The sequence below is a fragment of the Dysidea avara genome, chromosome 2 (genome assembly GCF_963678975.1).
Source record: "Dysidea avara chromosome 2, odDysAvar1.4, whole genome shotgun sequence".
NCBI lineage: Eukaryota > Metazoa > Porifera > Demospongiae > Dictyoceratida > Dysideidae > Dysidea > Dysidea avara.
Window position 1 is genome coordinate 19,597,411 of NC_089273.1, and position 72,089 is coordinate 19,669,499.

General features: G+C 36.7%; 6 protein-coding genes and 1 long non-coding RNA gene across 10 annotated transcripts in view; 5 read left to right on the plus strand and 2 right to left on the minus strand.

Annotated features, from left to right (window-relative positions):
• The first annotated feature begins 5,599 nt into the window (after nucleotides 1-5,599).
• Nucleotides 5,600-6,625, plus strand: LOC136247905 (E3 SUMO-protein ligase ZBED1-like). The gene has a single exon (XM_066039725.1). It carries the CDS (start codon nucleotides 5,600-5,602, stop codon nucleotides 6,623-6,625), a length of 1,026 nt encoding a protein of 341 aa, XP_065895797.1.
• A 6-nt stretch (nucleotides 6,626-6,631) lies between these two features.
• On the plus strand, nucleotides 6,632-7,384 carry LOC136247906 (E3 SUMO-protein ligase ZBED1-like). Its single transcript, XM_066039726.1, has one exon. The coding sequence runs from the start codon at nucleotides 6,632-6,634 to the stop codon at nucleotides 7,382-7,384; it is 753 nt and encodes a 250-aa protein (XP_065895798.1).
• Nucleotides 7,385-14,649: 7,265 nt separating this feature from the next.
• On the plus strand, nucleotides 14,650-55,633 carry LOC136246777 (dual specificity protein kinase shkE-like). Of its 4 annotated transcripts, none has more exons than XM_066038337.1 (3): nucleotides 14,650-14,770; nucleotides 53,028-53,109; nucleotides 54,301-55,633. In XM_066038337.1, the coding sequence occupies exons 1-3, from the start codon at nucleotides 14,720-14,722 to the stop codon at nucleotides 55,392-55,394; spliced, it is 1,227 nt and encodes a 408-aa protein (XP_065894409.1). In that variant the 5' UTR covers nucleotides 14,650-14,719; the 3' UTR covers nucleotides 55,395-55,633. The 4 variants fall into 4 exon arrangements, with proteins under 4 accessions (XP_065894409.1, XP_065894410.1, XP_065894412.1 ...); XM_066038338.1 differs by lacking the exons at nucleotides 53,028-53,109; nucleotides 54,301-55,633 and adding exons at nucleotides 28,077-28,158; nucleotides 30,648-31,984 and having other exon boundaries at nucleotides 14,656-14,770; XM_066038340.1 differs by lacking the exon at nucleotides 14,650-14,770 and adding an exon at nucleotides 41,940-41,961.
• Nucleotides 34,496-46,602, minus strand: LOC136246779 (uncharacterized). Its single transcript, XR_010696832.1, has 4 exons — nucleotides 46,435-46,602; nucleotides 39,146-39,213; nucleotides 34,714-34,863; nucleotides 34,496-34,668 (listed from the first exon to the last, which is right to left on the minus strand). It is a non-coding gene; the product is annotated as an uncharacterized lncRNA (long non-coding RNA).
• Nucleotides 55,634-62,774: 7,141 nt separating the features above from the next.
• LOC136247907 (uncharacterized) lies at nucleotides 62,775-63,916 on the plus strand. Its single transcript, XM_066039727.1, has 2 exons — nucleotides 62,775-63,497; nucleotides 63,563-63,916. Exons 1-2 carry the CDS (start codon nucleotides 62,775-62,777, stop codon nucleotides 63,914-63,916), a joined length of 1,077 nt encoding a protein of 358 aa, XP_065895799.1.
• A 204-nt stretch (nucleotides 63,917-64,120) lies between these two features.
• Nucleotides 64,121-65,536, plus strand: LOC136247908 (uncharacterized). The gene has a single exon (XM_066039728.1). The coding sequence runs from the start codon at nucleotides 64,121-64,123 to the stop codon at nucleotides 65,534-65,536; it is 1,416 nt and encodes a 471-aa protein (XP_065895800.1).
• A 1,568-nt stretch (nucleotides 65,537-67,104) lies between these two features.
• LOC136247909 (sodium-dependent proline transporter-like) overlaps nucleotides 67,105-72,089 on the minus strand; it is a 10,237-nt gene continuing 5,252 nt past the window's right edge. The window contains exons 2-7 of the mRNA XM_066039729.1: nucleotides 70,042-70,105; nucleotides 69,169-69,371; nucleotides 67,956-68,010; nucleotides 67,686-67,770; nucleotides 67,460-67,604; nucleotides 67,105-67,366 (exon numbers count right to left, since the gene is read on the minus strand). Of these exons, the coding sequence (XP_065895801.1) occupies nucleotides 67,238-67,366; nucleotides 67,460-67,604; nucleotides 67,686-67,770; nucleotides 67,956-68,010; nucleotides 69,169-69,371; nucleotides 70,042-70,105 (681 nt within the window). The 3' untranslated portion in view covers nucleotides 67,105-67,237. The remainder of the gene's footprint in view (nucleotides 67,367-67,459; nucleotides 67,605-67,685; nucleotides 67,771-67,955; nucleotides 68,011-69,168; nucleotides 69,372-70,041; nucleotides 70,106-72,089) is intronic.

Consider the following 72,089-nt stretch of genomic DNA (forward strand, 5'->3'; position numbering starts at 1 on the left):
AGAAAGATCAGTTAGAAGAAGTTACCTTGTAGAGAGATCAGCTACAAAGAAACTGTTTTGTAAAGAGCTCAGCTGCAAACAAATCACCTGTACAGAATTCAGCTATGAACAAATCACCCTGTAGAGAGATCAGCTAGAAGAAGTTACCTTGTAGATAGTTCAGCTACAAACAAATCTCCCTGTAGAGAGATCAGCTAGAAGAAATTACCTTGTAGAGAGTTCAGCTACAAAGAAACCATCATTTAGAAAGTTCAGCTTCAAACAAATCATCCTGTAGAGAGATCAGCTAGAAGAAATTACCTTGTAGAGAGTTCAGCTACAAAGAAACCATCATTTAGAAAGTTCAGCTTCAAACAAATCACCTGTAGAGAGTTCAGCTACAAACAAATCTCCCTGTAGAGAGATCAGCTAGAAGAAGTTACCTTGTAGATAGTTTAGCTGCAAACAAATCTCCCTGTAGAGAGATCAGCTAGAAGAAATTACCTTGTAGAGAGTTCAGCTACAAAGAAACCATCATTTAGAAAGTTCAGCTTCAAACAAATCTCCCTGTAGAGAGATCAGCTAGAAGCAGTTACCTTGTAGAGAGTGAAGCTACAAACAAATCATCCTATTGAAAGATCAGCTAGAAGAAGTCACCTTGTAGAAATTTCAGTTACACAGAAATCACCATGTAGAGAGTTCAGCTACAAACTAGCCACCTTGTAGAGACATCAGCTAGAAAAGTTACCTTGTAGAGAGTTCAGCTACAAACAAATCTCCCTGTAGAGAGATCAGCTAGAAGAAATTACCTTGTACAGAATTCAGCTACAAACAAATCACCTGTAGAGAGTTCAGCTACAAACAAATCTCCCTGTAGAGAGATCAGCTAGAAGAAGTTATCTTGTAGAGAGTGAAGCTACAAACAAACCACCCTATTGAAAGATCAGCTAGAAGAAGTCACCTTGTAGAAAGTTCAGTTACAGAAAGAAACCACCATGTAGAGAGTTCAGCTACAAACTAGTCACCTTGTAGAGACATCAGCTAGAAAGGTTACCTTGTAGAGAGTTCAGCTACAAAGAAACCATTCTGTAAAGAGCTCAGCTGCAAACAAATCACCTGTACAGAATTCAGCTACAAACAAATCACCCTGTAGAGAGATCAGCTAGAAGAAATTACCTTGTAGATAGCTCAGCTACAAACAAATCACCCTGTAGAAAGATCAGTTAGAAGAAGTTACTTTGTATAGAGTTCAGCTACAAAGAAACCGTAAAGAGCTCAGCTGCAAACAAATCACCTGTACAGAATTCAGCTACAAACAAATCACCCTGTAGAGAGATCAGCTAGAAGAAGTTACCTTGTAGATAGTTCAACTATACAAACAAATCACCCTGTAGAGAGATCAGCTAGAAGAAATTACCTTGTAGAGAGTTCAGCTACAAAGAAACCATCATGTAGAGAATTCAGCTGCAAAGAAATCACCACTGCCCAAATTTCAAGGCAATAGCTCTTTCCAATCTGAAGTTATCAATTGTCAAAGTTGGCAAATTGGATGTGTGGAAGGCCCCTTTTCGCAAATCCGGTCATATATGTAGTATATGTGACCGGATTTACGAAAAAGGGTCTTCCACACACATCCAATTCTATGAACTTGAATGACCATACCTTTGTGCTCAAAGAAGATACTAACCTGAAATTTTGTTCATGCATTAACCTATGTTGTTACTCATCACTGTCCAAATTTCAAGGCAATGCTATTTTCCTATCTGACATTATGAACTGCCAAAGTTCGTAAATTGGATATGTGTGGAAGACCCCTTTTCGCAAATCCGGTCACATATATATAATTTGTACATTTACTGATAAAATATTTAAAGTGCATCTACTTCATCTTTTCTTCTTCCTGTAGTAAAGAAAAAACATAGGTTAAAAAATTCCCAAAGCTGGCCATAGGCCGGCTTTGGGGTATACAAATACAAAAAGAAATGAAATCTAATCCAAAACAGCCAAGCTGTAAAAAAAGTGTGCGGCCCTCAGAAAGGCTATGGTGAAAAAAGATGTGAAATCCAAGGTGGCGGCCAAGAAATGGCTGTGATGGTAGGTTAATGGTAAAAATTTTAATAACGACAATTCAGGTGAATTTTTGTGCCGCTTCACAAAATTTACCTGAATTGTCATTATTAAAATTTTTACCATTAACCTACCATCACAGCCATTTCTTGGCCGCCACCTTGGATTTCACATCTTTTTTCACCATAGCCTTTCTGAGGGCCGCACACTTTTTTTACAGCTTGGCTGTTTTGGATTAGATAATCATGAAGTGCACATAATTATGAAGTGCACATAGGAATTAGTATAGTTGGTATGTGTTCACCTGAGACCCTGCCAAATATAGTAGTATCAGAGAGGTGAATGTGTGTTCACTCCCAATGGTTTTGTACTGTAACAAGCATGTTTTTATGTTTTAAACGTGTTTGCGCACCTGAATTGTCCATACTAAATGTATGGGATACCGAGTAGCAGGTTTTTATCACAAGGACTTTAATCTCGCATTTTGTACACTTTGCAATATTAAAATTCGTGACGTATTTTATCATGTGGAGTTTTGTTTATCACAAGGTTTTTAGCACCTGTAAAATTGTCGTGTTGGAACGTTCAACAACAAACCAGATGCTGGTTTGTACATAACAGCTTGCTGATTGTTTTGTAATGGCTCGATCAGTTGCTTGTTCCCCTACACAACACATGTTTCTTCACCAAACATCACTGAACACGGCTGTCCTACCAAACATACCGTATGCAGCTGCCGTACACGAACACTTATTACAATGAGTAATAAATTTGCACGAGGAATTTAATGTCACGAATTTGTCACCTCGCGAGATTAAGTGTCACATGATTTTATTTCCGCAAGTAAATTTGTCTGCGATAAAAACCCGCTATACAGTATTTTTAAAGCCTTGCAACTCACTTGTTCTTGCCTATATCAAAGTGCTTTTTTCATTCCGCATTTAAAGGGTTTCACAGTGTTACTAAACGTTTGAGCAGCTGGCCCTTGTAACAAGAGTTATTAACAAGAAACAATAGTAGAGTGGCTAAGCAAAAAAATTGTTCACTTTTTAATAAAAGCAGCAAACTTGGTACAACATTTGCTTAATTCATACTATTTCATATTAGATATGGTGCCATTAAAATTACCAATCATATCATGCTCAAAGAATCTGAAAAGTGCACAGGAAAAGGCACAGTGAAATTATACATAAAAATTCTACAATAGGTTTTTTGCTCTGTAGATTAATTGCTGAATTGAACAGATTATGGCTGTATAATTCTGCTAGATTATTCCTGTTAGTATAGTTTGTTCAATTTGGCATTAATTTTACAGACGTATTGTAGAATTATGTGTATTATTCTACTATAACTCTACCTGTAGTAAAATCAACCAAAAATGTATTGGGGGAGTCATAAAAGTACTCTGAGCAGGCTCTATAGTAAATGTACTGAAACTTGGCATCTGAATAAACAAACTAGGGATGGTCATTTCTAAAAGCTGATCAAAGCAGGTGTCCATCCAGGTCATTAACTTGCCATGTTAAGAAGCATGGAGGATCGTGGTATATGAAGCCATAGATATGTAATATAATATTATTTCTATTGGATTGTGCCTGTACTTTAAACACTGAAATATAAGATCCATTAGAAGTATCTAAAAATAGATAACTTTACCACATTTTGAAAGATTTTCTGATTACACTTGTAAATTGACATACATTCATGCTATTTTAGCAAAATAAAGTTTTAATGCACTTGTATGGTTTCCTAACCACCTAGAAATGGGCTTATAACCTAGTTTACAAACATTCCCTAAGACAATGATTTTGATGTAGCACCATATCTAAAATGATTTAGTATATCATACTCAACTTCCACAGAAAAGTTGATGCTTTTATCACAAATTGAATGATTTCATCAAAATTCATTGCTTAGCCACTCTACTACAAGGGCATAAGTGAATGCAAACAGACTACTGTATAGTGGGAAATTTTTGAAAGATTAAATTTTTGAAAAATTCAAAAATAGCAATGTTTTTTCGAAAATATTTTTTTGAAAATAGCTAGCTAGGTAGCTAGTACATCCCAGCTTTGAAGTGACAATCAAAGAAAGTATAGCTAGGTATATATAAATAATTTTTGCGAGTGCACGCATGCACAGTTTCTACTAATATCAGTTAGCTATAGGCCTAATGAATTTAGCTAGACACTGGGCCACACACAAGTAGCTAGCCATATAGCTATAGCTACCACGTACACATATATGAGCGAGCACGAATGACATCACATGTCTTGAAGCCTATAAGAGCTCGACTAGGGCTGGGCGGTTTCTCAGTATTATAGTAATACCGCGGTATTGCAATGAAACGATATCTGTATCGCGTAGTTTCCGGTGAAACGATAATATCACGATATCGATATTATTACGATTTTTAGTGTTTGTGACAGCTTATTAAGCCCTTATGGTTGTTATAATGCACCTCAAATAATCACGTGATACTACTGCAAACAAGGACCTAGTACTAGCTAGTCAATTTTTTTACAAAGATCGAGATACTCTAATAGAACAGTCAGCTAGGTTCGAGATACCCTAATAAAGCAGTCAGATACTCTAATATAGCAGTCATCTTTAATAACCGCGATAAATAGTAATATCGTGATATATTTCTGCACGATATATCGTGAAGCGAAACTACAATACCGCCCAGCCCTAAGCTCGACAGACCAGAAATTACTAGGAAAGTCTGATCATCAGCAAACATCTATATGGGCTGAAAAACCCCATGTACTTAGCTATGGCTCAATCCGATGCTTGATCCACAGGCCACTGAGGCTAAGTCCGCCAAACAACATGGTTCAACCTACGAAGGAAGACCCTAGGGTAGCTAGACGAGATTCTATCAAAGCCAGATTGGGTGTTTATCTAGCTATTATTATACTGAACAATCAAAGCAGCAAATGTAGCTATGTATGTATGTGATCAACGCAACCACTGTTAGCTTCCTCCGTGAATTAATTATCTACAATGCAGTGCAATAGAGACATTGTTTCAAAAATATTTTTTTCAAATTTCCAAATTTAACCTTTCGAAAATTTCTTGCTATATGGTATAGTAGATATGTTAATTAAAACCATCTCACCGCCAAATTTGTAGAGCCTCCAATCTACTGCTTCTAAACTGCTATAATTTGTAGACCTTACAATATGTTATACGTAGCTAAAGCACCGTCACTCATATGTATGGAAAATACAGTGTGAGGGTGTGTGTCAAGATGCTAATATAGTACAAGGCAAAGCCAAGTGCTGTATTTGTCTTGAGATACCCCGAGTGCTGTATTTTTCATATACATAAGCATAGGTACTGTTTTAAGTAATTTATTGTACTTCCTGGCTGCATTTGGTGTATAAGACTAAAAATTTTTAAGGGTGATGACACTAAGCCTGGGCGGTATACCGGTATCTAGTTGTATTATGGTATTAATAAAATAGTTGTGATAATAAATCAATTTACCGGAATGCGGTATTTTAGAATACGGAAAGTTAATTAGCATAAACGGACGTTTCCGGTTAAAATGGCCGATTCTTCTAGTGATATCGTTCCTTCAACAAAGAAGAGAACATTGGTTGTTTGGGATTATTTCGATGTCCGAAGTGACAATGAAGAAGAAATTGTTTGCCGAAAATGTCATCGCGCCATAGTTGCCAATAACAGTAACACTTCGAACTTAATAACACATCTGAGAGTGAACCATCCTGCTCTGTATGATGAATGTCGACAAGCAATGGAACAGAAATCAAAGGACAACGAATCTCAGAAGCCAAAGAGTCGTTCTTCAGCTCCCGTTTCTCCGTCACAGCCAACAATGCTTGCCACGTTGGCGAGATCCCAGCCATATGAGAGAAAAGGAAAGCGATGGGCCAAATTGGCAAATGCAGTTACATACTGCTTAGCGAAAGATTCCTTACCTATACAAACAGTTGAGCGTCCTGGGTTTACAGCCTTATTGAAGGCATTTGACTCGCGTTACCAAATTCCCAGTCATAAGTATTTTTCACAAACAGCACTGCCGTCATTGTACTCAACAACAAAAGAAAAAGTCGCTGGAGAGTTAAAGCAAGTGAAATTCTTTTCAGCCACTACAGATATGTGGTCTAGTATCGGATTGAAACCTTACATGAGTTACACACTTCATTATATAGACAGCCATTGGACTTTGCGAACTCGGTGCTTGCAAACTCATTTTTTTCCTGAATCACACACTGGAGAAAACATTGCTGAAGCAATGAAGAGTGCTTTGGAGACTTGGGATTTGAAGGCTGACAATCAGGTTTGTTTGACCACAGATAATGGGTCAAACATTGTGAAAGCTGCAAATGACCTTGAGTGGCTTAGATTATCGTGCTTTGGGCACAATTTACACTTAGCTGTTACGAAGGCACTTAATGGTGACCAACGATGTGTTCGAGTTCTTGGAATTTGCCGTAAGATTATAAGTGCTTTCAGTCAAAGTTGGAAAAGGAAGCAAGAGCTCACAAAGGCACAGCTTAACCTAGGTTTTGACCAAAAATTTCTAGTCGCTGATTGCCCTACAAGATGAGGATCAATGGGTAAAATGGTCAGCCGAATCCTTCAGCAAAAAGAAGCCATTAGGCTAGTTTTTGCTGCCGATAGGTCAACTTCACATTTAATCCCAACCTGGCAAGACATAGATGTCTTGGAGTCCATTGACAAAGCTCTGTCCCCACTTCATGAGTTGACTGATGCATTGTCTGGTGAAAAGTACATCACCGTTTCAGCTGTGATTCCAATGATCAAGCTTTTAAAATCCAAAAATTTAAAGGTGGATCCTGCTGACTCTCAATTAACTCGGTCCTTAAAGAATCTCATCAAAGATGATCTCAGTCGACGTTACGTGGATGACGAAGTAACAAGCCCTTTAGATATCACATCAGTACTTGATCCGAGGTTTAAAGTCAAGTATGTGAGAAAAGTAGATGATGTTTTAGCTAGAGTAAAAGAGGAAGGTGCTAATATAGTACACCATTGTCAAGAGCAGCAGCATCAGTCTACTCAGACATCATCTCCTGCTGTCAGTGTCACTGAGCAGTCAGAGCCTCCACGAAAGAAGAAAAATTTAGGAACTTTGTTCAAGATTTATGAAGATGAAGAGGAGGGATCTCGTTTTGTTTCACCAGAACAGATCTTTGACACTGAACTTGAAAGGTACTTGTCACTACCTAAGTTGGACTCAGAAGAGGAGATTCTACCCTGGTGGAAAACATATAGCAGCCAATACCCACATATTTCACAACTAGCACAAAAATACTTGTGTGTGTGCTACGAGTTCTGCATCTGAGCGATTATTCAGCACTTCAGGAAATATAGTCACCCCCAGCAGATCTTCCCTAAAACCAGACAAAGTAAACATGTTAACTTTTTTAGCAAAAAAATTGTAACATTTTATATTAGTACAACTGGACATACACTTTATATACTATGTTGTTATACAGTAGGTGACTTTAAAAAGTTTACATTTGGTTTTGTAAAGACCATTGTAATGTAATAGTTTTACGATGACCTTTGTAATGGTAAAAACCAAACATATCGTAATTACTATCATGTTTACATATGTTTACATGTTTAAAACAAAACAAGTCTAGTTGCCAGTTGCATGTACAACCACAAAGAGAGGGGCAAGAACAAATTAAATGTGTAACTACCAGCTGGCAACAAGCTTGATAACAGCAAGGGCAGTGAAATTTGTAACTTAGTAGCTGTCATGTAGCAGTCAATTAACAAAACAATACCTGTACAATATACAACACAACACAAGCAATCCTAATTACTATTGTAATTACTAAGGCAATCGTAAAAACCAATGGTAATTACTAATAGTATTACCAATAGTATTACAATAGTTCTTTTTGAACTAAATGTAAACTTTTTAAAGTCCCCTACTGTATTAACCTGTCAAAATATTCAATAACTAGCTATAGTTATATCACAACATTTTAATAATAAATACCGAGGTATTGTAAAAGTCAATACCGCCCAGGCCTAGATGACACCACAGGTACTACAAAAACACAAGTTTAATCAAAATCCAAAAGGTGACCCTAAATTCTTTGTTGATTTAACACAGAATGGCTTCCATCATAATGCCACACATGTGGCACTCTTTCCACTGTTTAATCTTCTCACTGCATAGGCTCCAAGAAAATGTTTGAACAATAGATATCACATGCAAGGACCAGGTTTGCATCGATTATGCCAGCATAATCCAGCATAGTAAGGAATGAAAAACTTAAGGCATAATAGTGGCATAATGGTAATAGGGTAAATTTCTGCTGCAATAAATATAGCTTCTGCTATAACAGTCACAAATTCAACAAGGGATAATTTGTTTTTAACAGTGAATAATTCCTGACAACTAGTAAAAACAATGCACTACAGTCTTGCTACAAGTTTACACTCGGCAGAATAAAAGCTTTTCATTGTGGGCTTTAGATTTCTGGGACACATGTAGGCATGTGCCAACTAGCACAATGTTATCATTGTTATTGTTAATTACTGTGTAGAACTCACAGAAAGAGTATAAACACACAGATAACCATACATAAAATCAGTCTGTTGGGAAGAGGTATAAGGATAAATCATCTTTAAATTGGTTTAAATCATCCAGTTCAACTAATGAATCAGGTAGACAGGTAGAGAATTCCACAAATTGATAGCAGAGGGTAGGAAAGAATTTAAATATGTATCAGTTCTAGCAAAAGGGGTGACGAAACGCTGGTTGTGTCCACGGGTAGGTGTTGAAGGGGTATAAGTGTAAATGAAATGTCAACAAGACCATGTAATATTTTGTAAAACATTATCAATTTTAAGAAATTTCTTTGGTGTTCGAGTAGTGGCCACTTAAGATATTTGAGCATGGTAGTTACTCTACTGTGATAGGAGAAGTCATTTTTAACAAAGCGAGCAGCACTGCGCCGAACCTTTTCTATTTGGTGTTTCTGATATTGAAGGTGTGGGGACCACACTGTAGCAGCATACTCTAATATAGGTCTCACTAAGGATGTATAACAATTAGATTTCACTGTTGTTGGACACCAGAAGAGATTGCGTTGTAAGAAGGCTTTTGCTTTGATGGCTTTACTACAGATGTCATTGACATGTTCCTTCCAAGTTAGGTGTTCATCTATCACTACTCCCAGGTATTTGGCTGATTTACTTTGCTGTATTTGTTGACTGGATTTGATAACAATGTTTTATACATGTTTGTTTTTCTTGTTATAGCTAGGTGAATACATTTAGATGGGTTGAACTTCATTTCCCAAGTATTTGCACAATTTTCTAGAGTAAAAAGATCATTTTGAAGGCAGATGATATTGGCTTCAGTTCTAATTATTCTGTATATCAAAACATCATCGGCACAAAGTCTTATAGTACTAGTGATGGATTCAGTGATGTCATTTATATAGATGAGGAATAGAATCGGTGCTAGTACTGAGCCTTGGGGCACTCCTGAGAGAACAGGGTGTGATTTGCTAGATTTGCCTTCAAGTAGGACTGACTGTGAGCGATCTGTTAAGTAGTCTTTTATCCAATGTAATAGGTTACCATTAACTCCATAATGTGAAAGTTTATAACATAATTTTCTATGAGAAACTTTGTCAAAGGCTTTGGAGAAATCTAGGAAAAGGGCATCAATATGGGTTCCAGCATCAAGATTGTGATGAAAGTCATTAATGGCTCCTAGAAGTTGTGTGTCACAAGATCGGCCTGTACGAAAACCATGTTGATTAGTGCTCAGGATATTGTAGTTGGACAGATGAGTTGAAATAAAGGAATGAATGATGTGTTCTAGTATTTTGCTACAAGTACTGGTTAGTGATATGGGCCGATAATTTGCTGGTTCTGTTCTGTTTCCTTTTTTGTATATTGGTGTAATGTTTGCTGATTTCCAATCTTGAGGAAGTTGGCCTTGGTCAAGAGAGGTCTGAAAAATTAAGGTGAGCAGTGGAGCCATTTGATAAGCTGTTTCTTTCGATAATCTAGGAGGAATCCCATCTGGACCAGCTGCTTTGTTGGGCTCGATTTTATTCAAAAGGTTGAAAACACCATCAACATTGACTGTTAGCTGAGGAGTTGGCTTGTTGGAAATATGTGGAAGAGGAGACTGATCTTCGTTGGTAAAGACTGAAACAAACTGATTGTTTAGAGCATTGGCTTTGTCTTCACTATCTGTATATGTTTCTCCGTTGTAATGTAAGGTATTGATAGATATCTGCTCCTTTCGCATGTTTTTGATATATCACCAGAATTTTTTAGTGCATTTGTTGTGTTTGTCAAGGAGTGATGATATGTAATTGTTATGGGAAGTACGGCAAAGTCTTTGAATTTCTTTTTTAAGATCACGATATGCTGACCATTCTTCATCTGAGTTCATTCTGCAAGTTTTGTTGTATTTATGTTGTTTCTTTCTCGACAATCTTTTGATGTTACGAGTAATCCAGGGTGGTTGATCATTAGTGCAAGTCATTTATTGTGGGATCATATCTATACATGATTTACATAGAGTTTTAAATTCATCCCAAAGTATGTTTACAGGAGTATTATGGTCATACGCATTAAAGAAAGCGTCAGTAAATTGGGCTATGTGATTATTGATAACTTCAAAATTAGCATTGTGCCATAAAATGATGTTTCTTGACTTGGGCTTGCTGAGAGATATTGAAGTGAGAGATGAAACTGACACAACTTCGTGGTCACTTATACCAGGGATAACTTCATAGGATTCAATAAATAATGGTTGATTTGTAAGAAAGATGTCTAGGATGTTGTTATTCCTGGTAGGGCTCTGGACTATTTGTGAGTATCCATAGTCAGATACAAAATCCGGTCACAAAGTATTATCGGGTAGCGATTATCTGTTATTGAGTTGGAGGATCATTCTATGTTAAGAAGATTCAAGTCTCCTCCTACCCATGTAGGAGTAGCAGGGTTTGCATGGGTTAGATCTTTGAGTATTGAGATAAGATTCTGGAGGTAAGTAATGTCAGTTGTGGGTGGCCTATAGATGGAACAGATAATGGTTTTTTGATCTCCATGTAACAGAGTAGCAGCAATAACTTCACACAATTATTGATGTTAAGAAGTGGATATTCAATAACATTTAGGGTGCTTTTAAAAGCAAGTAGAACCCCACCACATCGATCAGATCTGTTCGGTCTAAAGACATTATATTCTCTAGGAAAAAATTTGGCTGTGTTGACATTTGGAGACAACCAGGTTTCATTTCCAAAGATAATAATGTCTGGATGATGATTGTTAATCGAATTCTGCTCTTTTAGCCATGATGCTTTGAAAATTAATTACAAATGATTTTAAGGGGATTTGATTTGAAGTGTTATGTGTATTGTAAGAATTATCAAGAGGGTAATTATCAGTGTGAGAGGGGGCGTCGACAATTACTTCTTCCTCTCCACTATTTGACCATTTTTTATTTGGAATTGTTGACCGCCTTTGTTCAACTCTTTAAGTTGTGCTCTGAGGTTCTTGTTAGCTTCTCTCTCTTTAGTGGTAAGATCAGGTGTGATAAAAACTTTGTGTAGATCAGGTGAGAGCTTGGGATCATGGAGCTTAGTGCAGTTACGTAATATTTTGGCTTTCTCTACTTCTGTGCCAAGAGAAATCTTGAGCAGTCTAGGCTTAGCATCTTTCTTACCTATGCGAAAGCATTTGGTTATTGATACTTTGGTGTCAAGATGCTGCTGGAACATGTTTGCAACAAAGTCAGTGTCATGTTTCTTTCTTGCGTTACCATCTTCGGAAGCTGATTCAGGAATGCTGTGAATTATGATGTTTAGACGCCTTTTAGCTTTTTCTTTTTCTTCATTTATGTAGTCATTAAACATTGTTTTAATATGCTTGTCAGCACTGGTTGGAAGTGGTGGTGGTCTAGGTGTGTCACCAGTGTCTAGCTCATTGCTGGACTGTTGGTCAGCAATGTCATTCTGTAGCATTGAAAGTTGAGCCTGATTGGTTTTCAGATCAGCAACTTGATTTTTTAGGCTGAGTATATCAGCAGTGACTAAATCCTTCAATTCCTTTATTACAAGGGCCTGATTACCTAACATACAATGAGGGCTTATGTAGGGGGCGTCCTCTTCAGTTAGTGCTTCATATTGCTGTTTACTGAGGCCAGCACATTTCCGGTGAATCCAAGTGTCACATTTACCTTCACAATACATGGCATCGTCTCCAGGTTCACCTTTGTTGTGGTCGCCTTCAATGATCATCTCGTTACACACATGACAGCAGTTGACGGCGTTAGCCGATTGTTGGTTTCTCTTATGTTTCTTATTTTCTACGGGAGGATTTATCTTTCGGTGGTGTGTCATGTTCAGGAATTGGTCGCTTCGATGCCATCTCCAATTAGCGCTCTACACGCAAGAGAAACAACAAATGTGATGACATTGCAATTTAGTTGAGCTTCATTCACTGAATTTGGTAATATCTAACATGTAACACTATCTGAATATTGAATAAAATGTGATACGATGATTATGATTATTGGAAGACAATAGTTATGATGGAAGCTCTTAACTAGTGAATGTCTGGACATTGAAAATACGTACTTGAGTTCATGCAGGAATGCAGTGAGACTGAGGTTAACAAATAAAGATCAAGATTCTCTAATAGAGCAGTCATCACTCTAATAGAACAGTTATCGTACGTGACTATGAGAACCATTTAATCCAGGATACTATTATGTTCTTGGCATGATGCTGCAAATGCCAGATACAGATTATACTTGCTGTCCTTTGAATACCAATTACTACAACTCAGAAAACCAATCAGAATTATTAAGAATCCATAGCTACACACAAAATTACCATGATATATGCCTATAGCTTCTGAGGGACTATAGATATTCCCACAGATCTCCTGCTCTAATATATCTACTAATTCTAGAGCACACCCCCTTTTCAAGCTATTGCCATTATTTTATGTGTTGCAGTTGAAGTGACATTTCTCCATTCACATTTTGTCATAATTATGAAGAATTTCTCTTCACAAAAAAACACACAAAATAAAGTATAATGCATTTCTGAAAAGCACAAAGACAAGCATAACAGGCAGAAAATTAGGAAATGCTAAAATCATTAGAAGCATAAGCCTAGCAAGGGCAATAAAATTATGGGTGCTTCTGGGGTTAATACAGATAGTTGCGGTGTGTTGCATGATGGTTTCGTGGCTTCTCATATAAAGGTATGTATTTCTATGTGTGTAGCTTTGGCTGATAATTTCAACATAACCCCAAAAGTGGGTACCTCCACCCCTTGGTTTAGATGCCATTGACCCTTGCTCTGCCTGGACACTACAACCTTGGTTGGCCACTCAAGGTTACTGTATAAATCGCAAAGTTTCCCTCTACTTGGTGTCTAGTAACTACATTGTGATTAAACTGGAATACTTCATAAATTTCTGTAATTTGTACAGCAAATGCTACTACCAAATTAAGTGGACTACAGACACACTTAGTCTGCTGTTCTCTGTAACTAAGGTATGTAAGGCTGTGTAACAAGCATAGCATAGCTGAAGCTGCTGACCTAAGGTGATACATAGCTTGTGCATAATTAATCTTCGATAAATAAAATTAATCATTTAATTACTTTGTTACTTGATACACTCTCAGACAGAAAATAACGGTTACTATAACAAGTTGCATGGGATGAATGTCTTTTGTAGATAGTGACTAGTCCTTTTTAATGACCACAACTCTGTAAGTTTGTAGAACATCATTTCTTGACTAAATAATACTGTGGTTGTACTTCCACATAATGTCCTAATAAATTTTCAGGTATGTAGTTAGCTATATAGTTTCAGTAATTTGTACCGGACCTTATTCTAACTATACACATCCATGTATTGACCACGTAGTAAGATGGTCACTTACTTTTTAATGTCAACACTTTTGACTCGGAGGCTCATACAAACTAGGCCAAGCAGCCTCAGGGTAAAGATACAGAAATAATACAGTACAAATAAGTATGTAGTGTATGAATGTTGATATTATGTTGTCCCATTATTATCAAAAATAGCTTTTTACTCAGCTAGTAACATATTTGTTATATATTGTATGTGACTGTTTACAAAAACTGCAAGCTTTAATGTGCTTGTTCCAGTAAAAGGTCTTGTTTGACTAATGAAATACCTGCCTAACTATTGTGTTGTGTAGTAATACAGTATGTAACAGTTTAGCTATTTTGTACTTGTTTGTTGTAATTGTAAAACATCAATATTTGGTTTCATCTTTTATTATTTCATACCACAGCTATTTTGGCCACATGACACACTACCAACACACTGTGTGTCTTGATTTCAAACCACAGCATTTTCACACCTATGTATATATTTATAATGGTGCAAATATGTAGACTCTATACTAAGATGATTAGTAAGGATGATACAAAATTCTAGAATACTTCTGTGACTTGTGTTAATAATCATTCCATTTAATAGTTACCACATTGTACTTTATACAATATTTTGTAATTTGGTCCACATTAATTTAATATGATATTTGTATTCTGTATTGTTTGCAAGTGTAATAATCCACTTTTATCATATGTAGAGGGGCAGGACTCCCTTGAAATTGGCTGCAAATGAGAATTATCTTGATATCATGTATTACTTGAAGAAGAGTTGTAAACAAAACATTTCACAATTTTCACAGGTAAGGAATATCTACAGCAACATGTTACAATTGTGACATGTCTCTGAGGTAACAGATTTGGATGCATTTAAGTGTGACTACTGTTACTACATTAATGAATTATTGTGTAGTATAATCCATAGTGTTGTTGAATCTGGTTCTTACTAAGGCTGGAACAATATTATCTGATATCCTGATATTACTTCAGTATCCAGACAATAGTTTGAAGCCAGGAGAATAATTGTCAATAATTTAATTAAAGCTATTTCTTGTTAACCTTTCTTGCTTTCATGTTAATCATAACTACATGCAAATTTGATCACTACAGAAATGTTATGTTGGTCTCTGATCTAAAGTGTTAACATATATACATGCTCATTCATAGTAAGTGATAATGTCACTATTCGTACAGTACCATAGTATTGTGTATTAGGGATCATGTAGCTATTGGCTTCTTGGCTTTCAAAATCACACGAAAAATATCCTCAGTTTACCTTCAAAACAGCTTTGCAGTATTGGTTAAGCATAACTAAGCCCAAAAATTCCTTCCGGGCAACCCCTAGCCCTTCCAACAAGTTTATATGGAATTTTAAAAATTTTCTATTCAACTGAATTTCTACTGACTAGCTGATGCCTTCAGCCAAGCATAAATCAACAATGTGTAAGGCTGCAGGCTTGACTTTTGTACTGTTCAACGTTTCATCCAGAGACTACCTTGTGTATTGTATAGCTACAGTGGGTTGTATAGCGTAGAAAGTTGTTCTAGGTATTTATTAGTTTGTATAAGGAATTATGGTTTATTTATCATATAATATTTACCTGGTAGAATGTTTACAAAGTATTCTGATCACAAAACTAAGACATGGTGTTCAGTAAATAAAAAGTAGCAAGATAACTTGTACAATGTATATAGTGTCCACTATAGGTACAGTATAATAGGCCAGATCAGTAGTCCATGACTTGCTTGGCTACACATGACAGCGTTGAAACCGGGTCGGGTCATCCGGGTCATCCGGGTCACATTTTCTCCGGGTCATCCGGGTCTGACCCGGTTTACAATTTATCCGGGTCTGACCCGGATTGGATCACGTGAGAAACGAAATTGTTCGTTTGACGACGTGGAACTTATAAACGCTATCGCGTAGCTCTTTCGTGAGCCACGCCCACTTATTGCATTACTAACATATGCTCAGCCACGCCTATTTGTTAGTAAGTGCAGTATGTAGCACGAAACTGAGGGTATCTATGGTGAGGGGTAGCTATTGTCAGTAGGTGAAGACCTTTTTTTTTTTTTTTTTTGGTCTTCAACCTACAGCTAGGCTGAAGTTGCAATATTTACTCAACAAGAATCGAACGCTCAAAATGTAGACTCGTTCGCTCGCTCGAGACTAGCCGAAACACGTCTCGGCTTTAATTAATCCGGGTCACATCCGGGTCAAATCCGGGTCAGTGGGTCATCCGGGTCAGCAGTAGTGACCCGGTTTCAACGTTGACACATGAGCATCCCAACTTCAATGGCTGTATTGCTACTGTGATTGGCTACATAATATTTTAGCTGTACCCCTGTGAACATTTCCTGAAATGAAATGCTAAAGCATTGTACATTAATAGTTTAACAACATATCACTTAAGTTGAAAGTCTGCTGCACATTATGAATGCCCGATGAGTTTTGCAGCAGCTCTACTGGCCTTAGATTACAGTTAGCTACCTACATACCTATCTTCAACAGCAAATTAATACAATACTAGTCTGGCATTTGTACATTAATACACTATAAATTGTGTGTACTTCCTGTGGCATAATTACTATTGTAAAGCAGATATAACTGTGAAGCAGCCATGAATAAACTAACATAATGAATACAACACTCATTGCTAAAATTAATCATCTAAGTACCACACCCAGTGCTATACATGACATCACTCCAGGTCTATCATCAATGAAATAGTAATATAAAACAGAAACACAAGTTCATAATGATGTTTTTAAGTGTACTAAAGTACTTATAAAGTACTTACTTTACTAGCCATTAGTATACAATGCTAATGGCCAAAGTGCCACCCAAGTGCTATACATGACATCATGCCAGGTGTATAGTGTCAACCAAAAAAGCAATATAAAATTAAATCATTGGAACAACTTCTTGGAAAAGGCCTTGTGAGCCCAAAGTTGCTTAGATAAAGTGTGACCCAGTCTGGGATAACTGATCTTATTGCCTATTTAAAAGTATCAAAAAGTGCCAATTATAAGTATTCAGTGTGATGTAGCTCGCCAATGGATGAAACTATACATGTACCAAATTTTCACATGTTTTATGCTAATTCCTCATCTTCCAGAGCATCCACTGTACAAGTACCAAACAGCTAAGTTTTCCACCATTTTAGACTAGGGTTGACTGCATCAGGCAAGTTCCAAAAGGGGTGGGAGGCGAATTCCAAGTAGCTGTTTAAAAAAATTTAAAGAGGAAGGCATAGAGATGAATTAGGCCAAGTTATGGTTTCAAAACTGGCTAAAATTGAAGGACACTTACAACACAGGTCTGCATTCAACAATGCGGAGCTGTACAGCCACATACAGCAATCCCCAGGCTGGCCAGAGATCCATTACGGCCCCAGAGCGCTCGTACGGATCTCCACTGTGCTTGGTAAAAGCAGTCAGCAAAAGCAGACCACTCAAGTCTAGCTGATTTTGATTATGAAATTTGATAGTTTATTATTGTAGCTTTGTGTTCTTGGTGAAAATCAAATCTGCGGTCATGGGCAATAAATAATAGTTATACGGGCACAATGTGGAGTCTGTGAAATTTATAAACCCGAAGGCCCGGGCTGTAGCGCACGAGCGAAGCGAGGGTGCTACTAAGGGCCTGAGGGTTTATAAATTTCATAGACTCCACATTGTGCCCGTATAACTGCTTTAGACTCTATTTCACATTACACTCAGATCACTTACCTCATCCATGGCTGTTTCTGCTGTAGGCTCGGCAAAAGCGGCTGGTTTTCTTACGATAATACTAGCGCCATGGCAACTATGCGTCCTCACGTGACTAAATAATCGCGCTCGTTAAATCACTGCACGTGAACAACGCATAGCGATTGGACAAATCCGATTTTGAGCATATGTCATATTGTGCTTAAAGGCGTGGAGTATATTAGAAAACAAGGTGGAGTATATGAGATTTATTACCCACCCAAAACAGCCTAAATAGAGTCTAAGATCAGTTTCCCAAAGCCAGTCACAATTATCCAGCTCAGAAAAATTACTTGAAAAAAGTTTTGCACAGGGGGTTTGGGGCTCAGCACTCTGGAGAGACTTAATTCCTCTTAAAATGCCTCTAGCTGTGATTGAGCAAGTATGCTTGCCTAAAAGCTAATGCTTAGTTAACTGCAGTTCCAATGATTCAACTAGAGCCCATCAAAATAGATATATTCTAATGGACCAATCGTCGTAATGGTACAGTCAAACTATTATATTATTATCAACAACTAGACTGATTTAAAGTGTCAACATTATCAGTTTCTACTACACGATTGGGTAGGTGATTAACTGCTGTAGGGAAGAAGGAATGGTGATATGAATAAATTCTTGAAGTAAGTGTAAGACTTTTTGCTACTACTACTACTACAGGTGTTATCAGGGTAGGTCTTAAGGATGTGATGACAAGGTATATCTACTTGATGATTAATAATTTTATAAAACATTACTGCTAAAGTTTTAATTAATTCATGTAATCAGCTTCATTGTTTGCCAATCAAGTTGAGCTAACATAGCTGTAGCACTGGAGTAATCATTAATTACAAATCTAGTGACTTTCCTTTATACCATCTCCATTAATTTTGTTGTATGTTAAATTGTGTGTAAGGGGACTAAACGACTGCTGGATACTTGAGAATGGGTCATGTATATGTTTAATAGTATTTGGTTTATACATCTTGTGCATACTGTCCAAAATGCCTCCGAAAAAATTCCAGAGTTGAATTTGCTTTACCAATGACTTTTGAGATGTGTGTAGATTAATGATAAATAGTCAAACCAAGATATTTTGTAGATGGTACTCTCTGATCTTTCAACAGGTAGTGATACTCAGAAGGGGGAGGCTTGTTTGTAACTATACTATTAGATGTTCGCACTTTGTAAAATTCTAAAGGTAACTACCAGATGTTTGACCACAGAGCTAATTTATTAATGTCATTTTGCAAGGTTTGGGCTGTTAATGTTTTTTTTTCATAAATGAATACATCATCACCATAAAGCTTCAGTACAGAGTTAATATTGATGAATAAAAGTAATTATAGAAGGGGGCCCAGCACAGACCCTGGGGTAGACTAGAGGGCACAAGAGATGGAACACTAAACTTGTTGTCTACAGGTACTTAGCTTGTTGAGTTCTATTGGTGAGAAAGTCTATAATCACATTCTAAACATGCTCCAGAAATTCCATAATATCCAGTTTCTGACATGAGGCACTTTGTCAGAGGCCTTTGAAGAGTTCTGAAAAAGAATATCACCTTGGTCTCCAGAATTGAGACATATGGCTATGTCATGTATAGTTGTTAATGAGCTGTGTCTTGTATGAGCAATTCTTCCTGAATCCATGTTGGACATCACATAAGATAGAGTTTGTCTCAAGGTGTTTGTACACTGAACTACTGTACATACTATGTACTCAATGATCTTACATGATATACTTGTTAGCGATATCAGCCTGTAATTAGCAAGATTTTAATGTGATGCTTTCGTAAAGATTGGAGTGATACTGGCAGTTTTCCAGTCACTGGGAAGATGATGTTGATGTAGTGATACTTTAAAGCGATATTATAAGTAGTCCATTTGGGATCTATAGGCTCTATAGCTTTGTAGCTCCATTAGCAGTTTAACCACGACATTCACCATGTGATAATAGTATTGTATGGGGATGCCCCTAGGTCTGGTAGAGCACTTACATGAAATTTTCAATTTTTTTTGTAGGAAATGTTACAACATATGTTATTTACAGTATACTGGTTTACTCCAGGTTTGATATACAGTGGAATCTGTCTAAGCCAGTCACCTTCAGGTAAAGATTTCTTGGCATTAATAGGCAGGTTGCTGATTTAGACAGGTGGATTAGTACTAGTAATAGCATGGGTAGCAGTGAAATTTGGGATAAATACCACAAGTGTTGTATTGGAAATTTACTATAAATTTACTATTTCCAATACAACAAGAGTGGTATTTATCCCCAAATTTCACTGCCATACCCATGCTATTCCCAGTTAATACCATACTCACTACATATTCGCATGCTGTGCATTAGCGTTGCTATGTACGCAATTGGTCACTATGTACTAAACACGCGTCACTAATTGCCGCTACATTGTTAACATAAATTCTAGCCAATGAAATTGCAATTACAATTTTTTCACTGCTACCAGTGAAATATGAGATAAATTTCACTGCTACTATTGAGACTTTTGTATGGGCAATCAAACAGGTATGCTATTATGTATAAACTTCTCACTAGGGTAATTTAAAACTGGTCTTTTAAAAGAGGTGGCCTTTCTATACAGGTGGCAGCTAAGACAGATTCCACTGTAGCAATAAAAGAATATGACTGGAAAATTCAACTCTGACAATTCCTATACAGTTTCATGCTGATTTTTGGTCCAGAAATGTCATTCTTTTCTGTTGGGTTAAGAAAGAGTGAGCAAAAGTGGCAAACTGTGTGTGCTATAGCACTGGGATTTATCTTTAAGTTTAGTTTATCGAGTCAGTGCCACTACACAGGCATGACACTCACAACTGTTGCATGACTATAGTACCAGTATCAAGTAGTTACTATGTCGGGCTAAAAAGATGCTTGTCCTGTCCAGAAAGTAAGCTATTAAGAAGCAAATTATGAGTGCTAGCATTTAGATTTATCCTTCGAGTTTATTGTGTCAGTGCCACACCATGACGGACATTGGTACTGGACACCTAGCTGAATGCTGACAATGCCTGTCTTATCCAGAAAGTAAGCTAATAGTAAGGACATGTTGTTTTTGGATAAATGTAGTATACAACCACCAGCGAGACCACAGGTTACTAATGATTTAGTAACCCTGTCACAAGTTTTATTGGATTTAGTAACCTCTGACATCAAAGGAAATATTACTACAAGTATAGCGATTAGATGTCCACTAGTACATCTGCAGGTGTAGTCAACCTTCCACTATGTACTTTTTGATTCTACCTTAATGAACCATAAACCATAACATACAATGTACTACATCTGTGTGTTTGCTTTTAGTCATGACTAGAATAATTAGTAATAACCACCTGCCCAAATCAGCTTACAAAAATCTGAGCAAGAATCTGGTAATCAAGTTTCGTTGACCTAAGTAATGTTCAAAAGTTCCATTTGCTGTCTTGGATGAGTACACTTGATAGTCTATTTTGCTAACCATCATTGAACTAAGATCAACCTGCTATGCAAATTATAAAACTTATCATCATAACACAAAATTTATTATAAAATACCACTAAAGCAATTTCTCCTGTAAACTGAATTAAAGCAGAATAAACTGTTAATATGGTACAAATATTAAAGGAATTTTGTTAATGTGTGTTCCTTGTACTCTTAATAATTTAGAGCAAATTAGAGAAGTTCCTGTTAAAGTTGTGACAGTTTAATAAAATGCCACCTCTATTATTTTAGTAAACATTATATAGAACTTTCTGAGTTGTCTTCTTTGGAGCGTTTTCTGAAGTATACTTGAACTGCTTCAGTTATCATTTCTCAGACCATTAATAAGTGTTCATATAATGTTGTTTCTAGTTGTAGAACTAGCAAATAAGATTAGTTTGGCTAGTTATGATGTTTCAAAGTGTGTTGTATGTAATTAAGCTAGCTATATATCCATAATTACTATACTGCATCTACCACATAACTGTTCTTTCTTAGTTATAGAGTATTAGAGCCCTCACTACTTTATGGCTAACTAAAGGCATTCTTCGGGCCCTTTAATCTTCCTACAGTGGAACCTCTCTTATCCAGGCAGTCTGGTGGATACTATCTCAGAAATGTCTGTATCTAATAAGTGGATGCTAATATGCTGAAGTAACTGTTTTAAATTATTATTATTATTGCTGTCAGTTTGTATTATACAGTTTGTTGTGTAGAAGTCACTACAGACCATCTATGGTCACTCCCCTTGGCTGTAAAAATGTTTTATCACCTAGCAACCAATTACTACTACAATAAACAAGCCACCAGACAGGTAAACAGCAACCTTTAGGCTCCCTCCTTGTGCTTTCATCAAACCTAAACTTCATTATTGTCAATAGATTACCAGCAATGTGACTATTTTGGGCTGTCCAGACAACACAGGTGCCCAGTTAATAGAGGCTGATAAGGGAGGTTCCACTATACTTGAATGTCAGCAGTAGTGACTCTTCGTTTTGCCAGCATAACACATGTGATCCTTCATGAATACTTTCATAGCTGGACTGTATCCACAGAACTGTCCTTTATTAGTCACAAGTAGAAGGAAAATTCAGGAATTTAACGTTTGATTAGGGATCAAAGAAAAAAAGTTGTGAAAGAAGGGAATAGCTAAAAAGTGGTGAGACAAGGAAGGTTGCCTACACCTAGTGGATAATAATTCCTACTTCATTCTATACCCTTGACTGAATTAGGAATTAAATGTTCACTAGTATATCTGCAGGTGTAGGTGAACTCCCTTGTTTCCTACTATTTTGTTTCTATGATCCCTAATCAAACTTACAATTCCTAATTTTACCTAATACATACTGCAATAAAGGAAAGGATGGCACCAGAGTTAATGTTTTCATTGCCCCAGCTATCAATTATTCATTCAAAAGTGAAGTAGCCATTACTCTTCGCTTTCAACTATACTCAATCCGTTACACAGCACTACAAACATAGAACAGCAGGAGAAGTGCCTCTGCAATCAATCCAGCCACCACAAAGAGTACAGACGATTCTCTCATCCCAACTATCAATTAGTGACTCAAAAGTGAAGTGGCCATTACGCTTTACTGTCCATCTATTTTCAGCACAATACACAGCGTTACAAATGAAGAACTTGTCTGCAATCAATCCAGTCACCACGGAAAATATGAGCGATTCCCGTTTTCTGTTGATTTCATTTTCATTTGATCATTCTGTCCATGCAGTGAGTTATTCCATGGTAGTTTTTTAAAAGTAAAAATACCACCAGTTATTTAATGGATTGGTTCACAACCAATCATAAAAAAACCACTGTGACAATGTAGTGACAAAGCTAAGCTGAAATAAGGTTTGAGCTTCACCTCAAACATAAAAACAGAACTTGTATCATGGACGGAACTGTTTAAACAAAAACAAAAACAAAATCAACAGTGCAAATGGGAAGCCATGTATTGTGCTACCCCGAATTGACACCTTTTGCAGTCACCAAAAAAATGATACACAAATGAGGACAAAGGTATGTCCATGATGCATGCATTTATGTACTGCAGTATGCCAAAAGGCATGTCTAGGGAGGCAGCTAATCAAAGAGTGCAAAAGTCAAGCATGTAATTTTAGCCGTTATTGAGTTTTGCTTGTCTGAAGGCATCAGGGAGTCAGTCGGTCAGTCAGTAGAAAATTCCATTATATTTTTAAATTTTGGCTACCAATTGGAAGCATTTACAGTCATACTGAAACACTTGGGCTTGGTTAATACTGCCAAAGCACCAAGATGTTTGTGAAGCTGGTTTTTAGGTGATATTTGGCCAGAAAACTCCAAACCTCCGTGGGCCCTGTTGTTTAAAAATTATACAGCTTCTTTCATTGTCTTTGATGAGTAGACTTAAGTCTATTATACTACCTTTTACTGTTTTTGGGTTTGCTAGTTACATCAGCCTGTTATGCTACATGATAATATGTTTATCATCACACAAATTTACATTAAAATACTACTTAAGAAGAGTTTCAGTAAAACTGTTATTTTGCAGACATCATTTACATTATTTTGTTCCTTTGTATACTCATTAGAAATTTAGAGTAAATTAGTGTTGCTTTGGGAAGTTTCTGTTAAAATTACACTTAAGGTGGTGGTCAAGTGAACAACAGGAACCCTGGCTATTAGAAACATTATAACCTATGAAGTGACTGTTGTGTAATAACCCACAAATATACATGGTTAGGTTAGCAATGTGGGTGTGCCTTGTACTAGCACAGTCATGACAGTACTGTTGAAGTGTTTCACATGTAGAGATTATATTATAGCAACCACACAGTACAAGCTGTTGTAGAATAGAAACTCTCACAGAACGCTATGTTAAACATGCCACTGTGAATCCCACTAGGTAACAGCATGTAACTCATGCAATTGAGTGCCCATTCTATCACTACACCTGCTAAGAAGGTTTTTTTCACAACAGCATGTCGTAACAAGCCAAATTATTAAATATTAATTGTGGACAGATTAAGTAATGTTCCCTTGTATAACCATCACACTGTGATTAGGTGTTTTACCAGTAGAACTATTTTTCCAAGCCTAGTGTGAGTTTTGTGTGTTCTGTAGTGCCAGTGTTGATGATAGTACATAGGAACATAAAAATTGATAAGAATCACTGGTTGCCAAAATTAGATAATTATCGCTTTGTGTTTATTTGTATACTTACTTCAAGTGGTATTATGGAACAGTCTTATAACATAGTGCTGATAATGAAATTGTCTGCTTTACACAACAGAAACATAAGTCCATACCTCCTAGTTGTTAGTTTGGGTAGAAATCCCCTGAACTCCATGCAGAAGGAAAGACACAGCACGTCAAAAAAGGTAACTAACAACAATACTGGGAAATAGCTGACAGCCACTTGATGGCAACCTTAAAGAATAAACAAGTTTACTAAGGATAATTGATACCTGACATTTTACTACAAAACATCCCCATTTGATGCATAGAGCACCACTGCAGTGACTGCAACATGTCAGAGGGGTGTTTAGAAAGACACCCTTGACCTCCTAGTGCTGTATTTTTATACACGCAAGGTAGTGCTTTAAATGTTACATATGTACTGCTTTTTGTGTCATCATCTTAGGAGCGTTGATCTCAAGTATTCAAGCTACTTTAGTTCTCAACCATCATACCATCCAAATGTAGTCATGGAACTAACAATAGGATAAATGAGACTAATCTGAAATGTATAACTCATGCGTACAAGCTAGATGTTTATCCATTAATACTTTCAAATCTGTACTGTATATCTACTACCATTTCTATCCCACTGAAGCCCTACATGTAATAAAGTAGGAGGATATGGTAGGTAAAATCCACCAGAAAGTCAGAATCATTAAATATGAAGGACAACTCAGCAAAATTCATGTACAATTACTCCATTTACTTATTTCGTCTATGTTTCAGTGTTGGAACTATTGGTCCAAAAATTGTACCTAGACTCAGACACAACAGACCACAGATCTTGATACTGAATAGAATACAGATTTGTGGTCTGTTCTGACTTGGTATAGGGAGGTTTATAGATTAGTAGCTGAAATACTGGCTAAAGACTGAGTTAGTTTAGGTAGCATGGACCTTATCCGCAATGACGTCAAAATTGACAAAATGGCTGTGTTTAGTGTGGGTACTTCATATGTAATCACTAAATTGAGCTTTGTTTGTGGATTTCACGACATAAAACTATTGGATAGTAAAGGTAAGAGGCTAGTTAATGTGATGTGGCAATGTGAAACAGTCCCACCATACAAAACCAAACTTAAGTTTTGGTATCGACGCAAAACCACACGTATTTGTCTTGTAATTAAGTCTGCATACCTCACCTTGCCCCTTGCTGCAGTATATAAACGTTAACATAGCGAACCGCCATCTCCCACAATACACTCTGTACAAAAGTGTCCACACTATCAGCCGCCATTTTGTGCTTTGACGTCATTGCAGATAAGGTCCATTGGCACACTGTTTTTACTGTACGAGTTGGTTTACACATTTTGTTGGATCAAAGGAAATATGAAGCCACATCATATAAAACTGCTAGTACATAAAAATTGAATCCAGTGCACAACTTTACTAGCATCATTGTAGTTCAAATACTTGGATAGAAAGTATGTCATAACTCGTCATCAATACCTTAATAGTAAGTAATTGTCACATTGCTTATGAAGCCAAGTAGTTCAAAGTGTTAGATAGAAGCCAGTTAAATCAACCTACACTCATAGGATATCAGTTATCAACACCTCAGCCTCAGCTTTGTCTCAGCCTCAGGTTGATAGCAATGATATCCTACTCATGGTGGGGTTTAACTATAACACAACTGTCATAAAGAACACTTACATTTTATCACTAACAAGAACACATAAAAATGGAATTTTCAACTGGAGTAGGGACCATAGCACGTTGATAAAAGTACTGGAGTAGGTCACGATATTAAATCAGAGTAAAACAATAAGAAGTGTTATATCCCTACTGTGCTCAAGATACCATAATGGAAATGCACAGTAGGGTTATATATAACATTTATCGTTTTACTGTGATTTAATATCATGCACTACTCCAGTACTTTCATTGATGTACTATGGTCCCTACTATAGTTGAAAATTCCATTTTTTGTTTACCTGTTTGTCAACTTTTTTTTGTAAAATAAATGATGAACCCACACGTACCGTATCAAAAGAAAGAAATAGTGCCACACTCCCCAGCTATCAATAATCATCTGAAAAGTGAAGTATCCATTACGCTTAATTGTCAGCTATATTTAACCTGTTACACAGCATTACAAGTCAAAAGCTGTTCGAAAAGCAAGTCTGCAATCATAGTAGCTACTATGAAAAATATAGATGATTTCCATTCTGAAGGGAAGCCATCTCATGCTACCACCAAATCGACTCCTTTTGCTGTCAGCAAAGATAAATGGGATACAAAGGAGGACACCAGTAAGCCATGAAGAATGCATTGCACGTACTGCGGTGTAACAAAAAGCATATGTCTACCTAAAGCAACGTCGAAAATTGAAAAATTAGACCCGTAACCTTAGCTGTTATCGAGTTATGTTTGTCTGAAGCCATCAGTTAGTCAGTCAGTTAGTCACTAGAAAATTCTCTTTAATTTCAATAGAACTTGTTAAAAGTGTTTTGGGTTGATCTGAAGGTTTGTTTGTGCTTAGTTTTACTTAACCAATACTGCTTCATTTCATCAAGGAAAACAAGGCTGGTTTTTTTCATGCGCCACACCCAAACCTTTGTGATCTCTACTATACAGTACTATTGCACTGTATGATAAGGCACTCTTTGGTACTTTGATCCTCCCACACAATACCATACTGTATAAACTCAACACTGGAATTGAAATTTTAATAATCTTCACAGTAATGGTGGTCCATCAATTATTTACCACAATCATATGTAACCGTCTCAGCAAAAACCCTACTTGTTTGCACAGTTTAAATTTTTTTTGTATTATTTGCAGTGTCCAAGGAATGGATCACCAAAGTTTCAGCCTTCTGTGGTGAGCAGTTTTGGAATTATAGCGATAGACAGTAGGAAGAGCAAGATAATCAATTTGTACAGCGACTATACTGACAATAAACTACAGGTGCTTACATTTGCTGCCACAACTTCTGTTTGGATTGGTGTACAACATTGGAATTTGGCTTAAAATGTTCACCATGGCTTAGCACTTCAGTTAAGGTATAGTGTTAGCCCTGTAGTTACTTGTGCATAGGCAGTTTAGTAGAAGAAATGATGACAATCTTGTTTGTGTTTACCGCATTGTAAACAAATGCATGTGACAAGCATACCGTTAGAGCTACAGAATCAAAACAAAGATTTTTGAATTTTCCATAAGCAGAGGAATAAGGTGGTGTATAGTTTTAATCGATTTGAGTCTTCGTTCTTTGAGTACTAGCCCAATAAAACTTTTGTATTTTTCTGGTAACATGCAAAATTTTATGAATAATTTTTAAATTTCGTTTTTCTCAATATGCATGCTTAGCTTGTGTGAACAAGTCGGGTTTTTGCTGAGATGGTCACTTATAGTAAATGATACAGATGTTGAATAATTCAAATTGAATAGATGATTTTGCTAAGAGCTTTTTTATTTGTTTAGCAAGTTTGTGAGATTACTTCTACTAGGTCTGATGTTCTTTATAGTGGCTATACGCTACTATTATAATTCTTAGGCTTAGTGATAGAAATAATGGCAACTTAATAAACCCAAGCTTCATGTATAGCTCTTATTGGCTGTTCCTACAATAGCAAGAAATGATATATGTTTCTTAATTCGTTTTACTTCAAAAAGATGTATAACATTAGTAATGGTCATAGTACCTGTGTGCTATATTAATTGTTGGTGTATGTTTAATACAGAGAGACCAAGCCAAAATCAATGACATGGTAGCTGAGTATGAGAGAACTCATCCTGAAGAAGTAAAGATGGAATCATCACAAGGTAAGATGTTGATTAACTTCGATTGGGGATCAGCCCATTATACTAGCATAGTTTATAACTTAATAGATATGAGAAAGCGTGAGACGTAATACTAGCATAATAGGCAGAATGATAGGGAACTTGTAGTCTTTTGACATGTTATGATTTGTATAATTAATCAATACACTGTAATAGAGTAGTCAGTCATTCTAATAAACCAACTTAACCATGCACAATCTACAGACTTTTGTAATTTGAGTACAAAAATGAATTTGCAAATTCTCTACTGAGGAATTTTCTATTTATAATTTTATAATATTAAGTGTAATGTGATATGCAATATCGCTAAAACAAACATGTCTGTGTTATGTTACTCATTCTAGATATTAAAAAGTTGTTAGTTTAAAATGAAGTAGGGATCTATGCAATAAAAAGTAGTGAAAGAAGAGATGAATGATAGTATTACAGCATAGCTCAGTGGGAAAGTCCCCACTTTGGGATTTTGCATAGACCCTACACAGACCCTACTTTGGGACTTTGTTATGCTGTAATACCATCATTCATCTCTTGTTTCACTTACCGTATTGCCTCAAACTATGGCCAGTCTCGTATAAATGCCTGCATGGTTCCGTATAGTAGCCAGGGGTATAAAGCAACATAACAAAAATAAATGCTGGATCTCAAATAAACATCTAGTGCAGTCATTATTTTATACAATTCCGGGCAGTGTTACTAATGATGAAGTGAAGAACATTTATAGAGTTCCTTTAAGCTTGAATTTGTGAAATATGCTGATGGAAACATCAAGGAGAGTCCTAAAGAGTACAACACCAAGGTATGAAGTTGACTCTTGAATGTTGATCAGGTATATAAATGCCAATCTCGTGTAGTCACTGGTCTCATTTAGTAGCCAGGGTAAAAAGTTGCTTGAAAGAAATAAACGCCCGGGCCGTAATTCGAGACAGTACGGTATTTTTTTTTTATTGCATAGATCCCTACTTCATTTTTACATTGACAACTTTTAAAATACTAGTTTGTGTAGCTTTTTGTTGTAGCACAGCTAGCTACAGTGCAACTTGTGACTGCTCTATTAGAATATCATAGAACGACTGTTGTATTAGAGTATCTCAAGTCAGCCAAGGGGTGTACAGCTAGCTAGACCAATAAGGCGTGAAGTCATCTTGTATACTGTCAAGTGAAATGCTAGATTATTAAGAGGTGCGGTCTCCATACTCTATTGCTATTAGTTCAGTTACGTTTTTAATTTGATGGGTGTGTTTGCAAATTTATTGCGAACGGGATCCCAATCATGAAGTAGTATGCCTCTTATAGTATTGCCAGGACTGAAGTGCTTCTGATCTTGAAATCCAGCACTGAAATAATTCTGTGTCGTATAAATATGCTGCTGAAAGAAAGTGTTGATACGGAAAATTAATGCCTTGATATGGTTTGGATGCTTGAAGAAGAAAACAACAAACCTGATTGAAGATAAAGGAAAGACAAGGCCCAGAGGGAACACACTCATCAGAACCCCAAATGGCACATCCCACTAATGAGTTTTTTATAGTGGCGTAAAATGGTGGCTGTGTGCTGCTCTGTTTGGCCTATAGGATATGACTTGCAACCACCAGTGTTCAGTCAGTGAGGCAAACTAAATTCAAGTTTTGGCAACTTTTTAAAAATTCTCTATCCGATCACCAATAAATGTTTTCTTGTTTTTATGCTGTATTTCATGTTATATTATTGTGCAAAAGTGATTTTTGTCATGTAAGATGCCTCTAGGAAGATTTTTAAAGGTGGAATTTTAGGTGGCATGTGTCACTTTTGGAGTGATCTCTACTTAAACTGTTTGATAAAACATTGCTATATACAGTTAATGCTGATGATAAAGCAACTGCAATATTGTACTTTATTATTATTACGGAGGTGGTTCAAATTTGTGAAAGTTGAAGTTAGTTAAGGTGCAGCCTTATAAGCTCATTTCTGTCTAGATGTTATGTCCTTGAAGTTTATAAAGTAGAGAATTTAGTGGTATATTGTAACAATCAAGAACTATCATAACAATGTGGCTGGGATTGTGAAATTGGATATATAGTTTGATACTTTTTTCTAAATCTTCATGACTTATGCTATTATTACTCTTTGATCATGCATTATCAATTGCTCATCAAATGTTTCATTAGCTTCATAATGCAAGTTTCACAATGAATATATTCTATTCAAATTGTAAGATATGTACAACCTGTTGTATGATAGGTGTTTATGTACAAACTCATTCACAGATGATATTGTTCATATATAATACATATGATCAGTTATTACAGGCTAAAATGGTTAATTTTATTAAATTTTAATGTATTTCTTTACAAGCAACTATAGCTGGACTTTTAGAGTTGCATTTTCTGGTGGCAAACCACATTATATACATGTAATTAATTTATACATTTAGTTTACATCATTTAGTAATTGTATTTAGTACAATGTATACTTTTGATACATTGTCGTTACAGTGGAGCGTAAAGTCCAGGTTGGGGTAAAAGAGCTGCAAATCAGGGACCATCAAGACCACCAACTACTACAACAAATACAGCAAGTTGTAGCACAATTACAAGCAACCGTTTCTGCTGAGCAGCAAAAAACTGTTTCCCTTGAAAGAAGATGTCAAGAACTAGAATACAATAACCAGCTGCTACAATCACAAAATCAAAGTATGACTTCACAAATCCGGTCAATGACATCACAAAATCAAAGCATACAAACATCTTTATCAGCTGAACAACAGAAAACAAATGGTTTGCTTGAAAGAATTAAAACTTTGGAGGAGACTGTTGAGCGATTATGGGCAATATCACGGGAAGAGATCCAACTGTCTAACAACATTTTGGGAACTGGAGGATGGGGTTACGTCAAAGAAGCTACTTTCCGAGGTCGAAGAGTTGCTGCCAAGTGTTTACATGAAGCCATTGTATCACCACACAACCAGGATCTGTTTGCCAAAGAAATGAAGATATCAGCAAGATGTCGTCACAAAAATCTGGTGGAGTTTATTGGTGCTGTTCCAGATCATCCTGCCATCATAGTCATTGAAATGATGGATTGTACTCTGAGGTTGGCTTTAACCAATGGAAGAGCAACACCCAATCACATTCATCCAATTTGTATTGATGTAGCACAAGGTCTGGTCTATTTACATGGTGTTCAGCCTAACCCCATCATCCACCGAGATGTGAGTGCTCCAAATGTGCTACTGAAAGCTGTGACTACAGGATGGATAGCTAAGCTGTCAGATCTCGGTTCAGCTCAGTTTGCTAATATAGCACAAACCCTAGCCCCAGGATGTGTACTCTATGCAGCACCTGAAGTACAACAAAGAGATTCTGCTTGTCACCAGACAGTTAAAATGGATGTTTTCAGCTTTGGAGTTCTACTTATTGAAATGCTGACCCGTGAAATGCCCACTGGTACAATTGCTGAACTCATCGCTACCATCCGACCATTGTGGCCACGATTTGTTCCTCTCATTCAACGCTGTACTAATAGCAACCCAAACAACAGACCTTCCATGAGGGAGGTGATTACAACACTGAACACTATTGTGATGTGAACTGGACTGTAGTGCATTGGAAAGTCAAAACTTTTACTATTTAGTTGTTCTAATTTTTGATTGAATTGAGTTTAGGTTTTTGCTACTTATTTTCTAATTTACATTTACTAGTGATGCAACTAGGCCTTTATAGTATTTCTATACTAGTCCAATTTAGTAGCTGTTATTTTCTGTTTGATTAAATTATAAGATATTTGGTCAAAGAGAACATACATCATAGCATATTGATGTCTGTAAAAGTTCAGAGGGATACTGTAATTTTTTTTTTTCGTTGTAAAATAATTTTTACATGCAAAACAAAAACTTTTACATAAGATCAAACTACTTTAATAGAGCAGTCATTTACGTAAACCATACTAAAATGTTTTACACGAAAATAGAGCTAACTATGGTAATTGTGACATTATGCAGGGGTTGATCTAGCTATCCAGGATTTTGCTAAGAAGTGACTCCAGAGTGTGCAAAGTACACTCCATGAAATGTGAAGCCTGTGCTGCTTGGGATATGTCTCTCAAGAAATTATGTTATGAGATTGAATTAGGTGGCAATTTTGACTGAAATAATATAATATAATTCAACACTAGAGTATGGATGATAGAATTAGCTAATTATAATACTGTAGAAGTTCTACACTATATGCTCACCAAGGAAATTTTGAAAAATCAAACTTCTGAGATTTAATTATATATATAAAGAACTTCGTATGGGTGGATGAAAGCAAAAAAGTGTTCTTTATTTGCCATACAAACACAAGTGTTCTATATCTACTAGTTAAAGCACCGCTGCAAGAAAAAAATAGCACGAGGGCGTGGGTGAGAGACTAATACAGCACGAGGCAAAGCCAAGTGCTGTATTAGGTTCAAGCGAGGGTTCGAGACCATGCCCAAGTGCTATTTTTTTTCTATATTGCACGAGCAATGGCAGTGCTTTAACTGGTTTATTGTACTAAAGTAGTGGCTGCGAAGAGTGGGGTGACGCCAAGTAGCAGGAGGTAAGTGCCTATCTGCGTAAGTTCGAGACCGTGTGTATTGCAGTGATTCAGCATGATGAAGCTAGCTAGCTACATAGCTTTAATTGATTTAAGCTGCCAAGAGCGACAGTAAGTGGCCAACTGCTTGTTTCTCGGTTGAGGCCTGGTTTAATAAGCCCATGAGTAAGTCTGACTTTGTAATAGAAAAGCCTGGACAGCCCAAGACACGTAAGTATTTACCAGCGAATTTAATTTTTTATATAGCAAATAATTTCGTGTGCCAGAAATGAGCGTGCAAGATATGATAAAAGTTGATATACGGGTACCCGTTGTACATTGAACGGGCAATTGTGATGGGTGTCCAGCTGTGACGGAGGTCAGCCTCGACCACTATCTAAAACACTATAATTAATATTCTGGAACCCTGACGGTAGGCCATTAGTATTTCTTTTCCAACAGTGTACTCATTCCTCAAGTGCTTCGACCTCGTTTTGACGGCTCGACCTCCAAAAATATTTCGCAAATAGAAAATATTCAAGAGTGAAAAAATTTCGTGTAATTTATTTTCGTTGGTAGAGGCAACCATGAAATATTCTTACTGTTGAATATTTCCCGATCTATGGTACTGTAAAAATAAACCCAAGTTTTCAATCACTTACTTAAAAAAAAAGTGTATTTTGTGTAATTAAATCCATGCAAGGGCATTATAGAAAGGCTTGTCAGTTTGTGATACTGCACACTACCTATTCATAAAGAAACAATATCACTAGAATTAATTGCTCATGACCCATGCTGAAGCAAAACTAATGGTTGCTGGTCACTCGGTAGTTGTATTACATAAACATGTATGTAGTCATGAACTTTATAACTGTTGTCATAATGGCAAGGAATTTTTTTCAACAGTGCAATGCACAAGAAAGAATCTATGTAACTTTTGTAAGGCAGGCATAGACCCTCCTGTGATAATCAATGGCACATATATGTTTGTCATTATTCAATGGGTACTTCATATGTTTCTGGGAGATTCAACCTTAACCCACGCTAAATTTGAAATAATAAAGCATGACTTACTTAAATTGCTCAAATTGTTCTTCCTATGCCAATTTTGTCATAGTACTTATGATGTAATATGGATTGAAATGATACCATGGGTTTTATCCTATTGCAAAGTAGTGATGCTAAAATTTGTGCTTCTCAGAAACAGCTCTCCTCCCTTCAGATGCTGTAGACATGTCTAGAAGTGTTCTTCTTGAACGTCAAATTAAAATGCTTCTGTTTTTCAGACCTATAATTTTACGGTATGTGTCTAACTAGTATCTCAGTGTCTTTTCATAACTTTACATTTAGTTCTCTGCCTTCTTTTAATTCTTTGTCTACCTGCAGACCCGTTTAATTTCAGGTCTAACTTTGTAGCTACTTTAATATCTCTGATTCTGTTTAGTTTGACTTCAACTACATTAACATATTGTTTTCTAACTCTTAAGTTAGTGAGTGACTGAACTTTTTAAAATTCTTGTGCTCTGTTTTCTTTTTCCACTTACATTATAATTATACAACATTTCAGAACAATTTATTTGATAGGGACGTACAATATCCTGAAATGTTTCCCAACAAAACAATGTAATTTAGATTTGTAGATGTGCGCTCTTTGTAAGCCAATTTTGTTTCCTAAAAAGTGTTTTGAATTCTGTATAATGTTGCCGTCTTCACTGCCCTTTTTGAGGGCTTTTTTAAAAAAGACAAAGTCAATATTTATGTCATTGTGTTTAGTTTATTAATAATGCCATACAGCAATAAACCAATGATGTACAGTACACATACATTAACCAACAACTTCTCTCCACTGTGTATGATTCATTTATCCATTATAATATTATATGCCTTGCTCCTGAACATTGTAACATATCTCAACACTTGACAAGCCTGCAAGCCTCGTGTATACCTTAGTTGATGGTACCTGAAAGTTAGTGTATTTTAAATTACAAACACTCATCCAGCTTACCATTTCTTATGTAACCAATTCTCCTCTTGTTTAGATATACCATCATAGGATTTTTCATTGATTCACCTTGCATCGTGAGCTATTTCCCTCTTGGTAGCTCTATTGTTCATCACCTCCAACTGTCACAGCAGGTCTTTTTGTCTTCTTTGTCTATATAAAGGTTACAAACATTACAGTGGAACCTGTTAATCAGGACTAAATAAGGACACCTGTATAATCTGGACACTTGGTAACAGTTCTAACATAACCCCTTAGCATATGACCAGGAAAATCAGGATACCTTGATAATCAGGACACTTTTGATCAGTCCATATTACACAAAAGTTTTACTGTAATGGTTAAAACTACCTTACACAGTACAGAGGACAATATTCCCAGTCCCATCACCGGGCCATGGGTGGTGACTTTCTTGTAACAGATGCATATGTGACTAACTGTTTAAACCAATATTACTATTAATATCGGATGTGGTATGTATCATATAAACATCAGTTGTACCTGAAACCATAACAGATACTACACTGTATGTGGCACTTGATGTCTTAAACACAACGGTCAGGACGTCCAGAGTCACTTCATCGATTGTCGACCATCAACAGGAGAACAAAGAAAACTTCTTATAATGTATAGAAGGAAATTTTGGCAGGAGTAAACTTTGGTGAATAGCAAGCTATCCGATGGCTGACCATTATATTCTGCTCTGCCATAAACCTGTTGTAAAGTCCTTTGTTGGCATAACTTTCTTCAGTTAATACTTTCTGCCAAAAAAATTAATATATTCTAATAGAACAGTCAGCTACCCTAATCATGCTACTTGGGAATCAAACTTGCACCTTTTGATGAGGTGTTATCTGTACTATTCTACCAATGGTGTCAATTTGGCGGCAGAGTGTGATGGCTTCCCTTCGTATCGGTAGTGTGTGGTGGCTTCCCTCGTAACAGAAATCGTCCGTATTTTTCATAGTGGCTATATACAATATACTTTGATTGCAGAGGTGCTTTTCAAACAGTTCTTGATTTGTGATGTTGTGCAATGGTTTGACAATGAAGCATAATCGATACTTCATTTTTCAGACAATAATTAATAACTGGAGTGGATGGCACCATTTCTTTTGATGTGGTTTGCATGGGTTCACTAGTCACAATTTGTGACCGGATCTGCAAAAACCTGACATAATAGTGCATTTTTCAAATTCTTTATTATTGAATATTTATAATCTTCTTAGCTGAGTGCATGCTCTGGCCAAGTTTCAGCTTTGTATACAAACAGATTTCGGAGCTACAGCCCTACAAAGTAGCAGCAACAGAAAGATCAATTTGTACAGCAAGTATTGGGAAAATAAATTACAGGTGCTCACCAGAACAACTGTAACTTACAAACGCAATGCAGTACAGAGTTGCAACTTGTACCATTGTGTTTGCCATGAATAGGAGAGTCCATTACATAGTAAGTTTTTTCTCCTACCACCTTTCTTCACTACACACAGACAAAACCAGTGGAGAAAATTGATCACGTATGACCGCTTCGACATGACGTACACAAACGCCCATAACTCACGTATCCTTAAGACTACTACTAGAAAACAAAGATTTTTGAACTCCTCTTGAGTAGGCAAATAAGGTGTTACCCATGGTTTTATCATTGCACTCTATATTCATAAAGAACAAAGTGTTTAAAAATTTTACAAATTTTTTATTTATTTATGCAAATATTTTACGCATTGCAATCAATAACCTATACTGAAAACTAGAGGTGTATCAATATAAGAAAACTATACCGATCCGATACGGATTAATCATTTTGAAACCGATACGATACCGATCCGATATACCGATATAACTAAGTGTAGCGATTTATATTTGAGGAACCGCATATACCATGTTTAACTTTATTTTAACTACTGAAGAAACTACTGAAGACAGTCTTAAGATTATTGGCTATGCTTGATTACCAATGGTGGTGTGACCTCTATTTACAGCTCAGACTATAAAGTACCCACAAATATTTTAATTCATGCCCCTGCCAAGATTAGTCCGGATTACTCCGCATTTTAGTGGCTTGTAGAGATGGCTGGTTGTTTTGTGCTGTACTCTTGCTTCATCTTATTGCTGTTTCCCCAGGCCCACCTTGTTGTATGGTTGGCAAGCTTTGTGAAAGCAAAACAGTGATTATGCATGTACTTAGATGGCTTTGCGTAGCGTACTGCTTTTAGACAAGGAAATAACTACTGTTTCTCACCGTTGTTAGCTAAATATAGGGTTATAATATGGCTTGATCATTGGACAGTGTCCTCAAGATAGTTCAGTTGTGTATCGGTGTATCATATCGGTTTTTAGCAGTAATATTGGCTCCCACCGATATAGTACAAATGTCCATATCGCCACTGATATGATATGTATCGGTATATCGTTACACCTCTACTGAAAATTTAGGCTTGCACCATTATGTCGGGTTTTTGCAGATCCCGTCACGTTTTATTATACAAAAAAGTAGTACACAAAAAAAAATTGGCTAGAGTAGGGACCATAGCACATTGATAAAAAGAACTGAAACAAGCTGGAGTAGCGCATGATATTAAATCACAGTAAAACAATAAGAAGTGTTATATCCCTCTTGTGCATTTTTTTGGTATCTTGAGCACAGTAGGAATATAACACTTCTTATTGTTTTACTGTGATTTAATATCGTTCACCACTCCAACTTGTTTCTGTACTTTTTATTGATGTGCTACGGTCCCAACCCTAGTTGAAAATTCCATTTTTTTTGTGTACTTGTTCTGGAATTTGTGTATACTATAAGTTCTTATTAGTTAGTAATTCTTTGTATAATGCTTTTACAGATAAGGTGCAAGTTGTGTGAGTTGCAAAAAAATTTCCTGCAAGCACAACTAATTTTAATGCAATTATTATTAAGCATGTCAATACCAAGGTGATGAACTCTATTGCAAAAGAAGCTACTGCAAAGTCAAGTAAAAGTCGTCATTCGCAAAACCTGTTATATTACTCTATACTGGGGGTGGATTCAGTTCAGAGGGAGCCTTTAGGGTGCAAAGACCCTTCCCTTCTTCAATCCAAACTTTGAATGGCAAAATAAGAAGGGGGAAAGCACAGAGAAAAGCAGTAGAGTAGGAAAGATTGAAATACCCTAATAGAGCAGTCATGAAACCCCGCAAACAATTGTAACCAGTCTAGTAAAACAGCTAGGTGCATTTTTGGCTATCACCTTTGATTCAACTTTTTTACCTGGCTTTTTTCAGCACCACATGCACACCCTTTTTCATAGCTTGGATGCATTGATAGAAATATCACCTATTACCCATCTTTCTTTTTTTCTACAAGAATAGTAAAGACAGAACAATTTGTAATAATGGTAGCTATTGACTGGCTTTCAACTAAGACACAATAAGAATCTTTTCAACACTGTTGCGCTGCCAAAAGATCAAAATACTCTAACAGAACAATTACACATTTTTTTGCTATCCTGTCAACATTGATACCTCAAATAGATACCAATATTTTAAAGGACAAATCATATATTAATGCCACAGCATTTATTACCTTGTTTCCAAAACTCTATACAGTGACTACTTAAATCGGCCACCACTCACTGCTCAAAAACAATGTAAAATCCTTTATTTTTGAAATTGATAGTGGCCACAGAAATAAAGAGTAATGACTTACAGATATACTAGTGCTACTGATTCATTTAGTTTTTCTTGTACTTATACTTGTTTGCTTTTTAGTAACAGAATTGTGTCTAATGAACTTGTGCTTACTGCAGTAACTGCATCAAAAGATGAAATGACATACCATAAAACAGATTTTGCATCTGAACATGTGTCCCAGTTATCAACTATTGAAACTTTGTATGTGGCTTAATTTCCAGTTTTGTTCCACCTGTTATACAGTAGTACTACAAACAAAGAACAGTATGAGAAACATCTTTGCTACTAAAAAATCTACAATAGCCACTAAAAAATTATAGAGGGTTCCCTTTAGTCAGCAGGAAAAAGGTGTTATGTGTGACCCACAAATAAACGCTTACACAGTAGTGGAGAAAGAAATGAGACACAAAGGAGGACAAAGGCAAATCCATGATGCATCTACTATTGCTGCTGTAGGCAAAAGGCTCATCTTGGGCTGAAGCAATGTACTGTACATTGAACAGTGAAGAAATCAAGCTTGTAGTGTTAACTGTAGTCAAGTTATCCTTGTCTGAAGGCATAAACTGTTTGGGAATACTCTTAAGGCTCATTTGGGCTTGATTACGACTAACCAACACTGCCAAGCTGTTGTGAAGGAAAAGTGAGGTTGGTTTTTGGGTGATATTTATTGGAAGGAAAACGAGAAACCTTCACCAACACATGTACTGTATTGTATTAGTCAATAAAAGAAATAGTGCACAATATAAAACATAATACAATGTGTTCACCTTGTCAGTTCCATCAACAATCTTCTCATTACACTGTGGACATCGAAAGAAATACTTCACCATGTCGACTACAATAAACAAAAGAAAGCATTTCCACATACTTAAACAACAATGAAGTATTATGATATAATACCCCCACATAGAGGGGGTTACTATTCAGTGGACTGGACTACTGGACTGGAACACTGGACTGGACTACTGGACTGACATATTTTTGATTTTTGCACATTCTATGGTTGGATTTATGGAGTCTTTCCAGTAAGCACCCTTAGGGCACCTGCAGCCCACTTCTAAATGCTGAAGACGAACAATGGAATATGCGAAAACTGTCTCTTATCTTGATAATTTCGCTACTGTTCATTATGCCACTATACAACACTTATTTCTTACCCTGATGTATAGTAATGCTGCAGGCAGTGCAGGGAATTGATTGTGACAGCAATAGTTAATCAGCAATCAACTAGCCAGTAGACGGTATCCTTTGAGTTATATCCTTAGAGCAAGCTTGAGGAGCAAGCAAGCTAGTCTCGCTGCCAGACTTCTGTCTCAGTGCAGGGGCTTATCAGTTAAAGATTATAAGTGCCCATACTGAAAAATCTCTAATTGGTAAGCCCCTGCACTGAACTAGAGACAAGTCTAGAGGTCTGGCCATACTGGCAAGACTAGCTTGCTCCTCAAGCTTGCTCTAAGGATATCTTGAAAGATATTGTCTACTGGCTATATAGTTGATTGCTGGTTAACTATTGCTGTCACATTCAATTACTACACACCAGGGTAAGGAATAAGTGTTGTATAGTGGCATAATAAACAGCAGCGAAAATATTAAGAGACAGTTTTCGCGTATTCCACTGTTCATCTTCAGCATTTAGAAGTGGGATGCAGGTGCCCTAAGGGTGCTTACCAGCAAGACTCCGTAAATCCAACCATATAGAATGTGCAAAAACCAAAAATATGTCAGTCCAGTAGTCCAGTCCAGTGTTCCAGTCCAGTCCACTGAATAGTAACCCCCCCACATAGAGACACATTGGCAAATGTAACACTTTCACACCTCAGATCAAAGGAATTCCAGAGGATACATTTGCCATGTATACCTCTTTTACAGGGAGACATCTAAATGTACATGGTGTACATTGAAATGTATCCTGGGAAAGTGGTTTCACTTCTAAAAGAGAACAAGCCACTTTCATCAAAGCAAGCATGGCCTTGATATAGAAAAGGTATTGGTACTGCCCTCTGTTTGTTTTATACAAGCTCAGACCGAAATCAATTGTGGGAATAAATTAATGCTCATGTGATGATTACCACAATTTGAAGTGTTGCCAGAAGCACTTAAATGAAGGCATTTCAGTATCCTGTCGTTCTATAAGTTGGAAAATGTTAAAGGTGAAAACTAGTCTTACAGTACATTCACAAGGGTGTGACTAATCACTGGACTGGACTACTGGACTGGAACACTGGACTGGCATATTTTTGCCTTTTACACATTCTGTGGTTGGATTTATCGAGTCTTGCTAGCCAAGGGCCTTCAGAAAACTTGCAGTCCACTACTAAAATGATGAGTGTGAGGAGTGGAGTATGCAAAAACTGACTTCTAGTGATTTCACTACTTGTTATGCTCTACAGCATTTATACACTTCTTAGTATTGTGTTTTGGAGATTGTAATAACCAAAAATCATTTTACAATATTTGTGCTCCCTATGACACACTGTATATCCTTGAACTAAATAGCTCAGACCCCTGGGACCTATCCTTCCTAGGACAATCTATTGTAGTTAAATTCATTCCTACATGCAATGTATAAACTCATTGCAAAACTGCAGGGTTTCTCTGCTATCATTGGAATACTGCAATATGTGACCAAATTTATTAGCATTGTACAAGCTTGCTATTATCTCCAAGACTTTATCATTGGTTAACCATAACCAGCACATTCCCTGCAGCATACTGATAATGAATATAGGTATATGTACTGTAGAAGAACATAATAAATAGAGGTGAAATCGCTAAAATTTATTTAAATAAAGAGCAAAGCAACAATAAAGAGCAACAAACTTTCTATCCATACAAATAGCTTGACTTTTAAAATGCTGTACATGCACCAGACTAATCATCAAGGCGACTTGTCCGTGATCAGCTACGAGCATCGCTCAGCTGCCTTGCAAGCTATTGTGCATTTAATTGACACCTTTGACTAAAAGGTGATCACGAGGTATATACCTACATATATGGCAAGGCTTACCATAAGTGAAAATTTCGAGACAATATTTTCAAGATTTAGCTAAACATATAATTTTTTGTTGATTTGCAAACAATCTGGCCCAAAATTTAGCAAAGACTAAATGGAATAATTGAAGCCATGTAGCAAAAAAATTCACCCTCGAATAGGGATGAGCCGATTTTGCCAGCAAAATTTTTGGAATGCCTCTAGGACTTAATGCTTTAATGCCTCTTAAAATGAATGACTTAATGCCTCTTAAAATGCCTCTAGCTGTGATTGAGCAAGTATGCTTGCCTAAAAGCTAATGCTTAGTTAACTGCAGTTCCAATGATTCAACTAGAGTCCATCAAAATAGATATATTCTAATGGACCAATCGTCGTAATGGTACAGTCAAACTATTATATTATTATCAACAACTAGACTGATTTAAAGTGTCAACATTATCAGTTTCAACTACACGATTGGGTAGGTGATTAACTGCTGTAGGGAAGAAGGAATGGTGATATGAATAAATTCTTGAGGATAAGTGTAAGACTTTTTGCTACTACTACTACTACAGGTGTTATCAGGGTAGGTCTTAAGGATGTGATGACAAGGTATATCTACTTGATGATTAATAATTTTATAAAACATTACTGCTAAAGTTATAATTAATTCATGTAATCAGCTTCATTGTTTGCCAACCAAGTTGAGCTAACATAGCTGTAGCACTGGAGTAATCATTAATTACAAATCTAGTGGCTTTCCTTTATACCATCTCCATTAATTTTGTTGTATGTTAAATTGTGTGTAAGGGGACTAAACGACTGCTGGATACTTGAGAATGGGTCATGTATATGTTTAATAGTATTTGGTTTATACATCTTGTGCATACAGTCCAAAATGCCTCCGAAAAAATTCCAGGGTTGAATTTGCTTTACCAATGACTTTTGAGATGTGTGTAGATTAAGACAAATTCTGATAGATAGTCAAACCAAGATATTTTGTAGATGGTACTCTCTGATCTTTCAACAGGTAGTGATACTCAGAAGGGGGAGGCTTGTTTGTAACTATACTATTAGATGTTCACACTTTGTAAAATTCTAAAGGTAACTACCAGATGTTTGACCACAGAGCTAATTTATTAATGTCATTTTGCAAGGTTTGGGCTGTTAATGTTTTCATAAATCAATACATCATCACCATAAAGCTTCAGTACAGAGTTAATATTGATGAATAGAAGTAATTATAGAAGGGTGCCCAGCACAGACCCTGGGGTAGACTAGAGGGCACAAGAGATGGAACACTAAACTTGTTGTCTATAGGTACTTAGCTTGTTGAGTTCTATTGGTGAGAAAGTCTATAATCACATTCTAAACATGCTCCAGAAATTCCATAATATCCAGTTTCTGACATGAGGCACTTTGTCAGAGGCCTTTGAAGAGTTCTGAAAAAGAATATCACCTTGGTCTCCAGAATTGAGACATATTGCTATGTCATGTATAGTTGTTAATGAGCTGTGTCTTGTATGAGCAATTCTTCCTGAATCCATGTTGGACATCACATAAGATAGAGTTTGTCTCAAGGTGTTTGTACACTGAACTACTGTACATACTATGTACTCAATGATCTTACATGGTATACTTGTTAAAAGGTATACTCTTCAAAGGCCTCTGACATGAGGCACTTTGTCAGAGGCCTTTGAAGAGTTCTGAAAAAGAATATCACCTTGGTCTCCAGAATTGAGACATATGGCTATGTCATGTATAGCTGTTAATGAGCTGTGTCTTGTATGAGCAATTCTTCCTGAATCCATGTTGGACATCACATAAGATAGAGTTTGTCTCAAGGTGTTTGTACACTGCACTACTGTACATACTATGTACTCAATGATAGCAAGACCGTAAAGATTGGAGTGATACTGACAGTTTTCCAGTCACTGGGAAGATGATGTTGATGTAGTGATACTTTAAAGCGATATTATAAGTAGTCCATTTGGGATCTATAGGCTCTATAGCTTTGTAGCTCCATTAGCAGTTTAACCACGACATTCACCATGTGATAATAGTATTGTATGGGGATGCTCCTAGGTCTGGTAGAGCACTTACATGAAATTTTCAATTTTTTTTTGTAGGAAATGTTACAACATATGTTATTTACAGTATACTGGTTTACTCCAGGTTTGTGTCACAGCGGGGCTAACTCTGTCACGCTGGACTTTACTCATAAATAGTTCACTGAGCTTTGACTAACAAAAACTAAACTTTTATTCATTGATTCAAAGTATTTATAGGTACAAAACTATGCACAAAATTCTATCCTATATTACAAAGCATGCATGCAGAAAAACAAACAAAAATTCCTAACCTTACAGTACACAACAACAAAATCAAAATTCCTAAAGCAACATTACAACACCTACAAAATGTGCCTACTCTACAAGTTATGCAACTACAAAAATCACCATTACAAAAATCACACTAACAAATAAAACAGTTCAATCTCTTACAGTTTGATATACAGTGGAATCTGTCTAAGTCAGTCACCTTCAGGTAAAGATTTCTTGGCATTAATAGGCAGGTTGCTGATTTAGACAGGTGGATTAGTACTAGTAATAGCATGGGTAGCAGTGAAATTTGGGATAAATACCACAAGTGTTGTATTGGAAATTTACTATAAATTTACTATTTCCAATACAACAAGAGTGTATTTATCCCCATTTCACTGCTATACCCATGCTATTCCCAGTTAATACCATACTCACTACATATTCGCATGCTGTGCATTAGCGTTGCTATGTACGCAATTTGTCACTATGTACTAAACACGTATCACTAATTGCCGCTACATTGTTAACATAAATTCTAGCCAATGAAATTGCAATTACAATTTTTTCACTGCTACCAGTGAAATACGAGATAAATTTCACTGCTACTATTGTATGGGCAATGAAACAGGTATAGTATTAGTGTATAAACTTCTCACTAGGGTAATTTAAAACTGGTATTTTAAAAGAGGTGGCCTTTCTATACAGGTGGCTGCTAAGACAGATTCCACTGTAGCAATAAAAGAATATGACTGGAAAATTCAACACTGACAATTCCTATATAGTTTCATGCTGATTTTTGGTCCAGAAATGTCATTCTTTTCTGTTGGGTTAAGAAAGAGTGAAAAAAGTGGCAAACTGTGTGCTATAGCACTGGGATTTATCTTAAAGTTTAGTTTATCAAGTCAGTGCCACTGCACAGGCATGACACTCACAACTGTTGCATGACTATAGTACCAGTATCAAGTAGTTACTATGTCGGGCTAAAAAGATGCTTGTCCTGTCCAGAAAGTAAGCTATTAAGAAGCAAATTATGAGTGCTAGCATTTAGATTTATCCTTCGAGTTTATTGTGTCAGTGCCACACCATGACGGACATTGGTACTGGACACCTAGCTGAATGCTGACAATGCCTGTCTTATCCAGAAAGTAAGCTAATAGTAAGGACATTTAGTTTTTGGATAAATGTAGTATACAACCACCAGCGAAACCACAGGTTACTAATGATTTAGTAACCCTGTCACAAGTTTTTATTGGATTTAGTACCCTCTGACATCAAAGGAAATATTACTACAAGTATAGCGATTAGATGTCCACTAGTACATCTGCAGGTGTAGACAACCTTCCACTATGTACTTTTTGATTCTACCTTAATGAACCATAAACCATAACACACAATGTACTATACCTGTGTGTTTGCTTTTAGTCATGACTAGAATAATGAGTAATAATCACCTGCCCAAGTCAGCTTACAAAAATCTGAGCAAGAATCTGGTAATCAAGTTTCGTTGACCTAAGTAATGTTCAAAAGTTCCATTTGCTGTCTTGGATGAGTACACTTGATAGTCTATTTTGCTAACCATCAGTGAACTAAGATTAACCAGCTATGCTAATTATAATACTTAACATAACACAAAAATTTATTATAAAATACCACTAAAGTAATTTCCCCTGTAAACTGAATTAAAGCAGAATAAACTGTTAATATGGTACAGGTATTAAAGGAATTTTGTTAATGTGTGTTCCTTGGAATTTAGAGCAAATTAGAGAAGTTCCTATTAAAGTTGTGACAGTTAAATAAAACACCACCTCTATTATTTTAGTACAAACAAGTATACATAGGTAGAGTATAAACATTATATAGAACTTTCTGAGTTGTCTTCTTTGGAGCATTTTCTGAAGTATACTTGAACTGCTTCAGTTATCATTGCTCAGACCATTAATAAGTGTTCATATAATGTTGTTTCTAGTTGTAGAACTAGCAAATAAGATTAGTTTGGCTAGTTTTGATGTTTCAAGGTGTGTTGTATGTAATTAAGCTAGCTATATATCCATAATTACTGTACTGCATCTACCACATAACTGTTCTTTCTTAGTTATAGAGTATTAGAGTCCTCACTACTTTATGGCTAACTAAAGGCATTCTTTGGGCCCTTTAATCTTCCTACAGTGGAACCTCTCTTATCCGGGCAGTCTGGTGGATACTATCTCAGAAATGTCTGTAACTAATAAGTGGATGCTAATATGCTGAAGTAACTGTTTTAAATTATTATTATTATTGCTGTCAGTTTGTATTATACAGTTTGTTGTGTAGAAGTCACTACAGAACATCTATGGTCACTCCCCTTGGCTGTAAGAATGTTTTATCACCTAGCAACCAATTACTATTACAATAAACAAGCCACCAGACAGGTAAACAGCAACCTTTAGGCTCCCTCCTTGTGCTTTCATCTAACCTAAACTTCATTATTGTCAATAGATTACCAGCAATGTGGCTATTTTGGGCTGTCCAGACAACACGGGCGTCTGTATTTAGCGGATAACGGATCGACGGATCACGTGATATGCATGCTCAACTCGATTTTGAGCACTGGGAAATTTTTATACCCTAGTGTGACAAAGAGCATACTGTAGAATTTATATTTTATCCACAAGTAGGAAGCCTGAAGAGATTTCAATCGATACTATATAACTATAATAATTAGAGCGCGCGCGTAAGTTATTAAAAATTAACACACGCACAGAGTAAGATTATTTTAATTCACCTTAAAACTGAATCACTGATGTATTCTTTACACCAACACAATACTCAATAGACTATTTCTGTATTGCAAAAACAAACGACAAAAGATACACGCCAACATATTAGAAGCCTATTCACACGTGAGTGCGCTAGAAGCCTATTCACATGTGAGTACACTATATTTAGAACTCGCTTATCCTACTAGAGTTGAATACAGGGAGTCAGAAACATACAGTTCTCTGAGTTACTTGGCTTCTAATATGTTGGCGTGTATCCTTTGTCGTTTGTTTTTGCAATACAGAACTAGTCTATTGAGTATTGTGTCGGTGTAAAGAATACATCAGTGATTCAGTTTTAAGGTAAATTAAAATAATCTTGTGTTAATTTTTTAATACGCGCGCGCTCTAATTATTATAGTTATATAGTATCGATTGAAATCTCTTCAGGCTTCCTACCTGTGGATAAAATATAAATTCTACAGTATGCTGTATGTTACACTAGGGTATAAAAATTTCCCAGTGCTCAAAATCGAGTTGAGCATGCATATCACGTGATCCGCCGATCCGTGATCCGCTAAATACAGACGCCCAGACAACACAGGTGCCCAGTTAATAGAGGCTGATAAGGGAGGTTCCACTATACTTGAATGTCAGCAGTAGTGACTCTTAGTTATGCCAGCATAACACATGTGATCCTTCATGAATACTTTCATAGCTGGACTGTATCCACAGAACTGTCCTTTATTAGTCACAAGTAGAAGGAAAATTCAGGAATTTAACGTTTGATTAGGGATCAAAGAAAAAAGTTGTGAAAGAAGGGAATAGCTAAAAAGTGGTGAGACAAGGAAGGTTGCCTACACCTAGTGGATAACAATTCCTACTTCATTTTATACCCTTGACTGAATTAGGAATTAAATGTTCACTAGTATATCTGCAGGTGTAGGTGAACTCCCTTGTTTTCCTACTATTTTGTTTCTATGATCCCTAATCAAACTTACAATTCCTAATTTTACCTAATACATACTGCAATAAAGGAAAGGATGGCACCAGAGTTAATGTTTTCATTGCCCCAGCTATCAATTATTCATTCAAAAGTGAAGTAGCCATTACTCTTCGCTTTCAACTATACTCAATCCGTTACACAGCACTACAAACATAGAACAGCAGGAGAAGTGCCTCTGCAATCAATCCAGCCACCACAAAGAGTACAGACGATTCTCTCATCCCAACTATCAATTAGTGACTCAAAAGTGAAGTGGCCATTACGCTTTACTGTCCATCTATTTTCAGCACAATATACTGCGTTACAAATGAAGAACTTGTCTGCAATCAATCCAGTCACCACGGAAAATATGAACGATTCCTGTTTTCTGTTGATTTCATTTTCATTTGAACATTCTGTCCATGCAGTGAGTTATTCCATGGTAGTTTTTTAAAAGTAAAAATACCACCAGTTATTGGTTCACAACCACTCATAATAAAACCACTGTGACAATGTAGTGACAAAGCTAAGCTGAAAAAAAGGTTTGAGCTTCACCTCAAACATAAAAACAGAACTTGTATCATGGACGGAACTGTTCAAACGAAAACGAAATCAACAGTGCAAATGGAAAGCCATGTATTGTGCTACCCCGAATTGACACCTTTTGCAGTCACCAAAAGAAATGATACACAAATGAGGACAAAGGTAAGTCCATGATACATGCATTTTATGTACTGCAGTATGCCAAAGGCATGTCTAGGGAGGCAGCTAATTAAAGAGTGCAAAAGTCAAGCATGTAGTTTTAGCCGTTATCGAGTTTTGCTTGTCTGAAGGCATCAGGGAGTCAGTCGGTCAGTCAGTAGAAAATTCCATTGAAAGATTTTTTTTTAATTGGCTATCTATTGGAAGCATTTACAGTCATACTGAAACACTTGGGCTGGGTTAATACTGTTAAAGCACCAAGATGTTTGTGAAGCTGGTTTTTAGGTGATATTTGGCCAGAAAACCTCAAACCTCCGTGGGCCCTGTTGTTTAAAAATTATACAGCTTCTTTCATTGTCTTTGATGAGTAGACTTAAGTCTATTATACTACCTATTACTGTTTTGGGTTTGCTAGTTACATCAACTTGTTATGCTACATGATAATATTGTTTATCATCACACAAATTTATATTAAAATACTACTTAAGAAGAGTTTCAGTAAAACTGTTATTTTGCAGACATCATTTACATTGTTTTGTTAATTTGTTCCTTTGTATACTCATTAGAAATTTAGAGCAAATTAGTGTTGCTTTGGGAAGTCTCTGTTAAAATTACACTTAAGGTGGTGGTCAAGTGAACAATAGGAACCCTAGCTATTAGAAACATTATAACCTATGAAGTGACTGTTGTGTAATAATAACCCACAAATATACATGGTTAGTTTAGCAATGTGGGTGTGCCTTGTACTAGCACAGTCATGACAGTACTGTTGAAGTGTTTCACATGTAGAGATTATATTATAGCAACCACACAGTACAAGCTGTTGTAGAATAGTAACTCTCACAGAACGCTATGTTCAACATGCCACTGTGAAACCCACTAGGTAACAACATGTAACTCGTGCAATTGAGTGCCCATTCTATCACTACACCTGCTAAGAAAGTTTTTCACAACAGCATGTCGTAACAAGCCAAATTATTAAATATTAATTGTGGACAGATTAAGTAATGTTCCCTTGTATAACCATCACACTGTGATAGGTGTTTTAGCAGTAGAACTATTTTTCCAAGCCTAGTGTGAGTTTTGTGTGTTCTGTAGTGCCAGTGTTGACGATAATACATAGGAAAACATAAAAATTGATAAGAATCACTGGTTGCCAAAATTAGATAATTATCGCTTTGTGTTTATTTGTATACTTACTTCAAGTAGTATTATGGAACAGTCTTATAACATGGTGCTGATAATGAAATTGTCTGCTTTACACAACAGAAACATAAGTCCATACCTCCTAGTTGTTAGTTTGGGTAGAAATACCCTGAACTCCATGCAGAAGGAAAGACACAGCACATCAAAAAAGGTAACTAACAATAATACTGGGAAATAGCTGACAGCCACTTGATGGCAACCTTAAAGAATAAACAAGTTTACTAAGGATAATTGATACCTGACATTTTACTACAAAACATTCCCATTTGATGCATAGAGCACCACTGCAGTGACTGCAACATGTCAGAGAGGTGTTTAGAAAGACACCCTTGACCTCCTAGTGCTGTATTTTTATAAACACAAGGTAGTGCTTTAAATGTTACATATGTACTGCTTTTTGTGTCATCATCTTAGGAGCGTTGATCTCAAGTATTCAAGCTACTTTAGTTCTCAACCATCAGACCATCCAAACAATCTGTTTGTAGTCATGGAACTAACAATAGGATAAATGAGACTAATTTGAAATGTATAACTCATGCGTACAAGCTAGATGTTTATCCATTAATACTTTCAAATCTGTACTGTATATCTACTACCATTTCTATCCCACTGAAGCCCTACATCAAAGTAATAAAGTAGGAGGATATGGTAGGTAAAATCCGGGAATGGAACCCAGAAAGTCGGAATCATTAAAATTAATATGAAGGACAACTCAGCAAAATTCATGTACAATTACTGCATTTACTTTTTCCATCTATGTTTCAGTGTTGGAACTATCGGTCCAAAAATTGTACCTAGACTCAGACACAACAGACCACAGATCTTGATACTGAATAGAATACAGATTTGTGGTCTGTTCTGACTTGGTATAGGGAGATTTATAAATTAGTAGCTGAAATACTGGCTAAAGACTGAGTTAGTTTAGGTAGTATGGACCTTATCCGCAATGACGTCAAATTGACAAAATGGCTGTGTTTAGTGTGGGCACTTCGTGTGTAATCACTAAATTGAGCTTTGTTTGTGGATTTCACGACATAAAACTATTGGATAGTAAAGGTAAGAGGCTAGTTAGCATGATGTGGCAATGTGAAACAGTCCCACCATACAATACCAAACTTAAGTTTTGGTATCGACGCAAAACCACACGTATTTGTCTTGTAATTAAGTCTGCATACCTCACCTTGCCCCTTGCTGCAGTATGTAAACGTTAACATAGCGAACCGCCATCTCCCACAATACCCTCTGTACAAAAGTGTCCACACTGTCAGCCGCCATTTTGTGCTTTGACGTCATTGCAGATAAGGTCCATTGGCACACTGTTTTTACTGTACAAGTTGGTTTACACATTTTGTTGGATCAAAGGAAATATGAAGCCACATCATATAAAACTGCTAGTACATAAAGATTGAATCCAGTGCACAACTTTACTAGCATCATTGTAGTTCAAATACTTGGATAGAAAGTATGTCATAACTCGTCATCAATACCTTAATAGTAAGTAATTGTCACATCGCTTATGAAGCCAAGTAGTTCAAAGTGTTGGATAGAAGCCAGTTAAATCAACCTACACTCATAGGATATCAGTTATCAACACCTCAGCCTCAACTTTGTCTCAGCCTCAGGTTGATAGCAATGATATCCTACTCATGGTGGGGTTTAACTATAACACAACTGTCATAAAGAACACTTGCATTTTATCACTAACAAGAATGCATAAAAATGGAATTTTCAACTGGAGTAGGGACCATAGCACGTTGATAAAAGTACTGGAGTAGGTCACGATATTAAATCAGAGTAAAACAATAAGAAGTGTTATATCCCTACTGTGCTCAAGACACCATAATGGAAATGCACAGTAGGGTTATATATAACATTTATCGTTTTACTGTGATTTAATATCATGCACTACTCCAGCTTATTTCAGTACTTTCATTGATGTACTATGGTCCCTACTATAGTTGAAAATTCCATTTTTTGTTTACCTGTTTGTCAACTTTTTTTGTAAAATAAATGATGAACCCACACATACCGTATCAAAAAAAAGAAACAATGCCACACTCCCCAGCTATCAGTAATCATCTGAAAAGTGAAGTATCCATTACGCTTAATTTTCAGCTATATTTGACCTGTTACACAGCATTACAAGTCAAAAGCTGTTCGAAAAGCAAGTCTTCAATCATAGTAGCTACTATGAAAAATATAGATGATTTCCATTCTGCCATCTCATGCTACCACCAAATCGACTCCTTTTGCTGTCAGCAAAGATAAATGGGATGCAAAGGAGGACACCAGTAAGTCCATGAAGAATGCATTGCACGTACTGCGGTATAACAAAAGGCATATGTCTATCTAAAGCAACGTCAAAAATTGAAAAATTAGACCTGTAACCTTAGCTGTTATCGAGTTATGTTTGTCTGAAGCCATCAGTTACTCAGTCAGTTAGTCACTAGAAAATTCTCTTTAATTTCAATAGGAACTTGTTAAAAGTGTTTTGGGTTGATCTGAAGGTTTGTTTGTGCTTAGTTTTACTTAACCAATACTGCTTCATTTCGTCAAGGAAAAACAAGGCTGGTTTTTTTTCATGCGCCACACCCAAACCTTTGTGGTCTCTACTATACAGTACTATTGCACTGTATGATAAGACACTCTTTGGTACTTTGATCCTCCCACACAATACCATACTGTATAAACTCAACACTGGAATTGAAATTTAGTAATCTTCACAGCAATGGTGGTCCATCAATTATTTACCACAACCATATGTAACTGTCTCAGCAAAAACCCGACTTGTTTGCACAGTTAAAATTTTTTTTGTATTATTTGCAGTGTCCAAGGAATGGATCACCAAAGTTTCAGCCTTCTGTGGTGAGCAGTTTTGGAATTATAGCGATAGACAGTAGGAAGAGCAAGATAATCGATTTGTACAGCGACTATACTGACAATAAACTACAGGTGCTTACATTTGCTGCCACAACTTCTGTTTGGATTGGTGTACAACATTGGAATTTGGCTTAAAATGTTCACCATGGATTAGCACTTCAGTTAAGGTATAGTGCTAGCCCTGGAATCACTTGTGCATAGGCAGTTTAGTAGAAGAAATGATGACAATCTTGTTTGTGTTTACCACATTGTAAACAAACGCATGTGACAAGCATACCGTTAGAGCTACAGATTCAAACAAAGATTTTTGAATTTTCCATGAGCAATGGAATAAAGTGGTATATAGTTTTAATTGATTTGAGTCTTCGTTCTTTGAGTACTAGCTCAATAAAAACTTTGGTATTTTTCTTGTAACATGCATAATTTTATGAATAATTTTTAAATTTCGTTTTTCTCAATATGCATGCTTAGCTTGTGTGAACAAGTCGGGTTTTTGCTGAGATGGTCACATATAGTAAATGATACAGATGTTGAATAATTCAAATTGAATAGATGATTTTGCTAAGAGCTTTTTTATTCGTTTAGCAAGTTTGCGAGATTACTTCTACTAGGTTTGATGTTCTTTATAGTGGCTATACGTTACTATTATAAATCTTAGGCTCAGTGATAGAAATAATGGCAACTTAATAAACCCAAGCTTTCATGTATAGCTCTTATTGGCTATTCCTACAATAGCAAGAAATGATATATGTTTCTTAATTCGTTGTACTTCAAAAAGATGTATAACATTAGTAATGGTCATAGTACCTGTGTGCTATATTAATTGTTGGTGTATGTTTAATACAGAGAGACCAAGCCAAAATCAATCACATGGTAGCTGAATATGAGAGAACTCATCCTGAAGTAGTTAGGATGCAATCATCACAAGGTAAGATGTTGATTAATTTCAATTGGGGATCAGCCCATTATACTAGCATAATTTATGACTTAATAGGTATGAGAAAGTGTGAGACGTAATGCTAGCATAATAGGCAGAATGATAGGGACCTTGTAGTCTTTTGACATGTCTATGATTTGTATAATTAATTAATACACTGTAATAGAGTAGTCAGTCTTCTAATAAACCAACTTAACCATGCACAATCTACAGACTTGTGTAATTTGAGTGCATAAATGAATAAAAAGTAGTGAAAGAAGAGATGAATGATGGTATTACAGCATAGCTCAGTGGGAAAGTCCCCACTTTGGGACTTTGCATAGACCCTACACAGACCCTACTTTGGGACTTTGCTATGTTGTAATACCATCATTCATCTCTTGTTTCACTTACCATATTGCCTCAAACTATGGCCAGTCTCGTATAAATGCCTGGTTCCATTTAGTCGCCGGGGGTATAAAGTAACATAACAAAAATAAATGCTGGATCTCAAATAAACATCTAGTGCAGTCATTATTTTATACAATTCCGGGCAGTGTTGCTAACGATGAAGTGAAGAACGTTTATAGAGTTCCTTTAAGCTTGAATCTGTGAAATGTGCTGATGGAAACATCAAGGAGAGTCCAAAAGAGTACAACACCAAGGTATGAAGTTGACTCGTGAATGCTGATCAGGTATATAAACGCCAGTCTCGTGTAGTCGCTGGTCTCATTTAGTAGCCAGGGTAAAAAGTTGCTTGAAAGAAATAAACACCCGGGCCGTAATTCGAGACAATACCATATTTTTTTATTGCATAGATCCCTACTTCATTTTTAAATTGACATTTTTTAAAAGACTAGTTTGTGTAGCTTTTTGTTGTAGCACAGCTAGCTACAGTGCAACTTGTGACTGCTCTATTAAAGTATCATAGAGCGACTGTTGTTGATAGGTGTTTATGTACAAACCCATTCACAGATGATATTGTTCATATATAATACATATGATCAGTTATTACAGGCTAAAATGGTTAATTTTTATTAAATTTTAATGTATTTCATTACAAGCAACTATAGTTGGACTTTTAGAGTTGCATTTTCTGTTGGCAAACTACATTATATACATGTAATTAATTTATACATTTAGTTTACATCATTTAGTAATTGTATTTAGTACAATGTATACTTTGATACATTGTCGTTACAGAGGAGCGTAAAGTACAGGTTGGGATAAAAGAGCTGCAAATCAGGGACCATCAAGACCACCAACTACTACAACAAATACAGCAAGTTGTAGCACAATTACAAGCAACTGTTTCTGCTGAGCAGCAAAAAACTGTTTCCCTTGAAAGAAGATGTCAAGAACTAGAATACAATAACCAGCTGCTACAATCACAGAATCAAAGCATGACTTCACAAATCCAGTCAATGACATCACAGAATCAAAGCGTACAAACATCTTTATCAGCTGAACAACAGAAAACAAATGGTTTGCTTGAAAGAATTAAAACTTTGGAGGACACTGTTGAGCGATTATGGGCAATATCACGGGAAGAGATCCAACTGTCTAACAACATTTTGGGAACTGGAGGATGGGGTTACGTCAAAGAGGCTACTTTCCGAGGTCGAAGAGTTGCTGCCAAGTGTTTACATGAAGCCATTGTATCACCACACAACCAGGATCTGTTTGCCAAAGAAATGAAGATATCAGCAAGATGTCGTCACAAAAATCTGGTGGAGTTTATCGGTGCTGTTCCAGATCATCCTGCCATCATAGTCATTGAAATGATGGATTGTACTCTGAGGTTGGCTTTAACCAGTGGAAGAGCAACACCCAATCACATTCATCCAATTTGTATTGATGTAGCACAAGGTCTGGTCTATTTACATGGTGTTCAGCCTAACCCCATCATCCACCGAGATGTGAGTGCTCCAAATGTGCTACTGAAAGCTGTGACTACAGGATGGATAGCTAAGTTGTCAGATCTTGGTTCAGCTCAGTTTGCTAATATAGCACAAACCCTAGCCCCAGGATGTGTACTCTATGCAGCACCTGAAGTACAACAAAGAGGTTCTGCTCGTCACCAGACAGTTAAAATGGATGTGTTCAGTTTTGGAGTCCTACTTATTGAAATGCTGACCCGTGAAATGCCCACTGGTACAATTGCTGAGCTCATCACTACCATCCGACCATTATGGCCACGATTTGTTCCTCTCATTCAACGCTGTACTAATAGCAACCCAAACAACAGACCTTCCATGAGGGAGGTGATTACAACACTGAACACTATTGTGATGTGAACTGAACTGTAGTGTATTGGAAAGTCAAAACTTTTACTATTTAGTTGTTCTAATTTTTGATTGAATTGAGTTTAGTTTTTTGCTACTTATTTTCTAATGTACATTTACTAGCGATGTAACTAGGCCTTTATAGTATTTCTATACTAGTTCAATTTAGTAGCTGTTATTTTCTGTTTGATTCAATTGTAAGATATTTGGTCAAAGAGAACATACATCATAGCATATTGATGTCTGTAAAAGTTCAGAGGGATACTGTAATATTATTTTCTTTTTTTCGTTGTAAAATAATTTTCGCATGCAAAACGAAACTTTTACATAATGGAGTGTACTTTGTACACTCTGGAGTCATTTCTTGCAGTGTGCCCCCTATCGTTAGCAAAATCCTAGATCAACCCCTGCATAATGTCACAATTACCATAGTTAGCTCTATTTTCATGTAAAAACATTTTCGTATGGTTTACATAAATGACTGCTATGAAATGTGAAGCCTGTGTTGCTTGGGATATGTCTCTCAAGAAATTATGAAAAATTTATGTTATGAGATTGAATTAGGTGGCAATTTTGACTGAAATTAAAAATTCAACACTAGAAGTATGGATGATAATATATAGCTTATAACTATAGAATTAGCTAATAATTATAGTACTGTAGAAGTTCTATGCTATATGCTCACCAAGGAAATTTTGAAAAATCAAACTTCTGAGATTGAATTATATATAAAGAACTTTGCGTGGGTGGATAAAAGCAAAAGAGTGTTCTTTATTTGCCATACAAGCACAAGTGTTCCATATCTACTAGTTAAAGCACCGCCACGAAGAAAAAATAGCACGAGAGCATGGGCAAGAGACTAATACAGCACGAGGCAAAGCCGAGTGCTGTATTAGGTTCAAGCGAGGGTTCGAGACCATGTCCGAGTGCTATTTTTTTCCATATTGCATGGGCAATGGTGGTGCTTTAACTGGTTTATTGTACTAAAGTAGTGGCTGCGAAGAGTGGGGGTGACGCCAAGTAGCAGGAGGTAAGTGCCTATCTGCATAAGTTCGAGACCGTGTGTATTGCAGTGATTCAGCGTGATGAAGCTAGCTAGCTACGTAGCTTTAATTGATTTGAGCTGCCAAGAGCGACAGAAAGTGGCCAACTGCTTGTTCCTCGGTTGAGGCCTGGCTTAATAATGCCCATGAGTAAGTCTGTGACTTTGTTATAGAAAGGCCAGGACAGCCCAAGCCACGAAAATATTTTACCAGCAATTTTTTTTATACAGCAAATAATTTCGTGTGCCAGAAATGAGCGTGCAAGATATGATAAAAGTTGATATACGGGTACCCGTTGTACATTGAACGGGCAATTGTGATGGGTGCCCAGCTGTGACGGAGGTCAGCCTCGACCACTATCTAGACACTATAATTAATATTAAATTTGTGGCTACAGTGGCATGCAAACTTATTCTGGAACCGGCCATTAGTCTTTCTTTTCCAACAGTGTACTCATTCCTCAAGTGCTTCAACCTCGGTTTTGACGGATTGACCTCCAAAAATATTTCGCAAATAGAAAATATTCAAGAGTGAAAAAATTTCGTGTAATTTATTTTCATTGGTAGAGGCAACCATGAAATATTCTTACTATCGAATGTTTCCCGATCTATGGTATTGTAAAAATAAACCCAAGTTTTCAATCACTTCTAAAAAAATGTGTATTTTGTGTAATTAAATCCATGCAAGGGTATCATAGAAAGGCTTGTCAGTTTGTGATACTGCACACTACCTATTCATAAAGAAACAATATCACTAGAATTAATTGCTCTTGACCCATGCTGAAGCAAAACTAATGGTTGCTGGTCACTTGGTAGTTGCATTACATAAACATGTATGTAGTCATGAACTTTATAACTGTTGTCATAATGGCAAGGAATTTTTTTTCAACAGTGCAATGCACAAGAAAGAATCTACGTAACTTTTGTAAGGCAGATATAGACCCTCCTGTGATAATCAATGGCACATATATGTTTGTCATTATTCAATGGGTACTTCATATGTTTCTGTGAAATTCAACCTTTAAACCCACGCTAAATTTGAAATAATAATGCATGACTTACTTAAATTGCTCAAATTGTTCTTCCTATGCCAATTTTGTCATAGTGCTTATGATGTAATAAGGATTAAAATGATACCTTGGGTTTTACCCTATCGCAAAGTAGTGATGCTAAAATTTGTGCTACTCAGAAACAGCTCTCCTCCCTTCAGATGCTGTACACATGTTCTTCTTGAACATCAAATTAAAATGCCTCTATAATTTTACGGTATGTGTCTAACTAGTATCTCAGTGTCTTTTCATAACTTTACATTTAGTTTTCTGTCTTCTTTTAATTCTTTGTCTACCTGCAGACCTGTTTAATTTCAGGTCTAACTTTGTAGTTACTTTAATATCTCTGATTCTGTTTAGTTTGACTTCAACTACATTAAAACATTGTATTCTAACTCTTAACTTAGTGAGCGACTGAACTTTTTACAATTCTTGTGCTCTGTTTTCTTTTTCCACTTACATTATAATTATACAGCATTTCGGAACAATTTATTTGATAGGGACGTACAATATTCTGAAATGTTTCCCAACAAAACAATGTAATTTAGATTTGTAGATGTGCTCTCTTTGTAAGCCAATTTTGTTTCCTAAAAAGTGTTTTGAATTCTGTATAATGTTGCCGTCTTCACTGCCCTTTTTGAGGGCTAAAATAGACAAAGTCAATATTGATGTCATTGTGTTTAGTTTGTTAATAATGCCATACAACTACAAAACAATGATGTACAGTACACATGCATTAACCAACAACTTCTCTCCACTGTGTATGGTTTATTTATCCACTATAATATATGACTTGCTCCTGAACATTGTAATATATCTCAACACTTGACAAGCCTGCAAGCCTCATGTGTACCTTAGTTGATGGCGCCTGAAAGTTAGTGTATTTTAAATTACAAACGCTCAACCAGCTTACCATTTCTTATGTAGCCAATTCTTCTCTTGTTTAGATATACCATCATAAGATTTTTCATTGATTCACCTTGCATTCTAAGCTATTTCCCCCTTGGTAGCTCTATTGTTCATCACCTCCAACTGTCACAGCAGGTCTTTCTGTCTTCTTTGTCTATATAAAGGTTACAACCATTACAGTGGAACCTGTTAATCAGGATAAAATAAGGACACCTGCATAATCTGGACACTTGGTAACAGTTCTAACATAACCCCTTAGCATATGACCAGGAAAATTAGGATATCTTGATATTCAGGACACTCTTGGTCAGTCCATATTACACAAATGTTTTACTGTAATGGTTAAAACTACCTTACACAGTACAAAGGACACTATTCCCAGTCCCATCACCGGGCCATGAGTGGTGACTTTCTTGTAACAGATGCATATGTGACTAACTGTTTAAACCAATATTACTATTAATATCAGCTGTGGTATCATATAAATATCAGTTGTGCCTGAAACCATAACAGATACTACACTGTATGTGGAACATGATGTCTTAAAGTTACGGTATAGTCACGGGTAATCATTCAAAATTTTGAATGCCTATCGATACTTTTGAGAAGCCCATAAAACCAGGCTAGCAGCGTGAAAAGTTTTAAATGAAGGTGAAGCCCTTCATATTTAATGTTTTTATGTAGCTACAGTGTAGTTTGAGGCAGGTGGAACACTACAATTTGCTGTAGTAACACAAGTAAGCCTACATCGCTCAGCTCCAGCTGTCACTACCATGTTTTTCTGCCACCAAATACAGCAAAAGCTGTAGGCTCTATGGGCATTTCTGGGGCATAGTGATACTGTATATTAAATTTATTAGGTCCTGTGGAAGCATTTTTGGCATGTTTCTTCCCAGTGACTCAGATAAAAGCCTTCAAAGAGCTTGTTTCACTCAAAAAAGTACTAAAAGTTCAATAAAACGTCTATACAACCAGTAACTTGCTTCCACAGGACCTAGATATTTTAGTTGTTTAGTAACTTGTGTTGAAATTATAAGGATTCAGTAATCTGTTAGTCACATCGCTCTATTGTGGACCACACACCCAAGAACAGTCACTGTTCTGTAGTAAAAACAAACAAGCACAATTAGTTGTATTACTAACACAATACAGTTTTTGAAATTACTTATCCCTGCTTGGGTTAAAGCAGGTTTTGTAATTTGTTCCACCCACGCATTTTAAACTATTCTGTAACCTTAAACACAATGGTCAAGACGTCCAGAGTCACTTCATCGATTGTTGACCATCAACAGGAGAACACCATCAACAGGAGAACAAAGAAAACTGCTTATAATGTATAGAAGGAAATTTTGGCAGGAGTAAACTTTGGTGAATAGCAAGCTAAATTGCATTTGGTGAAATAAACTTAGGTGAATTCAAGCTCAATCTATAGCTTCAACGATGCTAATCTGAGGTGCTATGAGGAATTGGCGGTTTAAAACTTTTGGCAAATTTGTAGTGAATCGCCAAATTCGTCTAAGTTTTCCCACTCCAAAATTCCCTCTATACAGTATACTTGAAAGAAAGTTATGCCAACAAAGGACTTGACAATAGGTTTATGGCAGAGCAGAATATAATGGTCAGCCATCGGATATATACCAACCAATTAGCTTGTAGACCACCCAATTATCTACTGAATCAGTTAACACTTTCCGCCAAAAAAGATTAATATATTCTAATAGAACAGTCAGCTACCCTAATCATGCTACTTGGGAATCAAAACTTGCACCTTTTGATGAAGTGTTATCTGCACTAACCTATCAATGGTGTCAATTTGGCGGCAGAGTGTGATGGCTTCCCTTTGTATTGGTAGTGTGTGGTGGCTTCCCTTTGTATCGGTAGTGTGTGGTGGCTTCCCTTCGTAACGGAAATCGTCCGTATTTTTCATAGTGGCTATTTTGATTGCAGAGGTGCTGGAATAAAGATAAAAAATAAACTTAGTTGTTGTGAAACAGTCAACATTGAAAGTGTAGATGTAAAGGTTGAATCTGGCAAGTTCTAGAACTTTCTTGAGAATTGTGTATATATAGATAGTGTAGCATGTACATTTTGCTGGTGTTATTGTACTACTGGTGTGCTGTTGTTATTTTGCTGTTGCTGCTGTATTTTTTACTGCTGTTGATTAAAGAGATTCTTAATCAGATAGACTGTGTATAGTTTCTCTGGAAATAGATTTGGGCTCAGTATCGTGGTCTTTACAACAATTTCTTGGTAGCAGAGGATGGTTGAAGGTTAAAAGCTGATGACTATGGAGACTAATAGTGAGATACTGGAGTTAGAGAAAGGTTTAGAACAGCAGCAAGGTAATGAACAGCTTGAAGATAGCATATTAGAGTTAAGACAAGATAAAGCTAAAGTAAAGACACTATTTACTAAGGCAAGGCGTAGAACACTAGTTTTGATACAAGAAAAAGATGTGACTGTAGAAGTTATTAAGGATGCTTGTGAAGATTTAGATGAGGCTTTGGCGAATGTTATGGACACAATGACTAGGTTAGCAGATGCTTTTAGAGAAAACAGAGATCATAAAAATGGTGATAAGCTCAGCCAAGAAATAGAAAAGGTTGAGTTAGAGTATAGTGATGCACAAGATCGTGTGCAAGACACCTTGGATGAACTGAATAAAGTAGCTAACCTCAACAAGTTTGTCAGGAGATTAGAAGAAGATAGTTTCAAACAGTCAGAGACAATAGCTGATTATAAGACTACAGCCTCAAGGGAGGTATCAAAGTCAGAGGATTTAATAGCACACCAGCAGTCTGAACATGTAAGAGATAATATAAAACACCAGCCGCGAGTTGTAAGAGAAGGCAGCATAGTAAAAAGTAAGATTCCCACTGTGTCACTTCACTCGGCAGTGGATCATCAGATTACAGTACCAGAAAGAGGGGCATATTATCCATTGGATGAAGGGACAAGCCAGAATATGGCTGATTCTGCACTGATTGGACAAGACCTGTGGAAACAGCTTAAAAGGGTTAGTATTCCTGTTTTCTCCAGTGATAAAAGAACATACTCAAATTGGAAAGCTGCCTTTTTGGCCTGTGTGGGTCAGGTACCAGCCACCCCAGAATACAAACTCCTTCAATTACGACAGTGTTTGGCTGGAGAAGCTTTAAAGACAATTGAAAGTTTGGGACACAGTGCTGCAGCATACCAAGCAGCAAAAGAACGATTAGAGCAAAACTTTGGGGGTCAGAGAAGACAAATAGCCATATACTTGGAGGAAATTGACAGTTTTACCTGGAAATTACAAAGATATTGAAAAGTTTGCAGACCTATTGGATGTTGCTATTGTAAATTTGAAGGAAACACATTATCTTGAGGAGTTGAGAGATGGCATGTTGTATATCAAATTACAAAAGAAATTACCAACTCAAATGCTGGCTGCTTACCATCGTTGGGTGTTTGAAAACTACAAGATTGAAAATGTTGAGGTGTTGCGTGAATGGATAGTTCAGGAGGCAGAATTCCAGATGAGGGCTATAGAAACAGTCCAAGGTTTGTCTACTGGAAGGTATGGAAAGCCAGAGACTAGACCTCATTGTTTTAGAGAACCTCATCAGACCTTTTTTGGGAGGTCAAATGCCAAGCTGGAGTCTGGTGAATCCCGAGGTCAGAGGTCATGTAGAGTTTGTAATAAACAACATGGAACATGGACATGTGATGAGTTTAAACAGCTGAATATCCAGAAAAGGTGGGAATGTGCAAAAAGGTTAAGACTATGTTTCCGTTGTCTGGGCGAGGGTCACCTGGGCCAATACTGTACACGTACCAGAGTTTGTGGCTTGAATGGTTGTAAAGAGCTTCACCACCGACTGTTACATAGAAATCCAGTTACCTTACCTGATAACGTTGAGGAATCACAGAGAATAGCAACAAACAAAAGATCAACAGTTAAGGTTGATCAGCCACTTACTACTGAGGCATCAAAGTGTACCCAAGAAGAGAGGGTCCCAGTGACAAGAGTGGTTCCCCCAGGGAGGGGGACCAAGTGACATCAACTCAAAATACCACCATAGTTTCTGGGATCTCGAGTAATATTGCCTTAAGGACAATACCCGTATTTGTGAGGAATGGACATAGAAAGTTGATGGTTAATGCTCTCTTGGATGATGCTAGTACTAAGACTTACCTGAATACGGATGTAGCATCAGAGTTGGGATTGAAGGGTAAGCTTCAGAGAATAAATGTAAATGTATTGAATGGCCAGGTTGAAACTTTTGAGACTTCACCAGTTGAGCTTTTGATATAAAGTTTAGATGGAAATACTACTTTGAAAGTGACTGCACTTACAACAGGTAGAGTTACCGGGAACATGAAAGTTATTGATTGGGTCGAGTGTGCAGGAAGATGGCCACATTTAATAAATATAGAGTTTCAAAAATAGGACCTCGACCGATAGTTGATGTGTTAATAGGGCTGGATTGTTCTGATTTACATTTTTCTTTCAGGGATATACGTGGTGAACCAGGCCAACCTGTGGCTAGACTTACACCACTTGGGTGGACTTGCATTGGACCTGTCTATGATGAGGGACAGGCTTGTATGACTAATTTTGCTAGAACTTACTTTACCACAGGGGACACTGATGTCAGCAAGATTGAAACTGTATTACAGAAATTTTGGGAAGTCGACAGTTGTAGTGGAGAAGTGAGTTTCTTATCTCCTCAGGATAAACTGGTGTTAGAAAAGACAAAAAAATCAATTCAATTTGATGATAGTCATTATAGAATCTCCATACCATGGAAGGGAGATTCAGTGCATCTACCTGACAACTATTCTGTGGCGGTGAATCGTTTGAAGAACCTTGAGAAACAACTGGCAAAGAATCCTGAGGTGGCCAGGTCCTACCAAGAGACCATTAAACAACATTTGGAGAGAGGTTACATCAGGCAAGTTAATCCTTCGGAGAAGTCCCACAGACAGTGGTACTTACCACACTTTGCGATAGTTAAGAAGTCAAGGTTGACAACTAAAACCCGCATTGTATTTGATGCTTCTGCTCAATGTGATGGAGTGTCTTTGAATGATGCTATACACCAAGGGCCAAAGTTACAGCAGGAATTATATCAAGTTCTGCTACGTTTTAGAAAGCTCCCAGTAGCTTGATATGTGATATAGCTGAAATGTATTTACAGATCAAGCTTTATCCACAAGATTGGCCTAGTCACAGGTTTCTGTGGAGAAATTTAAGTTTGGAGGAAGACATAAAGGAGTATGAGTTTGATCAGTTAGTATTTGGTTTAAATTGTTCTCCGTTTTTGGCACAATTGGTGACACAACATCATGCTAAGATTTATCAAGAAAGATACCCTATGGCTTCTGAAATTATATTAAAGTCGACCTATATGGATGATAGTATAACTTCAGTTGTGAGTGAAGATCAGGGAGTACAACTTTATCAAGAGCTATCCGACCTTTGGGCGGGGGCAGGAATGCATGCCCATAAATGGCTATCAAATTCTGATGTGGTTCTTAGTCAGATTCCATAGAATTTATGAGATTGACCTAAACAGTGACCCCTTACCTTCAGTCAAGACACTTGGAGTGATGTGGCTAGCTATGGAGGATGTGTTTATGTTTAATTCTAAAATGATGGAACAAAGGTTTGAGTTAACAAAGAGAAATTTTTTGAAGAAAATTGCAACCTTGTTCGACCCATTGGGCTTTTTTCCCCTTTTGTAATACGAGCAAAAATGTTAATGCAAGAAGTGTGGGTACAAGGTGTAGATTGGGATGAAGAGTTACCACTGGATACATCTACACGAGTGACAACATGGTTCAGAGAATTATCAAGTTTACCAAGTGTTAGAATTCCAAGGTGTTTACAGTTGAGGAAGGAGGTGAGCTCAATTGCAGTGCATGTGTTTGTGGATGCTTCACTGGAGGCTTATGGTGCAGTAGTTTATGTAAGAGTCAAATATCAGGATGGAAGTTTATCAGTACGTTTAGTTTCATCCAAGACCAAGGTGGCTCCACTTCAGTCAGTGAGTGTACCACGTTTAGAGCTCATGGGAGCTGTGTTAGGGAGCAGGTTAGCGACATCAATTTCAGATGCTTTAGATATGGAGAAACAATCCTATACTTTCTGGACTGATAGTGAAAATGTTCTATGGTGGATTAGGGGATACAGTAGAACATTTAAGTCATTTGTTGCAAACAGAGTGGGAGAAATACACTCATCCTCCTCTCCTGATCAGTGGCGATATGTTCCAACAAAGTTAAACCCAGCAGATTATTTGACACGTGGAGTTAAACTTATGGAGTTAGTAGAGTTGAGGATGTGGTGGGAAGATCCAGAATATTTAAAAGAAGATGAATCCCAATGGCCAAGAAATGTTGTTGACAAGAGACCTGCATCAGCTGTAGAAGAAGTTAAACAGAAATATACAATGAAAGAACCATCAAAAGAAAAATCAGCCTTTATGACTACCACAACAAAGATAATTTGGCGATTACAACCAGAACGTTTCTCCAGCTGGAATAAATTAACTAGATTACAAGCCTGGGTTATGAGATTTACAACAAATTGTCGTTCTCACCAGCATGAAAGATTGTTAGACAAAGGGATAAATTTGGAGGAAATAAGGGATGCAGAAAAACTAATTTTGAAGACAACACAGAAAGAATGTTTTAAAGAAGAGTATACAGCCATAATCGAAAGAAAGAAATTACCTAAAAATAGTAAATTACTCAGTTTATGTCCACGACTGGATGATGATGGGGTGATGAGATCAGAGGGCCGACTAAAGTATGGTGAATTCCTTCCATATGATGTAAGGTATCCTATTATCCTGCCCAGGAAAAGTTGGATAAACAAACTTATTGTGAAGCATCACCATGAGTTGGGGAACCATAGTGTGGGTACTAACCAGATATTGTCCACTTTATCATCCAAATATTGGATTGTGGCTGCCAGGGAAGCAATCATTGAGTGGGAGAGAGAGTGTGCCATGTGTAAGAGGAAGAAAGCAAAGAGGACAGAGCAAATAATGGCACCTTTACCATTGAATAGGCTGACAACATCCTTGAGGGCTTTTGCAAGAGTGGGAGTAGATTTTGCTGGACCATTTATCACGGTACAGGGTCACTGCTTTCAGCCGAATGATTAATAGGAGAGGACTACCAGAGGAAATAATATCAGATAACGGCACTAACTTTGTGGCAGCAGATAAGGAACTCAAGGAGATGACATGCCAAATAGTAAACGATTCGAAGTTCACTTCTACAATGATTAAAAGAAAGATAAAGTGGTTTTTTAATCCTCCCCAAGCCCCTGTAGATAGCCATGATGACAATGGAATGTATATATACAATAAATTTCTTGAAACCGTTGAAGAGTTTTGCAGTTTAAATGCATTACCTGTTGATGTTAAATTTGAAGAATTGTTTTACCAAAATAGAGCTAAATGGCACAAATCGTGTTGCTTAAAATTTTCTGCTTCTGAATTGGCACACAGAAAGCAAAAACATTAACGTATAGGTGTCGTGATACCCCCAGTCACACATCTGTCAATAGTTCAAGTAATAGTTAGACCCTTCAAATACAGCAAACTATTACTATTGAACTGCAACGCATGTTCTATATTTGTGACCGAATTTTGGATAATCACCCATATGGGCGCATTTGACACCTAAAATATTTAATAATCAAATAACAAACTTTATAGTGCAAATCTACTTATTAATGGTTGTAAGCCATTCTCAATACCTTAAATTATAAGCAAATTATTGAAATATTTTTAAAACTGTGTCCTGCTCATATTAGCAACCCACTAAACATGAAAATTCTAATTATTTCATGCATGCCCATATGGATGATTTTCCAAAATTCAGTCACATTTTAGCAATCGATGATAGTTCAGGGTTATGCCTGAGTGGTGGCCTAAAGTTAACATGAACTGATATGCTGTGTGTTAAGAGTGTTGGTGTGTTAGAATTATTAGAGCATATTACATGTGCATCAGTGATATATTTAAGAGAATTGTACTGATCAGATTTAAGAAGGTACTGGTCAGATTTTAGAGGTACTGGTCTCTTTGAATCACTGCTAACCAGTGTGGGCAGTAGTCTGATAGTTGCAGTGCACATTTAGCTGCACAATAAAAGTTTTAATGTACCAATAGGCACTTGAACCACTTGGTAGGAACAATTAACACCTTCAAAGTTCATCTTTATTTCCTTTGCATGTTAGAAAATCATCAAGACTTGTGCAAACCTTATTATAGCACAGTTGCTACTAATAGTGGCAGCATCACAACTTTGAATAATTATCTTAAGAGCCACCCTCGGGTAAGGGCCATCGCTTTTATAAAAATATGAATTACAGTATGCAGTGGAAGTGCTGAAAGGACACAGCTGAACAGAAACCAGCAAAGGAGCTGCAGGTGTCTTCTAACAGCTGTTTTGAGAGGAGCCAAAGGAAGAAAGTATTAAAGGATTACCAACCTCAGTAAACTAGTAAAGTACAAGCTCGTTAATGGAATCAACATATCAATTATGACACAAAGATCCACTCTTATAGAGCAGTCAGATATTCTAATTGATACACAATAATCTTGACTAGTTCTGTTGTTTTCCAGGGCAAAAAGATACAAAAGTAAACCAGTTAACATTATGTGGACTTGACACTTGACAACCATCATAATAGTAAGAAAGGTCTTTGACACATTAACTTCATTTAGAGGAACCCTTCTGTACTGAAATCCCATTGAAAGCTAGCAACTCAACAAGGAAGGTTTTGTCAGGCACAGTATTCACTACTACAGGCTTCTTCTACACAGTGACTTCATCATGACAGCTTAATGGTGTTGTCATAGACAACCACTCACATATGGTTTACATAAGAACTCCACTCCATCCCCAGCACCATCCAAAGTGATTCCTCTAAAGAACAGTATGGTCAATACTATATAAGGGAACACTGCTGTGACATAGGCTACCTGAAAACAGAAAACAGAAACTCAGTACTCACATTACTAAGAGAGATCTCTGGCTGGTCAGCAGGTCACAAAGTAGTACACATGCTCACTCACTTTTCCAGAAGACGTGATTCCTTGGAATAAACACAGATAGGTGATCAGCCATGTATAAAGCATAGAAATCAACAACTGCCACTTGGATTCTCCATCATCTCCAATATCATCACTGACATGTATCACACGATTGTACCAGTAGTACCTGTAGTACACAAAATTCCTAGATACAACTGACTATGCATATTCTTATTAGGACAAACTACAACTCCAGCCTTTCACTCACCTTTGGGATATAAAGAAAATATTTTGAACCGAACAAATTTCATACAACCATACAACCATACAGCCCCACCCAAATCCACCCATTTCTGTAACAATGTATGGAAAATGCATGGAAATGCTTGAGTACATTCCCACTGCTTAGGGGTAGAAATACTTGCACCCAGTTTGAGGGCAATCGAATTTTAGTTCTGTTAGATGAGATCCTGGCTCAATGATGCATTTAAATAGTCCAGTATGGTTTCATTTCAAGTATTTAGTGAGACAGGTTCACCTTTTGTTACAGAGATTTCTTTACTTTGAAGATTATAGCAAATGTGTATTGAATACTATGTGTATAATATCACAAGACACACAGAAACAACACTACACTACACGCAAACCAAAAAAGCAAAGCCTTCACACACACATACATACACACACTTGGTAAAGTCCTGAGTATACTCCTCAATAGCTTTAGTAGTAGTAGGAACCTCACTCCCATCATTAGATGATAACTGACATTTGCTCTGTTCGTATGATCCAGGGGCGGATCCAGGGGGGGGAGGGGGGGGGGGCTTTGGGGGCTGAAGCCCCCCCTTCATATTTAGGCTTTACTTGATCAATATGCTGAGTATTATAATGAAATTTTTTCTTAGCATAATTATATGATCACTAATAATACAAATACTCATAAAACCACCTTATAAACATCTTTCCAATGTATTATCAGTGGATTTATGCTAAAGTTTATGCTACAAGGACACGGATCAGCATTGGAGGTGTACAAGATCAAGATACTCTAATAGAACAGTCAACTAACTAGTCTAATAGAACATTCACTGGAAACATGTAGTTGGTTCTGTTATGGAATTTTTCCACTGCACCTAAACATACAATGAAGTGCATTGGTCTGTTTAAAGGGCTTCATTCATCTACTTGTGTAGTTAATATGTATGGCAATACTTAATTCAGGTACACAATTTCCATTGAAAATGCTCTCAGATTCAATCTTGTATTGTTCAAATTTCAAAATTTTCCACTTTCAACATTATTATTCTAACATGCATCTATTCAGTGTTGTGCAATTGTGAGAGGGGTGCATCATGTACTTGGTTGTCTGTACCTACCCAAACTTTTCCATTAGCAAAATGCTTCAGAGAGCCATATCTGTAGTCTAAAGGCAGTATATAAAATATCTACAGGCAGAAAATAATTATTATGAATTTTATGTGGAAATGTCTCCAAATTGCAGTATTTTAGCATCTATTTTTCAAAATTTTCCTGGGGGGGGGGGCATGCCCCCAGACCCCCCTAGTTCCAGCATGTTTCGCATGCTGGGAAGTATGCTTCGCACACCTCTAGCCAAGAGATTAGTACCTTGAGTTAGCCCCCCCCCCCCCCCCCCCCCTTTATAAATCCTAGATCCGCCCCTGTGATCCACCTTGTATCCACAACACTTCTCCCATGGCAGGGAATCATGAAATGAGTCAACAAAATAAAACAACAGTCATGAGATGATGACAGTGTAGTACATGGATATATAGGTGATGGTAATGACAGAAGTAATCCCAATACAGAAAACGGAGGGAATATCTTAACCATGATATGTATGGACCACAACACATCTTCTGACCGAGGATGAGCTCCAAGTAGAATGACGATATTCCCACAGCAAGCAACATTATGAAGTAAGGAATCAGAAAAACACCTAAAATGGAATTGAAAGGCTGTGATACTCTTCAAAATATGTGACTGTCTCAGCAAAAACTCCACATGATTTGTACGATTTCTGAATTTCCATTTATTGTCTCGGCATTATATCTACAGTGTCCAAAGAATAGGTTACTAAAGGTTTAGCCTATTATGGTGAGTATACTCTTTGAATTACAGAATTAGACAGTAGGAAGAGCAAAGAAATTGATTTATATAATGACTGTACTGAAAATAAACTACAAGCACTTTAATTCACAGCCATAACTTTAATTTATAGTAGTCTACAGAGTTGGGATTTGGCTTAAACTATTCATTATGAATTGGCATGTTCACCAAGATATAGTATTAGTCCTGTATTCACTTACACATACAAGTCTGAAGGTGTTTTAAATTAAAAGCTTGTCTATGTCTGCAACATTGTAAATAAATACACACAACATGGATACCTTTGAAGCTATAGGATCAAATTAAAATAGATACTCATGGCAAATAATTTTGAGACTTGCTTCCAAAAATTTGTATATTTATTCTTTGTAGCATGTGTAATTTCACCTACAAATTATTTTTAAAATTTTGTTTTATTTAAAAAGGTATGCTTGTGAAAACTACGCAGGTTTTTTCTGAGACAGTCATTGAACAGAAATTAACACATCACCATACCAGACCTTGTTTACGCTGCTCTGAAACCGGTCCAACTTGATCTGAGTCAATCTCCGCTGAATCGACCTGCTAGTGTAAACAGGTTGTCAGTGACAATATTATTCACATGGCTAAAACAGGCCATTCTAAGTTTTAGAAAATGGAAAATGGAAAATTTAAAATGGCAAATGTTCCCCTTTTCCAATGACCCCTTTGATTGGTTTAAACATCATGTGAGACACCATGATGAGGAAAAAGTGGATTGGCCATGCAAGACTACCTGCAGAGGTACCTAGTACAAGTATAGAATATTGTGAAGTGTATAAAATTCCAAAAAGAGTTGGGAACCTGTGTCCCAGATCCTTGGTCACTGGGTGCACTATTTTTATCTACCCATACCTGGTCCCAGACAGCCCAAATTAGTGATGTGGCTTGTAGTCTATTGAGCATAATGAAGTTTGGGTTACATGAAAGCACAAGGAGGGAGCCTAAAGGTTACTGCTTACCTCTTAAGGGGCTTGTTTATTCTACTAATAATTAATACCATTTGGTTGCTAGGTGACATTGCATATTACAGCTTAGGGGAGTGACCATGAATGCTCTGTAGTGAATTCCCCTCACCACTAAACTGTGTTTAGTTGTTTTATTTTATCTACGACCGCGTCACATACAACCAAGTACATACACCAACGTGACAGCCCCCCTGGTGAGGCTATGAGGTGGTGAAGGCACGATACCCAAATCAACTCAATATGTCACAGTAGTGACAGATACAACACAATAGTGGCATCGTAACTAAAGGCCACCAGTAGCTAAGTGCCAGTACATCATTGGTGTGGTAATGGCACAGTGATGTGTACACAGTATACGTGACCAGATTTGCGAAAAGGTACCTTTTCCGCACATTTTACATGCCAGCAAACAAAATGATGTTACACTTGACTCCTTATACTTGCTCTTAGTTTCAAAATGTAGCCATAACTTTAGCTGCACTCATAGAGAATTTTAGGCAATTATAAGCGAATATACAAAAGTTATGAAACTTCAAAGTTCAAAAAATGGGTCAAATTTTCTGTGTGAAAAAGGTACCTTTTTGCAAATCCGGTTACATATGTAATTATGTATACAAAACATACAGGAGAGAACTATGCATTATTGCAGTATTGTATGCAGCAATGCATTATAGGCAACATCAACAGATAAAAATTATTAGCCAATATACAGTAAAGTATCAACTATCAACATCAACTATAGTTAAATAAGGTTCATCAGTGGTGTAGCAATGGCACAGTGACAGGTGACACACTATAATTATGCATACACAACTTGCAGGAAATAGCTACACAATACTGTAGGAGTATGCAAGCCAGATGAACTAGATAAAGGAAGACAGCCAAGCCAGCCAGAACCTAGTAGCTAAGCCAGGTAAAGGCAAAAAAGATTAAGCATGTATTGAATTGCCTGACACAAACACAAAGGAAGTTCGCCATGCTAGCTGCACAAGACAAGATTGTTTACTTGTATTTTATATGTAACTGTATTGTATAGAGCGTGACATGTGTTTTAATGCTTTCTTGTATTGCTAACTTGGTTAATTAATTGAATATTTTATGTGACTGGCAGCTGCAGACCTTCCAACTCACCCGCATTTAAGGCTTTTCACCCGCTCACCCGCATAAATGTATTCATCTCCTGCATAAAAATAATTTCCAGCCAGAAATCGCTAATGCTTTCACTTACACAACCAGGATCTGAATGGGCATCACGTAAGACACAATTAATATGATTGTGAGTTTAAATTAAATCACGTGAGAGGATTTTAAAATAGTATGCTGATGGCGGGATTTTATTGGCGATGATATTCAACCATTTCATTGGATCAATGTTAGTTCACAGATGATTATTCTACTATTCTGAGTAGATATAATGATTATTGTAATGCATGAGCACTAAATTTGGGAGGCATTGATTGAGAAAGTACAGTTATGAGTCTTAACAAAGTCTCCAGAGTGCATTGCATAAAAGGAATACTACCTGTTGAGGAGTTAAAAGACGATTCATTGTGTAAAGCATA

Coding starts and splice junctions, on each gene's coding strand:
- LOC136247906 (XM_066039726.1), top strand. CDS start 6,632: ATGGGTAAAATGGTCAGCCGAATCCTTCAGCAAAAAGAAGCCATTAGG.
- LOC136247905 (XM_066039725.1), top strand. CDS start 5,600: ATGGCCGATTCTTCTAGTGATATCGTTCCTTCAACAAAGAAGAGAACA.
- LOC136247907 (XM_066039727.1), top strand. CDS start 62,775: ATGGCCACATTTAATAAATATAGAGTTTCAAAAATAGGACCTCGACCG. Junction 63,498..63,562: donor TACAGCAGGAATTATATCAA/GTTCTGCTACGT, acceptor ATGTATTTACAG/ATCAAGCTTTATCCACAAGA.
- LOC136247908 (XM_066039728.1), top strand. CDS start 64,121: ATGTTAATGCAAGAAGTGTGGGTACAAGGTGTAGATTGGGATGAAGAG.
- LOC136246777 (XM_066038337.1), top strand. CDS start 14,720: ATGTATTACTTGAAGAAGAGTTGTAAACAAAACATTTCACAATTTTCA. Junction 14,771..53,027: donor ACATTTCACAATTTTCACAG/GTAAGGAATATC, acceptor TGTTTAATACAG/AGAGACCAAGCCAAAATCAA. Junction 53,110..54,300: donor TAGGATGCAATCATCACAAG/GTAAGATGTTGA, acceptor TTGTCGTTACAG/AGGAGCGTAAAGTACAGGTT.